The sequence below is a fragment of the Quercus lobata genome, chromosome 10, assembly GCF_001633185.2.
Source record: "Quercus lobata isolate SW786 chromosome 10, ValleyOak3.0 Primary Assembly, whole genome shotgun sequence".
In the NCBI taxonomy this organism is placed as follows: domain Eukaryota; kingdom Viridiplantae; phylum Streptophyta; class Magnoliopsida; order Fagales; family Fagaceae; genus Quercus; species Quercus lobata.
The window spans coordinates 50502719-50574807 of NC_044913.1; the positions used below are offsets into that span (position 1 = coordinate 50502719).

Genomic DNA, 72089 nt, shown 5'->3' on the forward strand with positions numbered 1-72089 from the left:
ATCCATATTTCAGTGTTTGATTCTTGTTAGCTGCTCTTGGTTGCAGGCTTGCAGCAATTGTTTTTGTTTTCTGCTGCATTGTTGCTTTCTTTACATGTTTGTTGATCAATGAAATTTTTACTCAATTCATTTAAAAAAAAAAAAAGAAAACTGGACATTAAACCTAGCTTTATCCTACATAAGTTGTAATATGGCTACCGTTTTATTCAATGACTTTACTCTTGGTGACAGTTTTTTGTGTCTTCAAATGCTATATCAAGCATAGAAGACTTGAATAATAATCATTTTGGATAGAGCTGAGCTAAAGATGTTACTTCCAGACAACCAAATATACGGAAAAAAAAAAAAAAATAGAGAAAAAACTCACCTCAAGATTACTTCCAACATCTAGATTGATAGGTTCAATGAAGAATTAAGTAAGTTGCTTGTAAAATTAAAAATTGAATTTAATATATGTGACAATACGTTAATTGTTTTGGTCATTTGGTTGGTACAAAACAACAATCCTAATAAGTTAAACTTAAACTCAAAAGTAAATAAAATAAATTAAAGTCTAGTATAGAAAAAAAATTACGAATTTCATGCACCAAAAATTTTGTGGACTAAGTCTAGTATAGAATAAAAATTGAAATAACATTTGTCTTTTCTACAAAAAAATAATTAGTTTGTAACCCATGCATATACATGGATACATTTAAAAATATACAATTAGATGGATAGAATAATTCCTACATAAGTAACATACTATTCATGATTGTGGGGGGTATAAGATCGAGAAGCCCATGTCAATGTCTACGTTGGGCCAAAGGCCTAGTCCAAGAAAAAACCCCTCCTCGGCCATGGGAAGGACCCTTCTCGGCCATAGATGTAGCCGAGGACAAAGGGAGCAACTTGCTACTGGTAGTGACACTCCGAGTCATTCTACGGAACAGGAAAAATACTAAAACAGAAAAGGACAACAGAAAAAAGGAAAATGTCTGAGAAAAAGGTTGCCATTATTGCATTTAGTGCCTTGAACCTGACATAACCATGCTTTTCTGCCTTTACAACCACTCCTAACAACTGGAGGGAAGGGTTGATGGGACAAGTATCTGCCCTGAAAACCCAATTCAGGAGGAAGGAGACTACTATAAAAAGGGGGTGGAGGGAGACAGGAAGGGAGGCTGAAACCCCTATCAAACAAGAGGCGCCAGAAAAGGCTCCTCGGACCGTGCCAAGGACCAACCCTCTTTGATAAACCCAATTCACCTCAGCTTGATCGTGAAAAATGCCGTGTTAACTGTAGTTCATATACTAAAACCTAGCTTTTTGACCCACTCTCTACAAATTCATTATACCGGGCTCACTGGCCAAAAGTCCCATACATTTTGAGCTTGGGATGAAAAACGTGACCCTACAATGATCATTTATATATTTTGTTAACTCTTATAAAGTTTTGTAAGAATATTATTTGGTAGAAAATGCATATTGTTCATGCTTTGTTTTATTTTAGGGAAAAAAAGAGGAAGATTTTGTTACCTTTTTACTTAATTTGTTATTGTAATGCAATCAATTTATTTCAATTGTGCATTTTCCAAATAAGACATAGCAATCAATTTTTTGAACGTGGTATACTTTTTCATTGAAATTTATATTTGAAATTATATGATAGTGCATTTGGAAATTGAATTGGGCACAATGATAGATTAACTCTTCACAAGAACTATTGCATCTATTACATGGAGGTGACCTTTGATTTCCACAATGGAATTAAAGGTGTGTGGGTGATAGACAAATGTGTAAAAACCTCCAGACAGGTGGCCATTATATGTTACTTGAGATTTGGGTTTTTGCTAAGAATACATTTGGGATGTGCAGGATAATTACAATTTGTGCAATAGTAAAACCAATACTTTGGATCTCGTTCTTCTTCACGAATATCACAATAATATTCCTCAAAGTCATATTCAATGGTATAACAGAGAGTAAAGGAATGCTTATGTTGCTTGTACCTTCTGATTTGTGGTAATGTGGCATATTTGAAGTCTAGCAAATTCACAAGTGGTACAATGAAATATTGGGCAACTTTCAAAATCATAACTACTGCATTTTTGTTCAAATATAATGCTAGAGAGAAAAAGTTAGTGCTAATGACCATGGTGGGCAAGGATGTCTATGATTGAACTACATAAAACATCGAGACTAAACTTTTGCATGGCTCACAACTATACTTGAATCCATTGCAATAACACTTGCATGCATAATACCAAAATGTCCTACCACTCAAATAAGGTGACTTTGGGAATAGAGTGAGTGGGTGACCATGAAGTGGGTGTCTCTTTTGAGTGTGTAATTTAGCACAAGATTCATGAAAAAAAAAGCTACAACTCACACAACTAGAAGGGGGGGAGGGGGGAAGATGTCTTGTACTCACCCATCGCATTTTTCAATATTTAGAAACTCATCACCAAAAAGCTTTAATTCATGCTTATGACTAAAGTGTTTAATTTTTGTGGCTATTTCAATTCCATGCTTCCCCACTTGGGATTTTGTGACTTTATAAGCTGCTAAGTCAACTGATTGATTGAGCTATAGATCTTCATTCTCCTCCTCTTAAAGTTCTCTTCTATTTATGTAGTCCACAGCACAATCAAGGTGGGCAATGAAATCACATTTGGAGCAATAGCAAAACCCATAGTTTGCGTTCACCTTTTGAACACAAATCTGAAAAAATCGAGAGTTGGATTGATGAAGTACAACTTCAAGAGAAGAATGGGTGAGATGGAGGGGATGCTTATGACGTACAACTTTGAGTCTATGTGGCAATGAAGCACAACTGTTATCAATCCAGAAACCAGCACACTGATTAGGTATAAGGACACTGATTAGGCACGCTAATATCAGTCCATACACCACTTTTTCAAACCAAATAGGGCCTAAGCATAGATACCAAAATTATACCAAGGACAAGACATGTCTTGTGTGTATGTATAAGGACCTATTGCCGTATTCTAGGCAAATAGCGAGAATACTAACCATCACAATGGGTAGCTCATTTCATTAGCTAGCTAATTCATATGGAATAAATCTCTGGCTTGCTTCTGTCAGCTCTTTGGTTATCTATTGGAAAGAGTGGCACTCTTTTCTTTCTATCTACAAAGAAGTACTTAAGTTGAGTGCAAACTTCACAAATTATAAGAGTAGACAAAAATTACATATTGAGAGTGAACAGAACCAATTCCCCTAAACTAAACCTTTTAGCTAGAAAGATCAGCAACTCCTAAAATGCATTTTCAACTCATTGCACACATATACATACATGCATACATGCAACTCCTAAAATGCATTTTCAACTCATTGCACACATATACATACATGCATACATAAATACATACACGTACTTGTGGAAGTATGATTGTATAATTCATCAACACATAAAATTCCTTTGTATGACTTCTAGCCAAGATCAGGAACAGTGAAGTGCTCATCATCATCCTCTGGGAATTCAATTCTCGGCTTCTTGTAAGGCATGTTGGATTTGACAGGTCTGTATGAGGTAAAATTGCTTGGCTGTGACATTGGAAGCTGAGGAACTTCCGCTGCTGCTAAGGCCTCCTGAGGAAATTGGTCAGCAAAAAGTCCCATGTCTGCTATCCATTCAAACTCTCCTAGTTCAAGTGGCTCTTTCTGCAGAATAGAACAAATGGGAATCCCACAGAATTACATGGGTGGTTAAAAAGGCAAACCAAATTATCAATTTAAAATTTTCATCAATTTCCAATGTAATAGCAAACCATTGTTGAAAATTGTTGAGTTCAGAAAACTGTGTATGCCTTCCAGGGAATGATAACATGTAAAGACAGGAAACCAAAATGAAGTCCTGAAATCTAGAAAAAACCATTTTAAGTGCACATTACTTGGCTAAACCCATTTTATGTAAACAACACCACACTTCTTTTATCTAGATGTCTCTTTGAATCAGATGGTGTTAATTTAATGCTAAAATTACAAAATTTATAGCATTATTAACATACATAAAAAGTGAAATATATGCTTCTTTCTAGTGACACACATTATTCTTCCTAGGTCGCAAATTCACTTGAAGTTTATGAAACCCAAAGTATTACTGAGCTGCCAAATGAAATATTCAAAATGAATACATATAATCTTATGCTAATATTAAATATGGCTGATGATTTGCAGAACCTATCTTTTGAGTTACATGAACCACAAGATAGAAAAATTTGTATGATACCTGGCAATATGATCCCCAAGTTTCCCATTCCTAACATTCATTATGAAGACAATGGAGTCTAAATTATTGTAATGAGTAAATACAGGTTGACTTAAAATAAAAAAAATTCTTACCTTGTCAGAGGGTTCAGGATCAGAAAAATGTAGGAATTCATCAAGAGCCCACTGAGATGAAAAGCTAGAAGCTTGTTGTGTGGGCGTTTTCAAGGAAACCTGTTGTTTGTTCTCATCGGGAGGCTCCAAGCTACTTTTCTCAGCTTCCTTATTACAACCAGAGCTCAAAGCAACACGGATTCCAGTGGCCAGGAATCGCTGATGGTTTGCTGAAAGGCTACCAGCTGAATGAATTGGTTCATCGCAATCCTGACAAAAGAGGGCTCTGTCTTCGACACAGAAAATGAAAGCAGCCTTATCCTGTTTTATTGAGAGAGAGAGAGAGAGAGAGAGAGAGTAAGGGTAATAGAGATAGTCCTTACGACCAAAATGAAGCCCTCTTTGTTTATCTCAAATCAGAAGATTGTGAAGCAAACACTAATCAGTAAGGGTAAATACATAGATTGAATCATCTAATTCTATAATTAGCAACATAAAGAAGTATTAAACATAATACAACTATGTCCCAAGATATAGAAAAATTCCTAGAGTTATCTACAGAAAGAAATTTATTATATAATATTATTGACTCTCCTTCCTCTCTAATGCATCATTAAAGTTGTTTTGCATCTTCTTCCCTATGCCATGAACCATAAATGGAATTGGTACACTTGTAACAACAACACACATGATACGATCCAATTTAAACACTGAATTTATGGTCAGCAGTTGGTGGTGAGCAAATCAATCAATTTATAATTGATATTTTTTTTAAAGCAGGCATCATTTTCACTACCTGGTCAGCTGCATATCTTCAACCATTTTGTTGATTTTAAAAATCCTCCAATCACATAATTTGTCCAACACTCTAATCAGAATGCTGTCCAACTCATGGGATAATTGTATTGATTTTGAAAAGTGGCAGGGTACAGTGTTCTCAAGAAAGAATAGGAGGCCAATGTTTCATGCCCTATTAGGATGACTTAAAAGATCCTATAAAATTGGAGAAGAAAAGAGGTATCGTAGTCTTTATCTTAAGGGCATTCATACATTCACAGGAGATCCGGGTATTAAGGTTTTGTTTAGTCTGTGAGAGCACTACAATCCAATTCTATTGGATTTTGGATTTGTGAGAGATAAGAGGTAGAAGGGCTTGTCATTCTCGTTGCTGATATTGGATTTCTTTTCCCTTTACCACCACACAAATCCTTCTCTTTATTGCTTGATTTTATCAACAAATTGATAACAGGGCAAGGCGATTGCATTATGCATAGCACAAGGTAAGATATGAATTAACTCCCTAGAATACCATTTGTTTTTAGAGCATATGATATTAAGCAACAAACTCACATAAAAAGTTGGAATAAAATGCATAAATACACTTCAACAAACATATCTCCCAGCAAAAAAGTTCACATGAAAGAAGGTACAATATTTTGAAAACCATCTACTTAAATATAATGCCTCAAATTACAGATTTTGATGCTTCATACATGCTATTAAGAATTGTAAACACCAAGCAAATAAACCTATAAATTCAATCTACCAATAAATTTGCAGTAAATAAGGAATAGAACTATCCACAATAATAAGAATTGAAAAAAAAAATTATAAAATATAGAAAAGTTAGGAATTCAATTACCTGGCAGATGTCACATCTAGGGAGCTTGTTGGAGTGGCACTGAAGGAGAAGCCTCTGGTGCTTGCTTGCAAGCTTGTTAGCCGCATGAACTTCAACGTCACATTTTGCACACAGTGCTGCCTCGTCTGCACAACAAATAACTGTTGCTGGGGCTTTCTCACACACATCACACTGAATTTTCATCTTCCTTTTATAGATCTCACCCTCCTCTTTCTCAAAAATCTTTTCTTTTTCTTTCTAAACTCTCTTATAAAACTAAAAGATAACCACCTCCTTATTTCTCTTCTACTTCCTTTTCCAGCTTTCTGATTGTTCAGAATATACAAAATAGACACAGAGATAGCTTTGTTTCAAGATTCAAGAACTACCCAGATAGAGAAACGTTGTTAGAGAGACACTAACAGTACAAAAGGCTTTGTTTTTTCTGTCCTATGAGACTGTTCTAACTTCTAAATCAAAAGTAAGGCCAAAAATGTTGAAAGTTTGTCTGGAAAAAAAAGTCTCAAAATGATGGGAAAGAAAGAGAAAAAAAAATTATAAAGGTAAGAGGAAGCAAATATAGTTGTGTGTGTGTGCTTGAACAATGAAGAAGAATCTAAGAAGATACAGAAAGTGAAGTGATTGGAGGAGAACAGAAATGGGTGAGGTTGTGATGATAAGAATTTGGATCTAGCGAATCAAAAACCAGAAAACTAAAGTAGAAGCAACTAGGCTCTGTGGGGTCACTTTTCTATGATTGTGTGGTTTGGAGTCATTGTGGTTTGGAGTCACAGTAGCCACCAAATTTTTTTGGGATATTTATTATGAGATTTAGATAGTTCACATGTGCATAGTGTAAGATCATATAATATATAGATTGTTCAATCTCCAGCGTCCAATTGGAGGTGTTTCTCTTGGGTCTTGCCGTCTTTGCAGATCCCAATTAAGACAATTAATTTTATCTTAATCATGTTTAAAATCAACAAAGTGACAACTGGTTATAGACACTTGCATTAATTAAGGTTGGGTAATCCAAGTTCCAGAAAGATTTTCTATTGTGAAAGATCAAGTTGTTTTGGGGGATAAATAACCAATATGTTCAGAACTTAAATTTTGGGTTTGCTTAACAAATATTAAGACAAATTTATACAAGCCAAAATTCAATTCAACCAGTTACTATTTTGTGTGCATTGCTTGCAATAGGGTTTAGGTATTCACAATTTTTTAATGTGTTTTTTTGTTTGGAGTCATCAAGTTGTGTTGGTGATAAATAATCAAATGTGTTTAGAACTTGAGTTTTTGGTTTGCTTGAAGGATAAGACAAGTTTAACACTCTAGAAGGGGTGAAAGAGAAGGGAAAGTATAGGAAGAAAAAAGATTAGTTTTCTTTGTTTGGTTGACACTTGACATGAGAGAATGAAAAATGCATAAAAGAAAAGGAAAAAACAATCAATGTGCATTTTTTTTTTTTAATAAGTGAAAAGCGAAGTATAATTTTTTTTTTTCCCTTTTCTTTGCAAACAAAATAACGGAAATATGAGTTTTCCCTATTTTTTTTTTCCTTTCCTCTCTTTTACCAAACGTATACACAAAAAATGTGTATCATTCCCTCCCTCAGCTACAACCAAACACGGTACAACAAACCAAATTTCAATTCAACCATGTTGACCCTGTAAAGTAATCCATGTGATGCACATGAATGTATTTGATAAGAGCATTATCATTGGCTCTTTATTTCACCTTTTTAGCTAAATTCAACTAAACTTACTCCAAAATCCTTTGCATCAGGCTCATAAACTCCAACACAAAAAAAAAAAAAAAAACCAAATGGCTGATCAACTTTACCAAGTTCTAATTTAATGAATCACTAAACAAAGTTTTTTTTTTTCTTTTTTATTTTTTTAAAATGATAAAAGAAACCCAAAGGAAGGTTAGAAAGATGTTTGTTGATCAAAAAACTTGGAGGCAGAGAAGTTTTTGTATGAATTGATTGTTTATCTTGACCTAAAGACTAAGACCAAAAGTCTAAGTTAATCAAGTATAGTACAGTAGTCTATAATCTAGCCAAAATGAAAAAACCAAAGGAAGAATTAATGTCGACAGATAAGAGTAGCAAAATACATGAATGCTGACACATAACTGCCCCCATTATTAAGGTATACCTAACATTCATTCAAATTGCGACTCACTAGATTGGCCCAACCTGAATATATTCACGAGCTTCACCGGATATTGCTAGACTTTGTTGAAATTATTCAGTGAACTTTATGTATTACAACTAAGTGTACTCCACATATGAATGATGTACATAAAACTTACATTCATGTGAGAAGAAGATGTAATAGTAACACAGAATAAATCAAACGATTTCTTACCGACTTGGATTGGACCTTCTTTTTACCCCCATGAATTTTTTCATTCAATGAAAAAGCACACATATTTTTAAAATTTTCATTATTGAGACCTTTCGTCAGTAATAACCATCATATTCACATAGATATACCATATTACTTTCACTTGAAACTCTAGCAATAATAGTTAGCTGAATTGGGTTGCCTCACTAGCAATTATGAGAAATCTTGATTAGAATGGTGAGTTGAGAACTCCCCAGGCAAACCTAGCTAGGCCCAGTTGAGGTCCATTCTATTGCAAACTCTTTTTTCTTATTCTTTTTTTTCTTTTTCTTTTTCCTTTTTGCTGAGAATTCTATTGCAAACTCTTTAAATCAAAATTGCATCTCTTCAAATATTCCTGCGTGAATTTGGAAAATGCTCATTGCTACCTCTGGAGTTCACGTAAATTTCATTCTCTCCTTCTTTTTACTTAGAAAAAAAAATTCCTAAAACCTTATAATAATTTTGGACAAAGTTTAACAGCAAATTTGGTTGTAGCCAATAACTACAACTCCACTTAGTAACTTTTTATTAGACATTAATTTTGATAAATCCAAAGTTGGATTACATTTTTTTCTTATTTATTTTAAGCTTGCAAAGTTTCAAAAAGATCAATAAGTATATCATCAACTAAATGTTTAAATTTCAAGTTTTTGTATTATTAAATTATAAATAAAAAATAAATTTATGAATCAAATAGTAAATAACATTCGATTAACATGAAATATAATCATATTAATTTTTTTTAATAGAAGTTGTAATCATTGACTACAACTAACTTTGTAGTCCTATTGTTATTATTATTATTTTTATTATTTGTTTTTTCTTTAACTTTCATACTTCTGAAGCTCATATACGTTGTGTTGATTTTTCGAGCAGAAGAGTAAAGACCCATGTGAGGGAGTCGTTACATAACACTGACACCCTAACACACATAACTTTTTCGTAGAGTAGGTTGATTCATCCTTAAGTGTCCCTATTTAAAAAACTATGTGGTGGTCCATATGTGAATTGTGATGCATTGCATTTTCTTTTTTCATTTTACTTTTTTTCTTGTCTTTTTCACTCGTTCTATCTGGCTGAACTGTATGGTAGAGGAAGTTTAGCTATTGAAAAAAAAAAAAAAAAACTTCAGACTGGGAGGTATAAATGCAAGCTTGTAGGAGCATTGGAACATAATTTATAAGAAGCTTTAAGAAAGCAAAGAGACATAATTTCTAAGTTATTTAATCACTTATCCTTTTTTATTGAATACTTATACAGCTCCGAAACTGAAGTATCCATGCAAATCATCAAAAGCAAACAAACTTTTATGTAAAACTGCTGCAATATTCCGATTACTATCGGAAAATTACATTAAAATTGAAAACAAGATTAACTACAACTATAGTAGGAAACAAGGTTTACCACGCTTTAATTAATTCCTTAGTGACAATACATGTAGTCATGTTGTCACTTATTCAACCAACCCATTGAGTAATAGGTCATGGCTTAGAATCTCTTTTATTCAACCATGGTGTAAAACATCTTATACTTAGAAGAACCAGAGATTGCAAAGCCACAGTGAACCTGTAAACCCTAATTCCAAGCTTTCTCTTAGACATTTTTCGACGAATGTCAGTTACAACCCCGGTGGCCACCTCGTTGAGCTCCTTCACTGACCTTCGTAACTTGTATTTGAAACCATTTTCTTCTGAGAAATGATAACTGTTCAGAAATGCCCGTCTTGCATACCAATAATCGCGATCATGGCGACGACCAATTCCATAATTTTCTTGCCAATTATCAGTGAGCTGAAGGGCTACATTGGTACGTTTTTCGGACCAATAATAGGACATAGTGACTGGACGGACTTTGGCATGTTGAGAATGTAAGTGAAGCATTTATATAGGAGTATGAGAACAATGCAATTTCTTCTAATTAGAAAAAAAGGGATAGTAGTTAAACCACAGAGAAAATGTGTTTTGGGTTGGTGGCTTTGGTTGCACCGAAGATTTTGTAACCTTTACAACCGATTTCTTTAACACTCTACACCCAGAAAAAAACAGAAGAATGGGAAAAACACTTTTGGAGTGTCTCTTCAATGGTTGATATGGTTAGGTAATTGTTAGTGCTAAGAAGCTACAAGAAATTACTTGAATAGAAGTATGTATCTTTCAAGAGATTAATCTTCTTAACGACTTTCCCGCATCAGACCAAATAGGGAGTCATTACATCTAGGATGATGTTATTAATTGTTATTTCAGAAAGACCTTTTACCTAATCCATTAGTGTGGCATTCACCAACTCTAGAATGCTGTCAAATTTGTGTAGGACTATATGAACCATAATCCTATCGGATTTTTTTTTTAAGTAATTTTTTATTTTTTATTTTTAAAGACCCCCCTAAATATGTGTGTACATAGAAAGAACAACATCATCTTTTTTTTTTTCTTTTCTTTTCTTTTTTTGTGGTGATAGTCAAAGGAATGACAATTAATTGATATGAAATTTAATACAATCTTTTTCGTAACAAGAATACATCATCTAAAATAGGATTGCCAAAATATTAATTTGACTAAAAGTTATTAAATATTATGACTGCACCATTTGAGTGAGTTGGTAATCTCCCCATATATACTAAAAGTATAAGTATTTTAATCATGTAGAAAAAAAAAATTTATTGAAGACTAATGACTAGATTAATTTAAAACTCTCTCACCTCTACAACAAGCATAGGGATTGAGATAAGCTTGGACTTTGGGAGCAATGGCCCTCCCATTTTTTTTTATTTTAAAATATTAGTATTATATAGTATTAATTTTAGCAATTTTATTCTATAAAATTACACTTTGCCCCCCTCCTACAATATCATTGGTTTTTTAAAGAGTAATACTATAATTACAAATTTTTCTATAATATTTTTACAAACTGTTAAAATAACCAATTCTTATTAGTTCGTATCTGGGCCCACCATTTGTATTACTTTTTTTTTTACTAATATCCACTCACTACATCAACAATTTATTATAAAATAATAAATTGTATCTTTTAACATTTTTTTCCTCATTTTAAAGGCCATAAAACTATTTATAGATATAAAATTTAAAACAATGTATACAAGTCCAGAACAATTAACGCAACAACAAAAATTATCAATACAAAAATTAAAAACAATTAATCTCAACCAACTAATTTTACTCAAAACAAACAACTCAACCCTTTAAAAAATTTCAAACAAAATAATTTTGTCCTTAACTAGCAACAAACAAACGCAAAAAAATAAAAATAAAAAACCCTCAACGTCTAAGCTGCAAAGCCGGAGGCGAGAGTCACCGCACACAACCAACAGGAGAACTACCCTCCTAAATCCAAGTCCTGACTTCTCACTTCATCCCTTTACAAGCACTGAGCTTAATAACAAGTAGATTCTTATCTTAATTAAAAAAAAAAAAGTAGATTAATATTTTGCCAAGTTCATCGTGTCTTTTATATGCTTAACAAGCCTATGAAATTTCATGCAAATCTAATATTATATATCATCCAATTCAACATTAAATTGCTTGATATATTTTTTAAATAAAAATACCATAATTTAAAATTTTATTTTTTAAAATGCGAGAGTTTCTTCTAATCATCGGTTATCTTAATATTTGGAATTTGGCAAGCAAGATAGGTATGTGTTGTCATAATCATATACTTCAATGGCAGATTTGACAAGATATTGATATTATGAAAAAATTTGCAGTGATGTAAGTGTTACACAAAATCAAAATGTCGACATTTTAAAGTTATTATATGGTATTGGTCATGGTATTAGGTGGAGACATTTTTCTCAACCAAAAAAAGGTGGAGACATTGTGCGATTGTGATGCCACCGTTAACAATAACTATAGATTTGTGGCTCGATGATCACTAATCCTATTCAAATAAATGCAACAATGATGACGAAATGCTTATGCTGATTGCTGAATAATTAGCAATTTTTTTTTTTGATTATTTAATGGGCTTTTCTCTCCTTCGTGTTTCAAGGCAAAACAATCTAGACTTGGGCTTTTCTCCTTTTGAAAAAAAAAAAAAAAAAAAAAAACAAAAACTTGGGTTTTAAGCTTTTATTTTACTTTATTCTTGGGTTGGGCAGTGATAGGTTTGTGATGCTAACATTGGAGGTCGAGTTGAAGGAGCCCATAGTGAGCATAAGTTAGTAGTGATTGTAACAATTTGGTTTTTTCTTTTCATTCTACCAGAGCACAAAATTTGAAAGAAAAAAGAAATCAAAGTTGACAAGATTGGTAGGGTATGCTTTAAAATTGTCTAACATTGAATGGGTTAGGAGTTGGGACACAAAATTGAAAAGACTTATCAAGAATTTACACAAGATTGATAAACATTTGTCAAGAATTTTGTCTAGATTTCCTATATTTTTTATGAGAAGAACTAGAGTTCAATTTTTCCCTACCTATTTATTGTAACAATTGAATTTAAAAAAAAATGACAAGCTTTAACACTTGTGGTTATTTATTTTTAATAGTTTGGATAAACAAACTTACTAATTTTACAATAAATTTCTTACTACTTCATTTTTTTTGTTATTTTTAAAAAGAAGAAGATGACATTTGAAATAGAGTTGCAACTTACAACAACTATTGCAAAAATACAAATTGGAAAATGTTAATTACTACCAATTTTACTATAAATAACTTTATTACTAACATCTAAAGGAGAAGTATAGGTTTCAAATCTCTTTTATTATAATTATTTTCTTTATAATTCGATGATTATAAGGGATGAAGGGGGGGGGGGGTTAAACCCTATATATCTTCGTGTAAACATTCGGAGATACCAATTGAGCTACAAAACTCTTAGTCCTATTGTTGTAACTATCAAATTATTTATACTATATAAGACCACAAACTGACATGACATGATCCATGTACATCAAGCGATAAAGCCCTTAACCTTGTGGCATAGCCTAATGGTAATAGCATATTTTATAGTATCTTGTGTATGTGGTTCAAATCTTATCTACCCCTCCCCCACTATCTATCTAAAAATAAAAATTTGTGTACACTAACTTGAGAATTTTAAAGTATACTCTCTAAATTTATATAGTTTTTATGAAAATCTACTAAATTTACGAAATAACTAAATATATGAATCAAATTCTAACATTATTATTATTATTTGTAGGGATAAAGGGCTCAAATATGGGTATTGGGCTGTGAGTCGTGTCCGAGGACATCAAGCAATCTGAGGACAGGTAATAGTGATGGAGACCTACAAGACAGTGGTTCATGGAAGGAGTTCGATCATAAGGATTGGAAATGTTGTCCAAGGAGAAGTACCTCCTGGGCTAAACAGAGTAGAGGTCATAAGTCCGACCTTTCGTCAAGAACAAGGCACCAGATGATCATACTGGCAAGGATAAACATCAGGTGGGGATAAGATAAAAGAGAGCTGAGAAATATCTGAGAAGAAAGTTGCTACCACCGCATTGAATACTCTGCAGCTAACTTCCTAGCCGCATTAATATGGAGGAGATACCTAAACAATAACATTCAGCCTTACAACTACCCACAAAGACTTTCGGAAGATGCTTATGGGACAAGTATCAAAGCCAACAATCTGATCTACATGTGGAGGGCTAAGATGGAGTGAAGAAGGGGAATATAAAGAAGAAAAACCCCATTACAAGGGGATCATCAGATAATCTGTACAAAAATCACTCTACACTCAAGAACTGTAATTGTGGTTAAGTCTAGGAGAAATATATAAGAACAACATTTCTCAGACTTTGTTGAGGAGGATTTTCCTTGTCCAAAACTGTTTGTTTATACTTTCCAATAACAATTAACCTACTGTGATTATTATCCACCTCACTCATTGAAAGTTCAGTTTCAAACCCACTCTCTACAAATTCATTGTTTTGGACTCTTTAGACCTCTGATCGTTTCATTTGGGCTTTGAGAGCAAAACGTATCCTTACGTTAGTGTTAGTGTTAGTATTATTATTATTATTATTATCATCTGAAAGAATGAAAAGAAAAAAGGAAAAATGTTATGGTACTCTAGCTTTATGCTCACTACGGGCTCCTTCAATTAGGCCCGATTCTTTTTTTTTTTTTTTTTTTTTTTTTTTTTTTTTTTATTTATTTATCACAGACCTACAGCAGCCCAAGCTTAGACTAAAATGGAAACCTAAAAGCCTAAACCCTGACCTGATAGATCCACACAAGTATATCTCTTGCAATCCCTTGTTTTTGTCTTATGAGTCATATTAGGTATGCTTTTAAGATAATTGTTAATAAACTAGATTAGACAAGTTTTAACACCATTATTATGAAAAATATATAAAGTTGTCAAAAAAATTAATTGTTTTAGCATTTTTCCTTAATATTTGTTAAAATGGGTCCTAAACCAATGCCCTTAGGGTATTTGTTGACATTTTCTTTAAAAAAAACCCTTTAAAAAAAGATAAGAAAATATTGTCCTGCAAAATAAAATAGAAAATAATCATACACTTGAGATGCGACTTTTCATAATGACAAATTATTCTCACAATATAATAAAATATAGATATTTAAATTATTACTATGAGGTTTCTAAATTTTTTTTTTTACTATGAGACATCCGATTAAGTCAAATACTTCAATATTATATGAAATGGTGTATTGATAATATCGCTTTTGTAATTACTTTTTGAGTGGAACATGTTATCTATGGGACTCAAATCCCTTGAATTCAAGTAAATTTACAATCAAATTTGAACAATCTTAATTGTTCAATTTACAATTACTAATTACAATGATTTCCTACTAATTAAAAAGGATTATTCATTAATTGTTGATGAAAGATAATTTTTCATGGACAAATAACCAACGTCCATGATCTTTTCTTGATTAAAAAAAAAAAAATTATAAAGCCTTATTCTATATTTTCTTACTTTGTGGGTGTTATATTACGCAAGCCAAAGCCTTGATTTATAAATGATATACATCATGGGTCAAAGCCCTTAAAAAAAAAAAAAAAACACAAAGATTGAAGCTTTTTATTTTTTTGATAGTATAGTTACAAATTACAATGGAAATACTCTCTCGGATAAGTACAATTTGATTTTTTTATTTTATTTTTAAGATTCGGTGCAATTTAATTTTTTTTTTAAACATATATCAAAGAGGACTAATAAAATGTTATAAAAAAAAGAGGGCTAATCAAAAACCAAAAAAAAAAAATTGAACTAAAAAGCTCTTTTATTTTTATTTTTTATGGGGAACTACAAAATTCTTGTCACAACCAAAATCTTTAAAGTTTAAACCCATATTAATAAATAATCACTCACTTCTCAAAAAAAAAAAAAAAAAAAAATAACTCTTTGTTTTTTAGCCCCCCAAAAAAGTAATAAAATATAGTAAAATAAAACAAAAGAAGGACATTTTAGTCATTTTGATAATTTAACGTTTGCAAGTTCATATATTTTATTTTGATACGGTGCAGAAACTAGGAAGTCCCAGAAAATCGAAGTGCCAACGAAGAACTCGAATCGATTGGGAGCCAAAAGGTGAGCCTTTTCTGCATCAGAACCCTAATTCCGTGCTTATTTGATCCAGCAAACCCTTATTCATATAATCACCATTGAAACAGAAATCTGAATCGAATTTTTTTTTACATTGTTGTACATGAAACTTTTGTGCACCTTTTTGGAGATTCACTGAGAAAGATAAGTTTTTGGATAGATTTTCAACAAGCCCAGTTCTCAGATTGGTGGTTTTGGTCCATTTTAATATTGGGGTGTGTAAATTTTCGTGTATTTGGGGTTTTCTCGATCTGGGTCTCTTAAAATTGATGAACTTTGAGTTGGGTTTTACATGTATAAGAAGGATTTCTAAGTTTTCTACGAAGCCCTTTTATTGTGAGGCTTTGAAGAAGCTCTATATCATGTTTTTGTTGTACCAAGATTTATTTGTCATTGTTATGTAATACAGGCATTTAGCTTGAAGTATTGTAGAGAGGGAAAAAGAGAAAGTAAAAGGGGTTGTTTATAGATGGGGAAGCCTTTGCTCTATGAGATCTTAGAAAAACCAGCCACAAGTTGTGTTATAGGAGTATGTAGTGCAATATGGTTTTACATACAGAAGAAAAATATTGGTTATTCACATGTGGGTTTGAGTTATGAAACCTCCATTGAAGGGCACCATTGGAGGATAATAACCTCAGCATTTTCTCATATAAGTGTTCTTCATCTTGTTTTTAATATGAGTGCACTTTGGAGTCTTGGAGTAGTGGAACAGTTAGGGAATATGGGCCTTGGTGTGGCATATTATCTTCAGTATACACTTGTCTTGGTTGTGTTATCAGGCGTGTTAGTTTTGGGGATGTACCATGTGCTGATCCAAAGGTTCAAGGTCGAGTATTTTCGGAGAGTGACAGCTGTTGGATATTCTTGTGTTGTTTTTGGGTGGATGACGATTCTTGCTGTGAAGCAACCTTCTTCAAAGTTGGACCTTTTCGGGTTTCTTTCGCTTCCCATTAGTTTTGCACCATTTGAGTCACTCATTTTTACTTCAATTATTGTTCCACAAGCAAGTTTTCTTGGGCATTTATCAGGAATCATTACTGGGTATGCTATTGCATGGGGTTTGATTCATGGGATGAACAACTACTGGGGAGTTTCTATGTTGGGATGGACAGCGCTTATGTTTGTGTTCAGTTTGAAGCGATCTGGTGCTTGTGATTTCAACTTTCTTGAGATCGAATCTGTTACAGATCCTTCCTTGCCATCTGTGAGGTTTATGGCATCAGGTAATGGTAGGACCTTGCAGATGAGTTCTTTACCTGTTGGAGATGCTGAAATTGTGTAATTTCTAGTCTAGATCTTATCATATCTTATTGATGCGGGCTTGGCTCACTCAGAATTTTTTTATTGCTTGATTTTGATTTGTCAGACTAGACAACTACACATGAAAATGCTAATATGTCCATGGTTCCTGCAACCATATTGTATTGTTATATCCTAAGGTAATGCAAGTTTCAGGTGCTACTCATCAACTTATTGAATTGGCAGGTGCATGTTTGTGCTACTCAATGCCGCACAGAAGACTCTTGTTCATTGTCATTTAGTTGCAAAATTCATTGTGTTCAATTATAAATTGTAGCTCTGTTTAGTTAATATCCTCCATATTCTGTTACAAATGTTTTCTCTAAGAAATGAAAGGAATTTGTTTACAACATTGACCGTGCATTTGTAGTCGGTCTTTTGTACAATTAAGAAGCCTAAAGACAGAAAGCCATGCCCTTTTTTTATTATCTATTTTTTACTTTTTATTTTTTATTTTTTGTAGATTAGGTTGAGAGGTCGTATCATATTGAGTTACACATGGCATGCTATTTGGGTAAAATGAAACTTCAAAACATATCCGGTTATATGACAGTGAACCAGCAGTCTGGCCACTCTCTGCTTATGTGACCTTGCCAAATCATATGGTTTGGCATAAATTTTTTGGTGGTGCTATCCTTGATGCGTTTCTGTTGGAACTTGTATGATCAAGCTTTGATTTGGCAATGGCTGTTTGATTCTGTTGGTGACGTATGTTGTGTGACCTGGGTGACTGATAACTGTTTTGCCTTTATGTGTTTCACAATGGAGCAATCTTGTGGATATCTTTGCAAGGAAGCTTTTGTGGCAGCGGGGTGATGATAGAATTTATTTACTGTAGAGAAGCCTTTAAGTGTCAGATTTGTTATTTAAAACATCTAGTAAATGTTTCTGTGGACAAATTCTTGCTGAAAATATAAACCCTTGATTAATTCCAGCTGCAATCTGTTCTGTATCCCAGCTCAAAATTTCCACCTTCTCTATGAAGACAGGAGGATGTGGTGGAAAGGACTGTTCCTCTGAAATCCATATAGAACTTCAAGTTAATGATCTGTGCTATTTCAATTCATGAATTAGTCTACTTTGAGGTTACTGCATTTTCAAATACTTTTTAGTTGTTTAATTGAAATGCAATCACCAGATAAAACTTCCTTTTACCATTTTGGTATAATTACTTAAATAAGATTGAACCTTTAACAGAGAAATAGATTGGAGAGCTTGCATGCTCCTAAACAGCCCAATTGACAAAGTTGGTCTTTCACTTGAATCTTTGATGTAGACCTTATCTGAGAAGTTGCATATTATTGTTATTAATGTCACAATTCCCTTCCTTTCTTTTGCCTTCAATTGTCTTAAAGGGTGTACATAAACCTATTTTTGGTTCCAAGAACATGAGAAGTACTTCCATAATGCTTTTGACAGAGCCTTTGCTGGTGCAGGAAATGATGGTAATTGTCTTTGCTATGACTCAAAAGTTAAGACATGATTAACAGTGGAAAAGAGGACTGGTGAAGGATGAAAATTTATACAATATTTCAAGAACAATGCTCTTTCCTCTCACCTAAATTGAATTAGTGGGATCTAATATTATGTAAGAGGAGAAAGTATTGCACCCAAAATCCTGAATAATTACTCTAGAATAATTACTGATGAAGAAAATTGTGATGCTGATAATTTAATTTTGATGTCGTAAATAAGACAATAAATGTTAATGATGTACTTGCTTTCAAAGATGGTTCTGAAGAGGCTTAGAGTTGGTAGTTTGTATGTAGACGAATAGCTTTCATATGTTGTCTTAAACATAGGATTTGCCTGAATTATGCAAATCTTTTACCAACTAAATTAGCAACTTTATACATGTTATACATAAAAGAAAGTTCATCTTCAATGAGATAAATGTCATCAGCATAGTGTCGGCTGAAAGTTATGGACCAGCCAGGGCAAAAGCATAAACCATGACTTCAATTACACTTTTCTCTTTACTTCTTATGTTGTCACGCAAACTTTTAAAACCATATTTTTCTTCATTAACATTATATCAATTGTTTTTAAATTTTTTGAGTAATAAAAATAGTAAATTGTTATCTGTCAGTTAAATTCTATAAGAATTCCTAGTTTTCTTATTGGATTAAAGTAATCCATTTTTGTTTTTAAAAAATGATCAAGTCTAATTTAACAACAATGGCATATATTTTCTACAAATTTTTTTATTGAACATTTTTATTTATTAATACTTATTGAACAATCACTCTTTTCACGATATTTCGTGTGCATTACATGAGTCAAAGACAATATATATAGAAACTGGTGAAATCTGAGCAAAAAATGGATTTTGTTTCTGTGCCTAACATAGCTTTAGACTAATCCGTCCGAGCATTTAAAAACTACAAAAGCTTGGATTTACTCGAGAAGATTTTGGGTTTACTTCATTGAAGCGTGTTGTTTTATATGTATGACATGATGGTAGATACGTTTGATTAATGAAATAATGTTGTTTTACATGTTAAATGAAGCCTCTCTAAGCAACACCATTCCATATAAATGGTGTCATACAATTGTGGACCACAAAAATGGCATCGTTTTGTCTGGAAATCACGAAGGAGAACCACTAGGAAATTGATACAATGTCGTGGAATTTAAGAAACAAACATCAGAAACATCTACCAACAAGGAAACAAGCCACATGTTACGTAGCAATGCTTTTGCAGCAAGTGTCTCCAACTTTTATATAGAGATTAAAAATAAAATGAAATCAGATATATAGTATATGAAGTTATAAACACCCCAAGATGTTACTTCAAAAAAAGAAAAAGAAAAGCAAAACAGAAATTTCAATAATATTGTAAGAGACACATCCTTTCTAGATCTAATCCCCAAAATGCCTCTCTCTCTCTCTCTCTCTCTCTGTGAGTATAATCAGTAGAATATTGCACAATGGAATGCTACACTACATTGCATAATTATATATATATATATATATATATATCTATATCTCAAGGCATAACTTAGTATTTATAATATTGGGAAGCCTATGCTCTACATTTGTTGAGAGTAAAACTTTGTCCTTTTACTTGCATGATACAAAGTCTTGTCTTTTGACTTTTTTCTTGGTTGAATGTGTAAATCGTGGAATATTGCATAGTAAAATGATACACCACATTGCATAATAGAATGTACATAGTGGAATGTACATGATGCATTATGAATTATGATGTATATAATGGGATGTACTATTTTGCAAGATGCATTATGATGCATTATAGATGGAATTACGTATTATTATTGTCGTGTTGTGTTGGCAAACACTATTTAGGTTTATTGCTGATAATATTCCCAATTTTTACACGGGATTCAACATGATTTCTATGATTACAAGTAACTAGTTTCTTGTTTTCTTTGTTTTCGCAATGGTTTGGCCAACAAAAACAAAGTAAAATTACAATAAATGGGAATATATATATACTCCCTTCTCATTAGACTTTAAAACACAATCTTTTTTGAAGTTAAGTTTGTAGCATTTTAACTCAAGCCATGTTTAAGTTCTAAACTGCAACAGTGCAATTATCAACATATAAGTTACATGTTACCTCCTAAGTCCTAGTCAATCATAAAATGTTGTCATTCTCAGAAAAAAAAATAAAAAAAAAAAGAAAAAAAGAAAAAGAAAAAGAAAAAGAAAATGTTATGTCATTTAGGCATTTTGCATCTTTACATCTGCCTCCCTCCTATCCTATCACCCATTCATTCATTATAAAAGATTAATGTACAACAAATACCTTTCTATTTTAAGGATCATCATCATTTGCCTAAACAAGTCACTTATTCATTCATTAAAAAAAAAAAAAAATTAATGTACAATAAATTCATTTCTACTTTTTTTATACCATTATTTAATGAAATGAAACAAGATAATAGTACATTATTATTATTATTATTATTATTATTATTTTTGATGAGAGATAATAGTCCGTGATTAGTGTAGCATAATGGAACCAAAATCTTTTGAGAGATAATATTTCACCAATTATAAAGTGTCATATGTTGGTTTTTTTTTAAAAGTAAAATGATGGAAGCCATCTCACCTCACTAACTCAAAGCCGTTAAATTATTGTTTGACAATCCTAGATAGGCACCCCTAACTCGTCCTAGACGGCTAGACTCTAGAGCTCCAGTTTTCAGAGACTCCAACAATCAACAGATCAAATAATCAATTTGGTACTAAGTCAAAGCACAAGTTCTTTGTAGTAGGTTTGTAAATAAGTGTGGGTGTGTGAGATTAAGCCCCATTAGTAACATTTTGTCATCTCAAACTAAGAAAGTGAGATTGTTTCTATTAGTTTGAAAGATAAGACATGGATTTGAAGGCCTGCTAGATTTGATGCCCTCGTAACTATTTAGTGTTAACTATTCCTTGTTGAGCTTAAAGATGAGGATAAAGCCCCTTGGCAAGCTACTAAATTTAGGAAGTTTTCTTGTGCGACAACATATGCTAAGATTAGAGATAAATCTAGTGAAGTTGAGTGGTGGAAGCTGCTTTGGTTCCATTTAACTATCCTGAAGCATTTGTTTATTGGTTGGTTAGCTGTAATCAACAAGCTGTCCACACGATATAGAATGGCCAAGTGGGGCTACTTGGGTGAATGCTTATGTGTTTTTTGTAGAAATTGCCTTGAAAGTAGAGATTGTATCTTCTTTAGAAGAATTTGGGATGACTTGATGAAGTTGTGTCTAGTTTCAAATGCTTAGTTTGTGTGGGAGGATTTGATTGCTTGGGGGGCTAGAGAGTTAAAAGGGAAGGGGTTGAGAATAATAGCTTGCAAACTTGCTTGGTGGGCAACAATCTACCATATTTGGCTGCAAAGAAATGCCATAGTTCATGAAGAAAGAATTTGGACAGAAGAATAGCTAAAGAGAAGCATCATTAAGGATGTAAAAGCTAGGTTGTGGTTTAAAACCAAGTTCAAGAAGTCAGTTTTGAATGCTACCATCTATTGTAATTGTGTTTTGCCAAAGTGCTAGTCTATGTGCTGCTGTGCTAAAGGTACTGGTTGGGATGCCATATGGATGTTTTGTTTAGTTGTTAGTGCAGTAGTTAGTGTGTTTTGCTTTGCCATTTGTTTTGGCTTGCTTTGGTTTTATGGTTAGTTCTGTTTTTGGTTGCTGTAGCAGGGAGGTTTCCCTTTGCTAGTTTATTTTGGGTTTTTCCTTTGTAATTTGTGTTTTATTTCTATAAATATAAAGCTGAATTACCCAATAAAAATAAAAATAAAAATGACATGCGACACTTGTTGTGAAGCATATTAATGGAGCATACATTAGATATGTCGACTTAACACTTTTTTCTTCCCTTGACTGAAATAATAAAAATCTTATTAAAACAAAGAAATATATACAGCAGTAAGACGCCAATACGGATTATCCAACCTTTTGGCCAATAGACTTTAGCTAGTTTCGAGTCATATTTCCCATAAGACAACTCAACAATGACATACATAAAATTAATAGGCCAAATAGAGAACAATTTTATGCATGCACCCAACTAACAAGAAGAGGGTACCATTTGAATTATAGCTCATTGAGAATTTATTTCTTATTTTTTTAATAATAATTCTATAGTTGGGGAAAGGGGGGAAATTGAACCTTGACGTTTCATTTGAAAATAGCAAAAGGTACCAGTTGAGTTACAAGGATGTTGGGTCATTGAGAAATATGAATTAAAAAAAAAAAAAAAAATCAGTTTAGCATTTTTGTAGGTGATTTTTAGGTTAGGTTTTTTCTGAAACAAAAATTTTCAGCTACAACTCTTTGCATAACTTGCTGACTGGCTTAGACAAAACACAAACCAATAGACAACCTCAATGTTCTAATATAGCAGTAGAATTGCAGAACCACTGTTTTACATTAATGAACGTGGATCTGACTTGCTCTATTCATGCATAGTCAAAACAAAACAATCGCAATAAAAAAAAAAAAAAATCATTTGAATTAGGAACCAGCTCAAATAAAATTCAATAGCAATTTTGCTTCAATTTAATCGAATGGAATTCAATAAATTCTACTTATGATAAAATCCATTACAAAAGAAAATGCTACTGTCCTTAATTTTTTTTTTTCTTTTTCTTTTTTCTCTTTTTGGGGTAGGCTTATATACTTTCTTAGCTTTAAACAATAAACAATAAAACAATTACTATACCATATTCCTAAAGCCAATAAATCTAAAATCCTGCTAATGAAGAAGATGCCTAATGGACTTGCCTATGGTCATACAACTTACCCAAGGGACTGATATAACTTGAGAGAAGCAGACAGCATGACTAGGAGTCAACATAAATTTCGCTTTCACCTTGCTGTTGTTGATCTGCCAATGAATATTATGTCATCAATCATAAAATGTATGGTCAAAAGGAGGAGATGAACAATATAAGAAAACATTTAGATAGCCAGTTTTGTATTTGAATTAGTAAATACAAAACAATCAAGATCTAGAAAAATGGAATTGCCAACAAATGCATACTAGACATAATACATTTCCTTGTAGTTTTTCCTACAAAAAGGAAACTAAGAAAGCTTGCCGTGAAGATTTGCAAAAGAACCCTGGTAAATCTAGAGTAGATAACTAAATATCTCTATGGAAAATTCCATAAAACAATTACAAAAGACAAGAAACCTAAACACAAAAACAAAGTCAAGACTCAATACAGAGTGGAAGAGGTTGATTAATAAAAAGTATCAATGAAGAATTTGCGCAACAGGAGGTGAATCAGAGATGCATATTCAATTTATTTCTAGAAAGGTAACTTACTAAAAAAAAGTGCAACATTTTTATTGGGGGAGGGGGCAGCAAGAATTTTAAAAATCTAAAACTTATTGTGTGTGTGTGTTTGATAAGTATCTATAATTTTTTTTTTTTTTCTTCTTTTGGAGAATCCTATAAACTTCTTTCAAAAAACACAAAAACCATAAAGACTCGTGCACACATCAACATAAAAAGAGTCAAAAGTTTTTAGGAAGCATCTGGTAGAGCTAGATTCATAGAACCAAATTATTAGTTCTATTCACACAGTCAAAATTGAAGAAGTTATTGATGTGATCATCATTTGTTACACTTACCATTTCTTCAGGCCTTTGAAACTGTCTTCATGATCGACACCCCCATTAGCATGTACTGAGCCAGTGCTAGAGCCACTTTCTTGGGCACCAGGATGAAGAATGTTGGAAAAACCCTGCCCAATTGACTTCCACAATCGTGTAGATAGAGACGACTGCAAATTAGCATCGCTTCTATCAGATGACAATTCAATTGGCTGAGCCGAGGCAAGGTTTAGCTCGGAAAATCTTACAGCACCTAATATTCTTTCTGGAAGCTCTGATTCCGTTTGGCTTTCAATGAGAAAGGCTAGGTCAACAGTAAGTGTTGTGATGTAACCAATAGCCAGATGAACTATGGCACTTGCAACCATGGAGGATCCAATATCTACATCAACTTCTAAGAAATTCTCTGCTGAACAGTACTTACAGGAAAGTGCACGCCCAATTATGCATATGGCCTGCTCCCCAACTGCTGTTCTCACAATCCAAGGACCCTTGACAATGTTGGCTATCAATTTAAGCCTAGACATCCTAAATGCATCGTCGCCCTTCAAGAATTGATCCATCAAAGATCCCTCCGGAATAGGGTTGACTGCAGCAAAATATGCCACAGCACTATAATTTTCCTTGCTTGGGACTTGTAGATTGAAAGCCCAAACAAAAGGCTTATTGCCTTCTGGAAACTCGTCCTCGATAACCTTCCTAACTCGGTTGTTTGGATCATTCAAGACCTCCGCAATCTTTGTGGAGCTTTTAATCCAATCAAAGCCAATAGGCTTTAGAAGATATTCACCAGCGGGAACTTTAACTCTGGTTGAGAAGTACTCTGGACCTCTGACCATGAACTTGTCTGCAGGTGGGGAAGCCCAGCCATTTGGACAGTTATCTGGCTCGAGAAGTGGAACAGCTCCCTCTGATCTGATTCTCCCTATCCATTCAAGCTCACTTTTATGATCAGCACTAGCCATGTGATATCCTATTAAGGCAGCAATCTGTCAGGTAAAAGAAAAAAAAATTAAAGAAACAAAAAGATGTAAGAAATATTTACTGGCCTCAATTATTTTATGCTTCTATTTCTATTGTGTTTGACAAATATTACAAATTCCCCCATACAGTAGACAGATATGCTTAGCAATGAAAGATGCCCAAAAACTGCAAAAATGTCCTGTTCAAAGAAAAGATATCTTTAGAGAGTTATAAAACGACATCTTCCACCTGTCTCCCACACTCGCCTGGAGACTAGTAAAAGATCTCACTTTCATTTAATTAAATTATATGCATACTATGAGGCTCTTACACATTTTTAACAAGTTTACATAGTTATTACTTTCAAGACTGTTATACTATCTACGACTGTTTTTTAGTTGAGAAAACCAAATAACCATGTCCCTCTGTAGACTATTGGGACTCATTGCACTATACAAACTACATTACTAGTCTGAGACATTGACAAATTCATGCAGCCTCTAAAAGAGCTAAAATACAACTGATTGTTCTCCTTCAACCTCTTGACAAATGCACTTATATTATAGACCCACAGCAGAAACTCAAAGAGAAAGAAAAGAATATGAAACATTGAGCTTCAGCACTAAATCGCTGAAACTTTTTTTTTTTTTTTTTTGGGGGGGGGGGGGGGGGGGGTGGCAATTCTTCCACTTTTTCCACTTCAAATTGTGAGGACTGCAAAAATAAGTACATGATAGAGAACAAAGCAGGAAAAGTGAAAGTTGTAACATTAAATGTGAGAGATCAATCATTAAAGCTTTATCTTATTACAAATAATCATATCTATGGATCATACTTCAGAAAGATTATTACAATCCAGGAGCTTGAAGAGAAACCCACAATCTAACTACTAACCAAGTGTCTCACTCTTAGGAACGTGGCAATTTCAAGATGATAAAAAAGAAGAAGAAAGAGACATATAAAGTCCAATATTGTTATCCTAGAAACAAAATGTCTACTTTTTTATGGCATTATATTTATAAACCACAAAAAGTACAAGAATATTAATGTGTATCACTATCACAAAAGCAATCTCGTATCAAGCAAAAAAAAGAACCTTGCCTTAACCAAAAAGCAAACATGAAAATAATTATAAATAAATAAATGTTCTTCAACAAACCCTTCTAAACCGAATTCACATATAAAATTTCCTCTGTCTACATGGATAGCTTTGAAGTTTGAACACCATATATGTCTGAACCTTGTATTACTATTACTTATTAACATGTTATTTGCTTTCAGAATTCATGAAAAGCATTAATAAAACAACCAATCCAACAAGCATAAATCCTCAAATACTACCTTACATATTTGCAGACATATCAAACCAAACCAACACACATGTTTCCATGCACAAACTTAATCAAGCTATCAGCTAAATCATATCCAAAACCATAAAAAATAAAAACCCAGAAATCAAGAATCTTTGTAAATGGGTTTTAATGGGTTTCCTGTGTAGATTATGTTGAATAATTCACACGAACAAAAACACAATCTTTGTGAATCAATAATGCAGTATCAGAATAAAAAAAAACAAAATATTAAGCAAATAAATATTCAAACCTTGAAAGAAGTTTTCTCGGAAAACAATAAGGCTCTGTGCAAAAAGCTGAGACTGGAAAATTAGGGTTTTCAATCTGTGATTTATTTGGAGGAAGCTTCAGCTAGAGACTTTCCAAAAGCTTTTGTTTTATTGAAAATTTGATTATTCTCTTTACTAAGAAATAACTTTATTCTATTTGACCGGCAACCGGTCAAGGCAGATGAATATTCAACAGAAATGAGGGTTAGGGTGCGCAGGAGATGGAACTGCTAAACCGGTTGCAGGTGACAGACTAGCCGTTTTGACCAATTATGTAGTTTACACGTTTTCATTGGGTGATACATCTGATTAATTTTTAAATATTAAAAAAAGAAAGAATTATTGAGGTTTTTTCTATTTTCACAATTACGTTTTGGCCCTAAGGTGGGAATCACGTTGCAAACTTTTTTGAAAAATCTATTTTGGGAAAAGTTTATGCCCCAAGCAAGTAATCTATGCTTATGTCATCTAAAAAAAAAAAAAGTAATCTATGCTTATATTTTCCCCACGTAGCACACCAAAAAATAATGAGTTAGTTACACAAATGTAATTTGAAAGGCATGTGAAGTTATAAGTTGTAATTAACTCAATTGATAAAGTTTCTTGTATAGAGTATATAATTTCTTTTTTTTTTTAGAAAAAAAAGGACATTGATTTGAATCTTATTTTTTTTTTTTAAATGGTGTAATGACCTTATACTAAAAAGAAATTATAATGAATATATATTATAATTTTTTTTTAAAGTTTCAAATATTTCACCATGGAAAGGACATTATACATTTTAATCCTTCGTCATGGTTCCATAAATAAATAAATAAAATCCTTCATCATGGGAAGGGCCGACTAATTGATGTTTTAGTCTAATGATAAACAATAATCATCATGGAGTTAGTATCATAAGTTTCAAAGCTATCACTATGGAGAGAATATTGGATAACACAAAATTTAAATTTTATCATCTTGTCACTTATCCTAAAGCTTGTACGTTTTGTGATTTCAACCTCCAAACTTATTTGATAATGAGCTTAATGATGTTGGGAAGCCCACATTGCAATTGTAATTCTATTGTAATCCTTGTCATTAGTTAGTTACAAGTGATGGGATTTGGATTGAGTTAGTTAGAGTCATTGGCACATGTAACACTATAATCACATAGGTTAATAGGTGAGAGCCCATGCTTAATTAGTAAGCCAATAGGATTAAGTCGTGTATGCCCGATAGTAAGAGAGCTTGAGTTCTATAAATAGCATATGTATCCATCATTTGATATATCTTGAAGAATAAATAAATTCATCGTTTAGTACATTTTATTTATCTCTTAATATTTCTTTATAAAGGGTGACTACCTCAAATTAAACCAATTCTTCCCTACAATTTCCTATGATCTCATCCATCCCCATCAAATAAATATTGATATGTATTTTATTATACATTTTGAAGTCCAAATTTGAATTAAATAATAAGCATATATTTGAAGAAAAAGGCAATATTCAAATTGATTTTTTTGTCAAATAATTAATCCTAAAAACAGAATAGACGAATAATTTATAAGCATGAACCTCAAAAGATATAATAAAAACGTTGTGGTCTAGAGCACTAACATCTGGGGATGCAAAATATATATATATATATATGCATCTTTAAACACTACTTTATCTATTTTATCAACTCATTTTACAACTCACTTTATATCCCTGTTTTTATTTTACATACAATCAAATAAAATAATATAAACTACTTAATAAAATAATAAAAAGTATTCTTCTATCTCTCTTTTCTCCCACTATCTTTTTCTCTTCACACACAACCACAAGATTAAATATTATTATTTTTCTTTGCAACCTATGAATTAGGTAGCATATATGCAACCTTACTATTCATAGCTTGCAAATTTTTTTAAGTATACAAATATGGATGGAGTGAGTTTTTGTTGTTTTGAGTTGTAAAATAGCAACTAGGGTTGTTAACACCCTAATGATAATGCTAATCTATATTATATCTAAAAGTTGAGACGAAAAATTTAATATTGCTATACTCCTGTTGAACGACCTCATTAGCCATGTCATACTTAGAAAAAAAAAATTATGATTTTTCTATTTTATTTTATATAAAATAATCGAATATAGTTCATGGACAAACCTATTAATGCACTCCATTACTATTCAACATGTTACTATTCATTTGTTTTAAATGCAAATATTTGACTATTCAGCTATCCAAATTGATTTCAACTTTTCATTTTCTTCTTTCTAATTTCAAGTAATTGTTAAAATTGAATAATTTATTATTTTTTTAGTGGATATATGCACATGTTTGACTATTCATTACAAATGTAACTATTTATTAGATGCAAATGTTTGATTATATTCAACTACCCAAATTGATTTCAAATTTTTTTTTTTCTTCTTTCTAATTTCAAGTAATTGTTAAAATTGAATATTTAAACTTTTTATCTTCCTATTCTAAAAAAAAAAAAAAAAAAAAAAACTCTTCTTCTCTTCCTCCAACTTTTCCCCTCCCTCTTTACCTCTTTATCTCCCTACTACTCTTTATTTTACCGTTAAACTTCTTTCATCATTTCCTCTTTCTTATATTTTAACTCTTCTTGTCCCCATCTTATTTTGTATAAATTTGATCTCACTTATTCCATTTGTGGGTACTTGCCTTGCCATTAAGCAGTGTTTGTCCGCTTTGGGGAGCCAAGCCCTCACAAATTTGTCACGAAGGGGTGGGAATCTAGGATCTTCACCATTTTTGGCTTTACACCTTTGTCCAACATCGCCTAAGTAACCCTTCCACTTATACTTTATATGCCTTTGGAGCTTGCATGAGTGTACCACTACTACACATGTGTAGTAATGGTACACTCATGCAAGCTCCAAGGGCATATAAATGTGTAGTAGTGATACACTCATGCAAACTCCAAAGGCATATAAAAGCAAGAGTGGGAGGATTACTTAGGCGATGTGGGACAAAGGTGTAAAGCCAAAAATGGTGAAGATCCTGGACTCCCATCCCTTCGTGACAAATCCGTGAGAGTTTGACTCCCTAAAGCGGACAAACACTGCTTAATGGCGGGGCAAGTACCCACATTAGAAGGAAAATAGACAAACATTGCTTAATGGCGGGGCAAGTACCCACATTAAAAGGGCCCTTTTAATGTGGGTACTTGCCCCGCCATTAAGTAGTGTTTGTCCACTTTAGGGAACCAAGCCCTCACGGATTTGTCACGAAGGGGTGGGAGTCTAGGATCTTCACCATTTTTGGCTTTACACTTTATGTGGGACAAAGGTGTAAAGCCAAAAATGGTGAAGATCCTGGACTCCCACCTTTTTGTGACAAATTTGTGAGGGCTTGGCTCTCCAAAGCGGACAAACACTGCTTAATGGCGAGGCAAGTGCCCACAACATTCAATCCATACTTTTTTCTACACAAAATTTGTGAGAACTCTCTCTCTCTCTCTCTCTCTCCCTCTCTCGATTTTTGTTCTTTCTTATAACTCTAATTTAGGTTGACGGTTTTTTTTATTTAATTTTTTTGTGTTGTATTTTTCAAATTTCCCATAAAAAAATCACTCTTATAGCTTTGGTTGAATTTTGGTTTGGGTTAATATGTAGTTTTTTTTTTATTTTTTATTTTTTTATTTTTAAAAATTGAAATTTGAGTTTATACATGCCTACGAATTTGAATGTGCCTAACAATGGACTTTCACTGAACAGAGATGTATTCACAATGTTTTTAGCTTCATATACTTCTTTGGTAATGTGAATTCGAGAAAGAGAAAAGGGTAGGCAAAGGATGTATGGTCTTTTATAATCTCCTATGTCTTGAAGAAAGTGAAGGGCCTATTAGGGTGTATTTAGATACCACTTATTTTACTGAAACTGAAAAATTATTATTGAAAGTATTGTAGATAAAGGTCAAAGTTAGTTGAAATAGTATAGTGGGGCCATGGACAGTGCCAAAAAGATAGTGGGGCCCATGAATAGTAGCAAAAATAAGCTGAATAGTGAAATAATTTTCATTTTTTATCCTAATCCAAACGCACACTTAGTCTTCCTTCTACTGGAATTTTGTATAGAAAACATTTTGCTATAAGTTCCTTGACTTTTTTTTATTTTTATTTTGGTCATTTTATTACAAATAATTAGCATCTCTACCATCAAATTTTTAGTGAATTTGAACTTTCTTAGTAAGCTTTTACTTTGCTTAGTTGATCATCTTTACTGAAAATGCCAAAAATAGAATAAGATAAATATAATTTATTATAGAGCATCATTAAGCTATTAATGTTTTTATGTATAGATACTTAAGGAATTTTTTCTTTTTGCATTTTATTTTATTTTATATTTCCACTTTATGATATATGATTTATTGATAATGATCTATTGTATAGCTATTTTTATTTACTTTTTCACTTAGTTTCAATTGTTAGGAAGAAAGAGATGTGTATCTATGTTTTGGAAAAAAAATATACTTATAAGGCTATAAGAGTTGAATTGCATACATCTGTATAGTCATAAATAAAGTATACTTTGTTACAACTTGATCTAATAGTTCTCACACTATCAATTTAAAAAAAAAATTTTATTGCATTTTGTTTTCATATATTTCTTACTATATATAATATCTGACTACAAAAAACTTTTAATTTAAAACATAATTTCAAATAACACATATTTAACTTTAAAATATACAATCTAATATATTAATTCAATAACTATCTAATAAAAAATAATCATATCAAATTTTTCCGTGCATCATACTGGTTTGCGACTAATATGATATAATCTTTGTTTTAATTGTGTCTATAAATATTAGAAATTAGAACAATTTTGGTAGGGTTCGTAGCTCAAGCTGCTTGGCAGTGAACAGCTTGTTACCAAACAAATAGCTAGGCCGTTATCGTCTTTGAAAAGCTGAATCACCCTTGAAAAACTCGTGAAAAATCACACCAGGTTCCACAACCCAACAATGTATAGTGTGTGTACATAACGTCAGTTAAAACTTATTACATAACCGGTTGTTTTGAGTAAGAGCAATGGTTATTATACACATACTTGTTTCTAACTGAATCGTAACAAGAGTCACTACCCACTGAGAAATATTGTAGCTTACACGTTTGATGGATTGACACATCTGAAAAGGTTGAGATAAAAATAATAGAAAGAGCTTTTTCTTTCTTTCTTTTCTTTTCTATTTTATTTTATTTATTATTTTTATTTTTAATGGCAATAATGCAGGACAAAGTCGGAAAGTAAGTGCCTTGTTCACATCCAATCTCCTCTACTCCACGTGGTGCACAGAGACGGAGCTAGGATTTTGAGTTAAGGGGATGTCTTTGATCTCTAGCTCGGTGATCTCTTAACTATTGAAGTTTTTTATTTTATTATATATATATATTTAATAGTTTTTGATGTGTGCATCTATAGTATAAAGACAAAATTATTTTGTTTAAAACTTTTTAGAGGGTCAGATAAAGATAAAATATAAAGAGAGAAGACAATGGTAAGAGTACAGCATTAGCATTGGGGAATACTAATGCCAAATGTAAGGGATATTTGACATTTCAAGCCCCAAAATATATTGCATCAGGAAATGCTATTGCTAAGTATTGTAATTTTTTTTGCAATAGTGCTACAGTGCAATTCTAATAGAATTGCACTGTAGCACAATTCTAAAAAAAAAAGACTAATATTTTATTGTGATGGTAATTGGGAGAAAGAAAGAATAAATGATGGCGATTGGGAGAAATATTATTTTATTGTATAGATATATTATTTTAATGAGTAGAATAGGAAAATAAAAGTTTGGGATGTTGAAAGTATTGTAAAATAGGATGGTATAATTGATAAAGTAGTTTTTTGGAATGGTAAAATAGAATAGAGTATCATTTTCTGATGCTAAAGCTCAGAAAGAGAGACAAGTTTAAATATATCAAAATAAATAAATTTTAATTAAGATAGGTATAGAAAAGATTAATTTGTATGTAATTATGTATAAATAATTTAAATATATATTAAATAATATATGTATACATACATTTACGGCTATGCATAGCAAGATAGGGCGAGGCAAGCAAAACTCGTTCCCACCACATAACCTCTTCGAGACAGGGAAATTTTACATGGGGCAATGCAAGATGGGACAGATCAAGTAAGGTGGGGTGTTTTAGCAATCCTTAATTTTCACAATTACATTTTAGTATTGAGGTGTGGGATTCACATTACAACTCTTTCCCCTCCCTGCCTACCTTATTTATATTTTGGGGGAAAAAATAATGCATAAGAAATCAAGAATCAAGATGACAAGAGGTTCTCTCCAAAAAAAAAAAAAAAAAAAAAAAAAAAAAAAAAAAAAGACCAGAGGTTTGCAAATTATCTTATAACTCAATATTGGTATTCAACACCAAAAAAAAAAAAAAAAAAAAAAAAAAATACTGATCTCTCTTATAAGGAGAATTAGGCTTCAAATCCAATTTCTAAATTATTGTAAGAATTATATATAACAATAAAAAAGAAGAAGAAAAACGCTTAACTGTTTATCTTTATTATATATAACAATTAAAGAAAACAAAATGCTCAACTATTTATCTCTAATAATAATAATAATAATAACAACAACTTTTTGGTGAAAAAGGAAATTCATTAGACATAAATAAGAGTAAATCAATCTCGGTGACTAACACCCCAAGCATTAGCTATAAATTAGTTCAAAATACATTTAAGGGGAAAGATAAGATATAGTAATAATTACATATTATCCACTTAAGACTAGACTTGAATTTACTTTGCCAGTAGTTCAAAAATTGTCATTTTACTCACTTAAAGTTATTTATTTATTTTTTTTGAGAAATAATTACAACATGCTGCTAACTTTGCAACTCGAACCCTTTCCCCCCTAGACCCCCAAACACTTTGTGTATAGGGAGGTGCCAATTTAACTACAAGGCCTTTGGCAATAAAGTTAATTATGTCCAGTACGACTACTCACTTTACTCTTTCATTAGAAAAGCACTAAATATAACATAAAATGGATCAAATAGCCTCTGTACAAATAAATAAAATAAGTTTGAGAAATCAAAACATAAATATGTCAATTGAAAAACTAGGCACGTCTAACTTATTAATTAAAATTAAGTTTAAAAACCAGCCACTTATTATAATTGAAAATTGAGGTTTCACAAGTAACGCAAATCTTTGCTAAATAAAAACTTATTACATGTTGAATAAAACATAGTTACTTAGAGCCTGTTTGGTTTAGATGTATTTTGAGTGATATGATCCAAAACTCATAACTGGGTTATCAAAAAACGTGAGACCCACACAAAAAATTGTGTTTGGCTTGATTTCCTAACGTGATTTCCATCACTCAAAACTCAAAAATTTTGAGTGGGAGTGATGGAAACTAAGTGTACGTTTGGATACAGCTTATTTTGCTAAAAACTGAAAACAATAAAAAAAAGTATTTTTTTTTTCTGTTTATTATTGTTTGGCACTGTTCATTGGCCTAAATTCATTGTTCATGGCCAATGAACAGTGCATAACATGCTGGTTTTAAAAAAAAAAAAGCCCCAAACACAAACAGGACGTGAATCCAAACTGACCTTAAGGGTTTATTTGGATATAACTTATTTTGCTGAAAACTGAAAACACTGTAGCAAAATAATTTTTAAATGTGTGAAAAAGTGCTGTTCACTCTTTTTTTTACTGTTCATATGCCTTGGTGCACTATTCATGTCCCACGTTTGCCTTTTTTTTTTTTTTTTTTTTTTTTAAGGCCAGTGCTTGGTGCACTGTTTATGGGACAGGAATAGTGCACCAAGGTATATGAACAGTAAAAAAAAAGAGTGAACAATACTTTTTCACATATTTAAAAATTATTTTACTATAGTATTTTCAGTTTTCAGCAAGATAAATTGTATCCAAACGGACCCTAAAAATAGGTTTGTGGTGTTTTCAAATTATGAGAATTGAGTTAGGGTGGTATTTTTGTAATTATAAGCAATACATGGGACCCACCTCCTTGTGTTGTCCACATCTTGTCAGATTGGCCATTACTCTCTCCAACGGATATTTTCTCCTCTGTTACTGTGCTCTTCATTGTTTTTTTTTTTTTTTTTTTCAAATGCACACCATAATTGCACACCGGCCCTCCAAAGCTGCTCACACCTGCTCATCATTGCCACCACTCACCAGTGGTGGGCCGAAAGAAAAGATCAAGATCTGGCCTTGATTTTGGTTTGTTGTTTGATTTGGGTTTGGTGATTGAAAAATGGAGTTTAATTTGGGTTTGGTATTTCTAAAGAAAATTTTTGTTCAGGGTTTTGGTGTTTATTTCAAAATGGAATTTGATTTGGGTTTGGGGTTTCTAAAGAAAATATTTTGTTTTGGGTTTTGGGTTTCATCCACAAATGTATAGAAATGCGTTTGTGCGTGTGGAGTTTGCATAGCTCCAAGAAAGCATTTCAATGAACAGATTGTAGGCAGTAACAAAAATCCACAATAGCATACAACTGGGATTTTGCATAGCTTAAAAGCAAGAGCAACACTTTGAATTACTAGCCATACTACAAATACCCAGTTGAGAAAAGTTGGTAAGAATTCAGATAATGTTCAAAATAATACAAAGCAAAAGTGATAAGTGAGAGATAGTGAAAAAAATTAAGCAAAGTAAAATACTGACCTGTGACTCTGAATGCTTGGAACAGAGAAGAGAGGGCCGAGAAGGCTGAAGATGACACTAAGATCCTTTAGTCCATTACCATTATTTGGGAGATAACAGAGAAGAGAGGGTCGAGAAACCGACTATCCTGCTCACGTCCGAGCCATGGCTAGAAACAGGTTTTCAGTTCTGAGGAGAAGATTGCCAAGATTCCAGGCATCACCTATGCCAAGATGCGTACAAAACTGAGCCAAGTTGTGGGCTGGGTCTGTGTGAAGCCCCGACGAGTATGGAATTGCTATGGCCAACGGAAAGAGGTGATTGCAAGGGAAGGCTTCCCACCCCTGCTAAAATCATCTTGGACAAATGTGAAGATCATGCAGTGGATTTTATTGATGGATTTTCTGTCAATGGAGGCGGAGCGGTGTTGGAGGCTAGTAACGCAACCAGGTTTCATAAGTCTCATGGGGAAATGAGTGTCTTAACAAGCCAAGCTGTCCTGCCTTCTTAGGGCATTGAAGAAAAGGGTCATGGGAGTAATGCATCATAGCGAGGTATTGATGCGGATCGAATGGAGCTGGAGGGAGGGGGCAGAGATGTTGTCGCCAACTGTTAAGTGCCCCATCCCTGACCGATTTTATCCCCATGAATATAATTGTGTGGAATTGTAGAGGTGCTTGTAAGCCCTCATTTCAAAAGCATGTTGGTGAGATGGTTCGGAATCATAATTCAGCGATGTTGGTAGTAATGGAGACAGGTGTTGGGGGTAGTAGGGCAAAGGAGATTTCTGACAGACTGTCTTTTGATGGCTCAGTGCACATTGATACCATTGGATATACCAATGGGCTATGGTTGCTGTGGCATTCAGATAGAGTGGATGTCACGCCTTTGGCTCATACTGAGCAGGAAATTCATGCTATAGTTAAGGTACAGAACTCTAATTCTAGCTGGCTCTTTACTGCTGTGTATGCTAGTCCTAGAACTGCTGAAAGATTTATTTTGTGGAATAACCTTATTAAAACTGCTGAGTTGCATGATATGCTGTGGGTTTCGGCGGGTGATTTCAATGAACCACTTATGGAGGAGGATAAATCCGGGGGAAGAGCAGTGAGTGTTAATAGGTCGCTTTTTTTTAAAGAGTGTTTGGATAAATGTAACGTGATTGACATAGGATTTTCGGGGCCTTGATTCACCTAGACAAACAAAAGGGAGTTCCAAGCACTAATCCAGGAAAGAATAGACAGGGTTTTTGTGAATCCTAGTTAGTGTGTATTATATCCGAAAGCTCGTGTTGTCCATCTCACCTGATGCCACTCCGATCACTGCCCTATTCTATTGGAGATGCAACCAAGAACAATCATGGGGAAAAAAGGTCTTTTAGATTTTAGACCTGCTAGCTGTCAGAGCCATCTTTCCCATTGGTTGTAACCCAGGCCTGGAGAGACTCTCCCACCTTAAGGGATGCAGTGAACAGGTTTACCCAAGCAGCAATAAGGTGGAACGGTTCTCATTTTGGGAATATTTTTACTAGGAAAAAGAACCTTTTGGCTAGGATTAATGGTATTCAACGGGCCTTATCTGTGGGACCTTCTGTTTTCTTTGTTAATTTGGAGAATGAGCTCCTTAAGGAGTTAGACTGAGTGCTTAATCAAGAAGAGGAGCTTTGGGATTTGAAGTCTCGGGTTAATTGGATGATTCAAGGTGACTGAAACACTAACTTCTACCATGTGTCTACACTTGTTCAAAGGAAGAGGAATCAGATTGTGGCCATCAAGGATCATGTAGGGGATTGGATATATGAAGAAAGTGCTATTAAGGAGATTTTTAGGAGTGGTTTCAGCAGTATTTACACCTCTTCTTTTAGACCGGGCTCTCGGGTTGCACCCGATGTATCGCAATGGCAGTCTAGGTTATCCGATGTAGAAAAGGAGAGTATTGGTGAGATTGCATTAGAGGAAGATTAAATCTGCCCTATGGTCTTTAAAAGCTTTTAAAGCTCCAGGTCCAGATGGTTTGCATGCCGGCTTTTTTCACAGGTTTTGGTTGATTGTGGGCAAGTCCATGATTGATGTGATCAAAAAGGTTTTTAATGAGAGGAGTGTTCTGGATTATTTAAATCGAACCTTTATTGCCTTAATTCCAAAGATTCAAAGTCCTTAGACGTTGAGCAACTATAGACCTATTAGCTTGTGCAACACTGTATACAAGATTATTACAAAGATTATTGTTGCTAGACTTAGATCGCATTTGGACAAGCTTATATCTCCCTTCCAAACGGCTTTTGTCCTAGGAAGAAAGGGCATTGATAAGCGATCATAGTGCAGGAAGTTATACATACTATCAACAAGAAAAAGGAAGGATAGGGTACATGGCCCTAAAGATTGATCTAGAAAAGGCGTACGATAAGCTTAAGTGGAGTTTCATAAGAGAGATGTTGATTAGGGCCAACTTACCAGCTAACTTGATTGATATTATTATGAGTTGCATATCCATGGTCTCAACGTCCATTTTGTTTAATGGTAAAGCTTTGGATTCGATATATCTGTCTAGAGGGATTAGGCAAGGTGACCCATTCTTGCCGTGTTTATTCATTCTTTGTATGGAGTTTCTTGGACAACTCATTAAGGAGAAGTGTAATGCTAAGCTATGGCAGCCGGTGAGGCTTCGTGCAGTGGGCCGGCCTTTTCACATTTATTTTTTGCTGATGATTTGGTGTTGTTTGCCAAAGCTGACCACACCAATTGCTCGGCTATTAGGGATGTTCTTGATGTGTTTTGCAGTTTATCGGGTTAATTTGTAAGTGATGCTAAATCAAGAGTTTATTTCTCGCCAAATGTGGATAGGGATTCTAGAGAGTCCTTTTGTGATATTCTTGGTTTTGCCTCCACCCCTTCTCTTGGAAAGTACCTTGGAATTCCTATTAAGCATCCTAGATTTTCATCTCAAGAGTTTAATTTCATCCTTGATAGGGTGAAGACCAAGTTAGCTAGGTGGAAAGCTAACTTACTCTCTTTGGCTGGTCGGGTGGTATTAATCCAAGCTTCTTTGGCAGCTATTCCTACATATGTTATGTAGTGCACTCACATTCCGAACAAAATCCTTGAGGGAATAGACCGGGTGAATAGAAACTTTCTTTGGGGGTCATCAGAATCGTCCAAGAAAATCCATTGGGTTGGGTGGCATAAGCTAGCAAAATCGAAGGAGGAAGGTAGGCTTAGTCTGCAAACTGCCAAGGGTAGAAACATTGCCTTGCTTGCCAAGCTTAATTGGAGGCTTCATGTTGAGAAATAAGCCATATGGGCTAAAGTTCTAAGGCAGAAATATTGCAACCATAGAAGGATAAATTCTGCCAATGTGGATAGGCTTTCGTGTTTGCAGATTTGGAAAGCAATGAAAAAGGGAAGGGCTGCTTTCAATGAGGGCAGTATGTGGACAGTTGGAAGAGACAGTAAGGTCAGTTTTTGGTGGGAAAATTGGACGGGCAAAGGTGCTCTCCACTACATGATCCAAGGACCTTTAACTCGAGGAGCTGATTAGTGGAAGGTGGGTGATATTATTTCAAACATGTGCTGGGATTAGGATCAGATACCTTTTGAGCTCCCTTCTCAGGTTAAGTCCATAATTCAAGCAACCCCTATTCCTTTCATGAGTAGAGGTCAAGACAAGCTAGCTTAGTCAGGCAATCCGAGGGGTATTTTTAATCTTAGGAATGTCTATTCTATTGTTATGAAAGAGGATTCTGCCCCTCCCCCCCTTCAAATATGGCTGGATTTGGAAGCTTCAAACGTTGCCTAGGATCAAAACATTCTTGTGGTTGTGTACACACAATGGTATAGGTGTAAAGGTGTGCCTTGCTAAAAGAGGGATAGTGGTTGATGAGCTATGCCCTATATGTCAAAGGGAGCCTGAATCGATCACTCATGCCATTAGAGACTATGCTTGGGTCAAAGCCGTATGTATATAACTGGGAGTGAGCATATCCAACCAAGCCTTCTGGACGAGCAATCTCCAAGATTGGATCATTCTCAATGGGAAAACTAATAGCAGCTGTGATTGAGGTAACATTCCTTGGAAATTTATTTTTTCTTTTGCTATGTGGTGTATTTGGAAAAGTTGAAATATGGTTGTCTTCAATAGGCAAGGTTCGAACCAAAATCTATCTAAGGAGATTATGAACCAAACTTTAGAATTCTTCTACTGTGTTCAATCTCCTAGAAGCCCAAGTCACAAAGCCTTAAGGGCTATTCGATGGGAGAAACACCCAGTAGGTTGGAAGAAGCTCAATACTGATGGTTCTTGCTTGAGTGGATCAGACAGAGTTGGATGTGGAGGTTTGGTGAGGGATGAACAAGGCAATTAGGTTGGGGGTTTTACTAGACATATTGTCTCAACCAATAGTTTCATTGCAGAGCTATGGGGGCTTAGAGATGGGCTGCTGCTATGCTGCAACTTAAACATTGATTCCCTTGTTGTTGAATTGGATGCTTAAGCTGTGGAGGAGGTTTTCAAGAATGACACTTATGTAAACAATGTCATTTCTTTGCTTTTGGATGATTGTAGGTGCTTAGCAGCTCGTTTTCAATGAATTCGGTTTAACCATTGCTACCGCCAAGCCAATTGATGTGCTGATTTGCTGGCTAGGATGGGTGCTATCTAGGTTTCAGATTTTCTTTCTTTAAGTAGTCCACTTGTGGACATTTGTAATGCCTTTGAGGATGACTGTAATGGTGTGTTGTTCAACAGGTTGTGTCCTGTTCTTGATGTAATTGTTTAGCTAGTTTTTAATGCATCATCTTTTAGCCAAAAAAAAAAAAAAAAAAAAAAATCTTTAGAGCTGTATAGCTTGCGGAAAACACCATTGAATTTCACCATTTCAATTACATAAGTTGCCCAAATTAAACAATTGAACCAACTGACCATATCAATATGGATTTAAATCTTTTAATAACTACCTTCTAAAAAAAACCATTTAATAACTCTGCTAAAGGCACCTTGTAGATCCTCATTTTATACAATTACATGAGAAAAACAAATAGAGCTTTGTAGTTCCATTAAAATAAAAACATTGGGGGCAAATGTCCTAACCAAGGCTCTTAGGTTTGATATTATTGTTGGTCTAGTAAAAGCGCAATTTCAAAGACATTTATTTAAGGGTCATGTTAACTAGTGTCTTTAGGATAATTGTTAAAAAACATATTAAGAAAGTTTTGACATAATTTTTATAGAAAATATAAAAAGCGGTCAGAAAATTAATTATATTATCATTTTTTTTAAATAAAATGTTTCTAAAATAGTTTATAAACCACTGTGCATTTGTTAACATTAATATCATGAAAGAGGAAATTGAAACAGCAAGCAGAAAATTATTCCTTGCCTTCAACAACAGATGTCATCAACCTCGTTTAGCATGTCGCTTCCCTTTCATTTTAAACCTCTTACTCCTTACGATCTTTTACACACAACCACTAATCCAACAGACTTGCAAAAAAAATGCTCAGCTAACACGATCTTTTGCGACAGCCTACAAAGCTCTTTTCGGCAAAAGCAGCACAAACATATGGAGTGCTTTGAGAAGAACACTACAAATTGATAGATTAGGACTCCTAGACAAAGAATGAGATGAAGTGAAGGAAGATGGAGAGACCTAGGATTAGAGACAAAGTTGAATTGAATACCAAAGAGAGCTTTTGGGAGACCCAGGAAAGCCAGAGCTACACGGTAAAGGGAGAGCTGTGAGTTTGAGTAGCCCCCATAAGAAGATAATGACTCTAGAGAAAAACACTAATCTAATCTACAGCCTAGAAACACTTTTCAGATAATAGAAATGAAGGTAAGAGATGGAGAATGTTTTTCTTCTATTTCTCACACATACACATGCACACACAATGGTTATACTACCTTTATTTATAGAATTTTTCATGGATGATTACTTTTAGGAAACCAAGGGAAATATCAGATAAGTCTTGGTTATGGTCCTTATGGATTGGACCAACTCCATTGTGAGTTAACTCATTCATTAGGCCCCGTTCAAAATTTCTAACATGCAGAATTTTCGGGAAAGAAAAAAAAAAGTTCTGAAATAAGCACTGGTTTTAGAATACATCACAACAGTCACATTTACAAATAAAAATAAATAAACCTCCCCCATCACCATCTCCATTCTCCAACAACAACAAGAGAAGCAACAAATAACAATAAGAATAGAAAAAAACACACAAGAGGGTCAAGGAATGATATAGCTGCAGCCAAACCTACTACTGGTGATACCCCTGAAATAAATCATCACATGAAAGGAAGAGCTAACATCTGATAGTGTCCTTGGAGTGAGCTTGATATCCTCCACAATGTTTCTGAAATTCCCATTCCTTATATTAGCATTGGCCTTACTATCTCAGCCGCCCCCAAAGCAGTTAGAATAACTGACATTTATTTTGCAGAAGTTTGTCATCCTCTGGAAACACAAGAAACTTGAATAAAAGGCAGAAAGAAGTCGCTGGATTTAAGATGCAGTGACCAATTTCCAACCATTATGATATGTAATGAATCGCAGCATTGATTCCTTCACAATAAAAGAAATGGAACACTAACTCAGTAATTGATTAATAAGAGCAATGACTAGCATGTAACTTATCAAAAAAAAAAAAAGAAAAAAAGATCAATGACTAGCAAGTATATATTCTGGAAACGATTAGTAGCTTTCTAGTTAACAGTAAGAAAATAGACTAATGTTATAAGGTTCTCAATGCTATTGGTAAAAGCAAAGGAATACGTACTAATAAAAACTGGAGGTCCCTCAGGGTTCAGTCCTAAAAACTGTAATACTTACTATAATTATAAGATTATCAATGCTATTTTTCCCCAATAGCCACTATTACTATCATCAATCCGATTCAGGAACTCTGTAGGCATGTTTGACAGTTTCAATTCTTGGAGAGTCTTAACACCCTGCAATCCATCAGGAGCATTATATAGACTTGGACAGGATCTGATCTCTAAATCTCTGAGACGAGACAGTGCTCCTTTCTCCACAATCCAGTCCTCCAGTACCTCTAGCTTCCATAGTTTGAGAACTCGAAGCTGAGGAAAGCTGTTTTGAGGGCAGCACATATTCTTCCCTACATAAGATCCAGAGAATAACCGAAGAATCCTCAGTTTTGGAAGCTCATATAACTGCTGCATTGGATCTACAGTTAGTGCTGATGCTGATAAGGTAAGCTCAATGAGGTTCTCTGGAAATTCAGAGATGATAGATGGAAATTTTAACCTTCCAAGAAAATATATACTGGAGAGATTTGTATGGCCTCTCAAAGACTCTAAGTGTAGATCCCAAGGTTGATTGTTTTCATCATGTGATTTCAGCCTTAAAGACTGAAGATGTTCTAGTTTTTGAATCCATTCAGCCACTGCTTTCAGTTGCGATGACATTGCATGATTTGCATCCTCTTGATTTGACATGCACCGGCATGCCACACCCAATTTTCTAATATTGATCAACGTGTCCAAGCCATCCTCTACTGGACTTTTCTCATCCACAAATGCACCCCATAAAGTTTGCAGGTCTGTTAATGAGACACCTCTTGGTCGAGGTCCGAATCTACTGCGATAACTCTCGCTCAAATACAAGTGCCGCAATCGTTGCATCTTCCAAATAGATTGAGGGAGAGAACTGATGTAAGTGTGCTTCACATCTAGTGTTTGAAGTTCCAGCAAGTTGCTTATGGATGACGGAAATGACTCTAGGTAAGTCCATCTCAAGCCAAGGTACCTCATTGAAACCAGCTTACTCAGTACCTTTGGCAATTGAGGTCTGAAAACACGTTCAAGATCAAGCACCCGCAGCCATAGGAAGCATCTGCAGGAAATGCACCGATCAAGAAAGTTTACTATCTCTTCCCCAGGCTGACTTCCTTCTCGAAAATCAAAGGACAAAAAAGATAGGGATTTTTCATAAGAGGCCTGCAGGGTAGCATTGTCGGTGTTGTCACCATGAATATGATTGCTGGTTTCGCTGGGTTCTGTGCTGTTGTAATGATCAACAACCCAAACTTTCTTCTGAAGCCCTGAAGATGATTGGGAAGCTGTGTTGACTGGTCTTTCAAATGACAAGATTTTCCTTAATGCAACAGGAAGACGACAACTTCTGACTTTACCATTCTGCTTCTTCTTTGTTACTTGAACAATGTTCAAATCTATCAGCTTCATCAGAAAATTCTCAGCCTTATTTTCAGAAAATTCGTCGTCCCTTTTTAGTCTAAACAAAGACCCCTCAGCAACCCACAATCTGATTAATCTTCTGGCAGGGATCTCAAATTCTTCGGGGAATAAGAGGAAATATTGTAGACATCTTTTCAATTCTAGGGGAGATTCCCCAAGGACCTTGTTTGATATTTCTGACCAAGGTCCTGGGTCTCCTTTGAGCTCGTTTAGCACCCTTGTCCATTCCTCTTTGGTTGCTTCTTTATCTGACAGCTGTTCCGCCCTTTTTTTGATTGTCAGTGGCAAACCACTACAGCAAATCACAATTTTTCTTCCGACTTCTTCCAGTTCTTGGGGGATGTCCATCCTCAAAGTATTTTTAAATAATGTCCAACTCTCATCAGTACTTAGCAATTGCATTTTGTAAGGAATGATTCCTGAGTCAGCATGCAGAGGCAAATCCATGTCCCGAGTAGTGATCATGATTCTGCTCCCATTTGATTGATCTGGGAATGCATCTTCGAGATCATCCCAGACTCCGGATGTGGGGATTTTATCCAGAACTATGAGGTACCTCTTTTCTCTCAAGAAATTCTGAAGCATTTGCTTTAGTTCTTCTTTAAGGCTCTGCTTCCCTTTTAGTTCTTGATGATCAGATCCTATTACTTTTTCCATTATGTCTTGCAGAATATCTTCAGCACTATGCTCTTGAGATATAGAAACCCAAGCATGAGTATGAAAATGGGCAGCATTATTGACATAGATTGATTCTGCAAGGAATGTCTTACCGGAGCCTTCCATTCCCACAATAAAAATGACGCAGCGACGTGGTTCATTAAGTGAGAGCAACCTTTCCGTTATTTCATTTACATGCTCCTCAAAGCCGATGACAACAGTTTCCTTAGAATATTGATTGCTTCTTTGAGTCATGGAGTTGGACACTTCAATATTACGGAAATCATTTCTATCTAACAGATCATTGATACGCAACAAGTAGCGGTTTACCTTGGGTCTAAACTGGAATTCAAGAAATATATCAGTGAAATACAAGGCAGGTCTGTTCAATAAATTTGCCCCGATCCTCCTACCTCTTTTGCTCATGAGATTGTCCATCAAAGCCTCTATGGCGCCAACAACATCCCTTGCTTCTTCTGCCCAGTTACTCATATCTTGGCTTGGTCCTTTCAAGGAATCTATATGGTACAATACATCAAACATAACACTCAATTTGTCTTCTAGCCGTATCAGCTGAAGTCGCAGTTGCAATCCCCATCTTACGGTCAATCTGCCAATAAGCTCATCAACAACTGCAGAAAGCACCGCATCCGCCATGGCATTCCTAAGAATGTAATCTAATTTGGGTGGAAAACTAAAAACTGAAAAAGAAGAAAACCAGCAACCCTGAATCAAACTACCGAGCTCAACAGCATCGGCAAATACAAAATCCTCTCTATTTTAGAGAGTCTAACCACAAAATGATGCCTAAAATGCAGAGAGTTTTTTCTAAAGAATAGAGTCAATTTCGCACCGCACCGGAGTCCAGACCGGTACAGAAACGGCCGTGATTCGTACCCGGTTGTACCGGTCTGTTTCGGCCACTTCGGGACATCCCAGGCATTTCGGACCAGCACAGAACACGGAATAAAAAGAGAAGAAGATGAGAAAAACGGGTTACCTTTTGCTATCTCAACCGAATCAACTCTCCAGTTACGCGCATCTTTCTTTTCTTTCCTTTTCTTTTGGGTAATTACGCTACATCGATAAAAATATTTTCTAACGTTAACATCTTGACTTACCCAACTTTATTAAATTAATAGTATTAAAAATGTTATGTATTAGTGGCAGGGTTTCATAATTAAAACTTACTGTTTTAAATTTTTGATTAATAAGTATTTTAAAATATTAAGTATAAATTTTGATTTTTTTTTTTCATAAGAGATTTGCCATTGCAAGTATTTTGATATTTGATAAATTTTGCATTTTTAATCTAAATTTATCAGTTATTTTTTTACTAACCATAGTTAAACTATTGCAATATATTCTTATAAAAATTTAGAATATTTCATTATTAATCTATATCTATATCTATATTTATATATAATACAAAAGCGAAATGTTTGACTTTTTGTTGATTGTTCTTCGTTGTGCCCCATGGCTACATAAGTTAGTGACACATGCAATTAAAAACACAAAAAAATATAACTTCTCGTTTGGCAAACCATTTTAGTACTATTTTCCTATTATTGGTGTACAGTTGCCCCATTCCGTAGGGTAGTTATTAATTTAACACCGTTCCTTATAAATTTTCACTTTATATTTCTTTAGACTCCCCCTCCGCCCCCCAAAAAAAAAAAAAACAAGAATTCATTCTTCACCCTCTCTCTTTATACAGCAAAATTTTGGGGTTTGAACGCCATGTTCCGTTTTAGTATTTTGATACATTAACTGAACCATATTTCAATCTTTGAGAGCAAATTTAGAAAGAGACTTTTGCAAAGAGTGCAAGGGTAGAAAGAGGCTTTTACCCTTTACGATGGGTAGTGTTGGGAAAGGTAAAACAAAATTTAGAGTTTTCTTTAGAACACTATTTTCATTTAATTTTTATTATAGTATGCATTTGATAGTTTATGATTTTGAATCGTCAAATGCAGATTTTTTTTCCTCTCTTAGGAGATGTGGGTAGTTTTTATGGGTTGATTATAGAATTTGAGAATTTGGGGATGATGAAATTGTTGGTATTAAATGATTTGGTTGAATGGGTTGTTGGATATGGTGCAGGGGTTGGATCAAATTCATAGAGTCGAAATATATCGTATCAGCACCTAATCCGGTATAGAAACACCTACGTTTCGTGCTATTTAAATATTGACCCATATTGAGAAACATATTGGATTTTCGCTGGAAATTTCATACCAGACATAAACCAGAAAAAAAAGTTTTCAGATCTAATAATATCTCTTTCCATTCTTTGTAACTTACTGAGTACTGACTAGCACCTGCTCGCGTTACCATCATCATCAACATGTTTCCATTGTAGTTGTTGCCACGCCACCACCACGTTCCTCCTCCACCTTCTTCTCTTCTTCGGCTCCCACATATTATAAAAAAATGTTTTTTTCTTTTGTAACAATTATATCATGGTAAAGTGTGATCGGTGAAGTAAAAATAGTGAGTTCATGTGTAATCGATGATTAAAAATTCATAGTTTGCCATGTTAGAATTGTGATAAAAAAAATTGTGGAATAATTTGTAGTACTAAAACTACTCAACTACACGTGAACATATTGTCAAATCATGTTATATATATATATATATCTCTATATATATGAGACACCATATCAAAACCCTCTTTGCTCATTCTTTTGTTTCTACAAATTCTTTGTCCTCAAGGTATGTGAATTTTTTTTCATAGCTTTCTTTCTTTTGTTTTTCATATTCTAATTTTTATTTAATTTTTTGTTTAATTGATCTTTTTCATTTAGTAATTGAATGTTTCATATTGAGATTAGGGATTTTTGAGATTGGAATCCTAATGTGCAATTAGAAGAATGAAAAACATTTTGTTTAGATCTTCTTAAAAAAATACGAAAGTTACGTCTGCAAAACATTTATATACATTTTAAAAAAAAATTGCTAAAAATTGTGCTCACTTAACGTTGATCACAAAAGAGTTACAATATTGGTTGAATAGTACTTAATTTATTATGTAGGTTTTTCTTAAAAATAATTTATTATGTAGGTTCAATTACTAAAATTTGTTGTTACCTCATATTTCTAAATATATTATGCATTTATGATATGATGACTATTGTAAATAAAATAAGATTAGATTGTTGTAAATGCATGAAGTTACAAGAGTGTGTGATGTTACTCTCATAAAGGAATGGCGTTATATTCTTTAATGCATGGTGTTGCATTCTTGAGGGTTCTCTCCATCCGATTCTTAACATGTGTATATGTGTGTGTGTGAGCTAATTACAAAGGAAGACACACTTGTATTCAAGATCGATAATAGTTATGTGGATAACCACTTAAGGAATAAAATTCACATACTATCTTTTCTATACATTTCTTCACCTTCTTAATATTCCTTTTAATTTATAACACATTATTAGCACGAGTTTCTACCCAATTTTGGAAAGGAAGTTGTACTCCTATTGTTCTTCAAACATCATAGATTATTTATGTAGTTCTCTCAACTCATTGTAAGTTTTCTCTCTAAGGAATTAGTAATTATCCTATTTATTTGTCATTACTTTTTATGATTATAATTTTAGTGATTTTTTATTGATTAAAAAAATTTTATGAGATTCATGTTATCCTATTGTTATAAGATTCACGTTATGAGATTCTCGTTTAATTGATTAAAAATATATTGTTAAAAATGGTTAGTGATAAAACAACTCAATCATGCCTATAGCTATATGTAATGTGTATTGATAAACTTTAAATATGTAAGTATTGTTTCATTACAATCAAATTTTGAATATGTATGTGTAGTATTGTTTCATATATATTTATATAGATGTCGAACCTTACAAAACTTGAATTTGCTGCCCTTGACATCTCGGGCAAGAATTACTTGTCATGGATCCTTGATGTTGAGATTCACTTAGAGGCAAAGAACCTTAGAGATACAATTAAGGTTGGCAATCAAGCATCTCTGCAGGATCATGCAAAATCAATCGCTATCATCTCCATGAAGAATTAAAATTTGAGTATCTTACAATAAAAGACCCCCTTGTCTTATGGAATGATTTAAAGGAAAGATATGAGAATAAAAAATCTCTAATCCTCCTAAAAGCTCGTTACAATTGGTTGAACCTGAGGTTGCAAGATTTTAAAAGTGTGAATGAGTACAATTTTGCACTTTTTAAAATAATCTCACTATTAAAATTATGTGGGGCAAAAAATCACTAATGAAGCCATGTTGGAGAAAACATTTACTACATTTCATGCCTCGAATATGCTTTTGCAGCAGCAATATCGAGAGAGTAAGTTCACAAAATATTATGAACTAATAGTCTTCTAGTGGTTGAACAAGATAATGAGCTTTTGCTGAAAAAACCATCAATTCTACCCCATTCCCTGAAGCAAATGAAACCTTATTTGAAAAACATGAGGGAAATAATGATCGTGGGTGTGGATATGTACGTGGTTGGAACAACCAATATAGAGAGGATTGTACTCATAATTCTTCAAAAAGGAATAACACACCTTACCATGAGAAGAATCAAAATTACAAGAGTTTGTAAAATAAACCAACAAAGGGCCATGAAAGTAAGTGTTATAGGTGTGGTATGGAAGGGCATTGGTCACGTACTTGTTGTATGCCTAAACATGGTAGATCTATACCAAGCTTCCATAAAAGAAAAGGGAAAAGGAATTGGAACGAACTTTGCTGATCATAATGATCCTAAAGATCCTATGAATTCTTTTGATTTTCCAAATGGATTTGATATGACTCATCTTGATTTCTCTAATTTCTTTGAGGATGATGGAAAAATTGATAACTTGGTTGGTAATGGAAATGTTCATACCAATTAATTATTTTCTTTTAATATATTATCACATTATAATAAGTATTTTTATTTTGATATGTTTTATTTACATTTAAAGTAATAAAGTTTAATTTATGTTTTGCATATATGATGTGGCATGGGTCTTATGGGTAAAAATTAATTCCAAGATTACTAGTGAAGAATTTTGTTTACTAGCCAATGCAACAACTCATACGATCCTTAAAGATAAAAAATATTTTTAAAATTTAAAATTATACAAAGCCATTATCAATACCATATCAAGTTCATCAAACTTAATAGAAAGCTTTGAAAGAGCAATTATCATGTTTCCAAGGGGCACAAAACTTTGAATTGATGATGTTTTGTATTCTTCAAAGTCAAGCAAAAATTTACTCAGCTTTAAGGATATATGTTATAATGGTTATCATATTGAAACCAATAATGAAGGCAGTGAAGAATTTCTTTATATTAGCTCAAAAGTATCGGGCCAGAAGCTCATATTAGAAAAACTGCCTATTTTCTCTTCTAGGATATGTTATACTACAATGAAAACAGTTGAAACAAATGTTGCAATACACCAGAAGTGTTTGGGCCCAAAGGTTTTTATGCTTAGGCATGATCGTCTTGGACATCTAGGATTAATAATGATACGTCGAATTATTGAAAACTCTCATGGACATCCCTTAAAGAAGTAGAAGATTCTTTTACCTAGTGATTATCCATGTAGTGCATGTTCTCAAGGTAAATTAATTACCAAACCATGACATTCAAAGATTGTTGTTGAATGTCCATCTTTCTTAGAAAGAATTCTAGGTGATATATGTGGACCTATACACCCACCTTGTGATCCATTCAAGTATTTTATGGTATCAACCAGATGGTCACATGTGTGTTTACTTTCTACTAGAAATGTTGCATTTGCTAGGCTTCTTGCTCAAATAATTAGGTTGCGAGCACAATTTCCTGATTATCCAATTAGGAAATTTTTTTTAGATAATGCTAGTGAATTCACATCTCAAGCTTTTGATGACTATTGCATGTCAATTGGAATTAATGTTGAACATCTTGTTGCCCATACACATACTTAAAATGATTTAGCTGAATCACTTATCAAGAGACTTTAAATTATTGCTTGACCTTTGCTTATGAAATCAAAATTACAAGTTTCTACTTGGGGTCATGCTATTTTATATGTTGCATCATTAGTTCACATTAGGCCAACTGCTTATCATAAATTCTCATCATTGCAACTTATACTTGGCCAACAACCAAATATTTTTCACTTGCACACATTTGGTTGTGCTGTATATGTACCTATTACACCCCCATAACACACTAAGATAGGTCCTCAACATAGACTTGGAATTTATGTGGGTTTTGATTCTCCATCCATCTTTAGATTTCTTGAACCTCTAACTAGTGATGTTTTTAAGGCACGTTTTGAGGATTGTCATTTTAATGAAACAATCTTCCCACCATTAGGGGGAGAAAAATCGTTGCATGAAGCATGAGATGAGATTACTTGGAATATTTCGACGTTATCTCATCTTGATTCTCATACAAGTCAATGTGAACTAAAAGTTCAAGGGATTATTCATTTGCAAGAAATTACAAATCAATTACTGAATATATTCATTGATAGTAAGAAAATAGTGAAATCTCACATTCTAGCTGCTAATATTACAACACGGATTGAAGTCCCTGTAGCACAATTAGTTAATACAACAACAAATGAATCAAAGACCTGAAGCGTGGCAGACTTGTTGGTGTTAAAGATAAAACTCCTCGAAAGAGAAAAGTACAAAAAAAAAAGTTGCAACCTATAAAGAGGCTATACCCATGAAACTAGCCACATAAATAATTAACCTATCCAAAATTTATGAACAAAAATCTCCTGAAAATGAACCTCCAGATTAGTTATCCCCTAAAGAGGATCAGCTACTTGAAAATAATGAGAACTTGATACATTATGTATTCAGGAGAAATATGATATTGAAATAAAATTGTTGTTGACAACATATTTTCATATAAAGTTGCCCTTGATATTACCAAAAGTAATGATAATGATATGAACCACAAACCGTCGATGAATGTTGATGTAGAAATGATTGGCCAATGTTGAAAGAGGCGATTCAAGCAGAATTAAATTCACTAATTAAACATGAAGCTTTTGGACCTTTCGTTCGAACACCTGAAGGTGAAATGCCTATTGGATACAAATGGGTATTTGTGTGTAAAAGAAATGAGAAAAATGAAATTACAAGGTACAAAGCACGACTTGTAGCACAAGGTTTCTTGCAGAGACCTAATATTGATAATGAAGAAACATATGCTCTTGTAATGGACACAATTACATTCCAATTTTTAATTAGTTTAGTAGCAAAAGAAAATTTGGATATGTGATTAATGGATGTAGTTACAACATATTTGTATGGATCATTAGATAATGATAAAATCCCTGAAGGATATAAAATGCCCAAAACATATAACCTTACATCTTAAAGTATGTATTCTATCAAGCTACAAAGATCCTTATACGGGTTAAGGTAGTTTGGACGCATATGGTATATTCACCTCAGTAAATATCTAGTGAAAGAAGGATTTGAGAATAGTTCAATTTGTCCATGCATTTTTCTCAAAAAATCAGAATCCGGATTTGCTATTGTTGCAGTGTATGTTGATGATTTAAATCTTGTGGGGACTCCAAGAGTTAGCAAAAATAGCAAATTGTTTAAAAAATGAGTTTGAGATGAAAGATCTTGGAAGGACAAAATTTTGTCTTGGCCTGTATATTAAACATCTTCTAAATGGAATTCTTGTTCAACAATCAACGTACATAGAAAAAGTTTTGAAGCACTTTTACATGGATAAATCTCATCCTTTGAGCACTCCAATGGTGGGAAAAAGGTTTTTTCCCATTGGGTTTTCCTTTGCAAGGTTTTAATGAGGCAATCCTAAGGCACTCAAAGTGATACAAGAATACTGTATTCTTTTTCCTTCGTCATTGGTTTTTTCCTACGGGGTTTTTCCTTGGTAAGGTTTTAACGAGGCATATTCTTAATGAGTGGTCATCCAAGGGGGAGTGTTGTAAATGCATGAAGTTACAAGAGTGCGTGATGTTACTTTCACAAAGGGATGAAGTTATATTCTTTAATGTGTGGTGTTGCATTCTTAAGAGTTCTCTCCATCCAAATATTAACATGTGTGTGTGTATATATATATATATATATATATATATGTGAGCTAATTACAAAGGAAGACACACTTGTATTCAAGATCGATAATAGTTATGTGGATGACCACCTAAGGAATAAAGCTCACATACTATCTTCTCCATACATTTCTTTATCTTCATAATATTCCTTTTAATTTATAACATAAATAATATTTTATACTCAAAATCTTTCCCATGGATTGCATGGTTTTGCAACTACTATATAATATATTTAGATGACATCATGTGTTTCTAAACTTCATTTCTCTCTTTCATCAAAAACTTCTTTTCTCTTTGTGGTTTAATTTATTTTTTGGCTTCTTAAAAATAAGATTGTTTTAAAAAAAAATTATTATTAGAACAAAGTGGATGTATTTAATAGAAAATTAACACTATATGTTTTAAGATCCCATTTTTATAAGTTTTCCATGCATCGCATGGATTAGCGACTAGTATAATATAAAACTGAAATGTTTGATTTTTTGTTGACCACTCCTTATTGCGCCACATGGCTATATAAAATAATACCACATATACATTTAAAAATACTAAACAGTTGTGCCTTTTTATTTTTCAATAGGAACCTTTTCATTTAATAGGCACATTTTCAGTCAATAGGCATCTTTTGAAATGTCTAAAATGAAGGGTTATGACCTTTCAATAAACAACTTTTGGTTTATCAAATTTGAAGGATTATGATCTTTCAATACACATCTTTTGGCATATATATTACAACAAATCTTATATATATATACACACACACAATGCAATACAATACAAACTAAACTAGAGATGCAACATTCTATTTCTTATTCTTTCCCACAAAAAATTAATAAATAAAACAAAATTACTTTCTTCTACCTAACTAATAAAATTGTTTTTTTTCTTATATTATCATTTTTTTTTTTGATTTCATGCTTTTTTTCTTACAACTCCAACTAAAAAATAATGGCTTTTTTTTTTTTTTTCTTCTTCTTCTAGAAACTCATTCACTAGCTATTTCTATGTATCGCACAAGTTAGCGACTAGACTAATATAAAACCTAAACGTTTGACTTTTTATTGACCGTTTCTTATTGCGCCACTTGGCTACATAAATTAATGCTGCTTATACATTTAAAAATACTAAACAGTTGTGCATTTTCATTCTTTAATAGGTACCTTTTCATGCAATATGCACCTTTTTGATCAATAGACACTTTTTCATTCATGTGGACACAATAGGGGGAGTCACCACCTATTTTTTGCAATGGTTTAAGAACCATGTATATAGCATCCTCTCGAGGAAGGACCCTTTTGATCTTACTATTAGAGATATGGGTTTAGAGTTAAGCTACGGTCTTGGGAAGGTGTTAGGCACCCAAAATTGCCAAATCCTAAGGTTGACATCCTCTCATTGTGTCTTATGTCTTAATCCTATCAAAGGTACACTCAACATTGCATCTATACTCACACACACACACACACACACACTAGCATACATCTAAGCATACAACATGGGATCAATCATCCCTAAAAGACCTAATCATTCGTCTATCATGGCATACAACCAAAGCTTAACATACATCTATCATGCTTCTCAAATGAACCTCGCATTCATCTAGCATGACATCTCATAAACCTTAGCATGTTACTATCATACATGTCATCCAACTATCATATCGTGTTCAAGGCAGAAACATAGGCAATAAACAAGTCACGGTATTCATCAAGAGATCATTGAAAACATTAAGAACACAATATGCTTATTCAAACCATCATATTATCAAACCTAAACAAGCTTATATCGCAAACAAATAAATGTACATATGAATGCATGACTTACCTCACAGCAGCTCAGTACCTATGGAATTATGCATGAACATGTGAGTGCATGTTCATGGCATCAAAACAAGAAAACATAAGATAAACCCTAATTTAAACATTCAAAAGCAAGAAAACAACAGACATATGAAACTGAAGATCAAAAGTTATGAATATAAAAAGAAAGACCTAAAACAGAAGCATTACATGTGGAATTAGAAACAAAATCAGAAAAACTAGGGTTAGGGTTTTTGGGCAGATCATGCGCACACATGAACAAGCCTGCGTGCATAGGCGAGGTTATGCGCACGTGGAATCCATCCTAGAAACCCTAGCAACACAACAAATATAGTAAGGCTTCAAAATGAAAAATCCAACATCCTAACATGCTTTTAAAACATAAAACTACATAAACCTAAACTACATAAACATATCAAAACATATAATAATAAAAACTAAAACAAACAGAAAGATTAAAGTACAAAAAAGAAAAGAAAAGGAAAAGAAAGTTTAGACTAATACCTCAAATAAAAAAGCTTTTCAAGCTTGATTTTTGACCATTTTTCTCAGTCAAATCTATTACAATCAATAAGAAATGTGATTTATAATCTTAAACTTAAAAATCAAGGTTGGTGTAGATACCGCATTTTGTACCCCTTATGACTCAAGCCCCCGTTCCCCAATGATAACCAAACGCTAAGGCCCAAGGCCAGTTTAGAGCCCAATCAGATATCAAATTGACTTGAGGAGTGTTAAAATAGAAAATATAACCTTTTAAATGGGAAAAAATCTATTTTTTGGAAATAAAATAACCAAAGTGGCTCTTGGCCCACGTACGTGGGTAGCAGCCTGCATACGTGGGCCAAAGCATGCGTACGCAGGCACACTTCTATATATGCAGCTAGGGTTTCAGAGACATAAAAAAGAAAAGTTTTCTGTAACAATGGCCGAGGTTTGGAATGAGTCCTACATCGTCTGGGAGCCATTCCAAACCCCATTTTTTCCACTATATAAAGCCTTACATGGTACATTTTCAAAACACATAGAAATTCCATGAGGAAAATACAAGATTCACCAGAAGATAGTGAATTAAAAGAGAGTTTTTCACAAAACACCCTCAAGTCAATTTTGTTTGATTGAGACATTTTCTGGCCCTAATCCTTTTAGTTTAATGTTGCTAATCACTTTCTTATTAGTTTGTGAATAGATTCAACTAAGGGGAATGGTAAAAAATCAAGCTTGAAGAGCTTTTCTTTGGGGTATTAGTTTTAAAACCTTTCTTTTTCTTTTCTTTCTTTCTTGCACTTTAATCTTCTGTTTGCTTTATTTCCTTGTTATAATATGCTTTAACATGTTTATCTAGCTTAGGTTTATATGTTTGTATGTTTTAAATGCATGTTAGGTTGTTAGAATTTTCATTTTGAGGTTTTGCCCTGTTTTTGTGTTCTTATGGTTTTTGGGCACGAACCTATGTATGCATAATTCACATTATTTTGCCAGTGTATGCAGGCTTGATTATGTGTACACAAGCTTGTTCTTGTGTGTGCGAGCCGCTACTTAGAATCCCTAATTTTTTATTTCTTTGTTTTGCTTCTGCTTTCACATGTTTGTTTGTTTAGCTTATTTTCCATGCTTTTATGCTTCCAACGCCTATGTTTTACATGCTTTAATTTGGTGTGCTATCACATGTTAGAATTAGGGTTTATCTAGTGTTTTTCTTTGTTTGGATGACATGAACATGCATTCACATGCACACACATAAATGCCAAAGGTGCTGAGTTATTGCAAGGTAAGTAAAAGGTAAGTCATGCATTAGAGATGTTCATGCATTTGTTATATGATCTTGTTTTGGTGTTTAGATGAATCACATGTTGCTTGGATCTTTTCTTATGCTTATGCTTCTGCCTTGATTTGATTATACATGTTGCTGCCTTGAATATGATGTGATGCCATGCTAGATGAATGTTAGGATGAGGTGATGAATCATGTTTTGATATATGCCATGATAGGGTTTTTAAATGTTAGATGAATGCTAGGGTTGGATATGTGTGGTTTGATTTCTTATGCTTTATGAATGGATATATATATGTGTGTGTGTGTGTGTGTGTGTGTGTGTGTTTTGAGATGAATGTTGTCATGTTGTATGCTTAGATGTATGCTAGAGTGTGTGAGTTAGAATAGAAGTATTGAACATGATTTTATTGAGGTTAAGACGTAAGACACAATGATGGGAGGTCAACCTTAGGGTTGGGCGGTCTTGGGTGCTTAACACCTTCCCAAGAGTGTACCTAAACTTTGAACCCATATCTCTGGTAGTAAGATCAATGGTCCTTCCTCGAGAGGACGCTATATATATATATTTCCTAGACCATTGTAAAAACTAGGTGGTGTGAGAGACCGTCAAAATTGGGGATGCCTCTAAAAAAAGAGATTTGGGTACTTTTTAGGGCACCTCTCTTTTTGGGTAAGTGGTGTGGAGTCACCACTTATTTTTTATACAAAAAAATAAGAAAAAATAAATATAAAATACATGACTGAATAGTATCCTTCTCATTGATTGAATAATAAAAAAAAATTCATGTTTGAAAAATTGAAAATTACATGTCTTTGGGTCCTAGTTACAAACTACCAAATAATTACATGGTTTTTTGTCCTAGTTACATTCTACCTAAAATAAAAAATAAAGACAAGGCTTAGATCTACTTATCCAAAGACCTAAATTTGGAGGCTAGGTTACAGAATGGGAAGGTGTTAGGCATCCATTCTGCCCAGACAGAGTCTGGTCTTCTAGATTCTTATGACCAATGTACCCTTTATGCATGCTATGAATGACATGTTGTATATATGAACAAAACTAAATCACACAAATTTATTTATGAATGTATCCTCTTCTTTGTTTTAAAAAAATCAGACCTGGTTTAGTGATAAAAAAATTTAATTTTGGTTTGTCAAAAATGCCAAATCTGTTTTTAATAAAAAAAAAAGTGGTTTTTTTTTTTTTTGGAGAGAAAAACTCAGATCTTTTTTGATGATTAAAAAAATTTGGTTTTAGTTTGTAAAAAAAATTAGAACTATTTTAACATGTAGAAAAAATGGTTTTAAGTTTGTAAAAGATTAGATTTGTTTTGTGATGATAAAAAAAAAAAAAAGGTTTTTGATAACAAAAAAAAAAAAAAAAAATTAGATCTGTATTTATATATTTTTTTTATAAAAAAATATGAAAAAGATTTTTTTTTTTTTGAAGAGAATTTCACTCATAACATAAATTTATGCTATATGAACCAAACAAAACAAAACAACCATAAACACAATCATGCTTAATCTTTTTCTTTGTTTCAAAATTTACATATATAAAAGAAAATCAGATCTATATCTAAGAAAGATACAAATCAGTTTTTGATTGGAGAAAAATTTAGATCTACATCTAAGAAAGATGCAGATCCTTTTTTTATAAGAAAAATTCAGATCTACATCTAATAAAGATGTGAATCTGTGTTTATTTTAAGAAAAAACATTGATTATATGCAGATTATTAAAATTAAGAAAGAGATCACAACAATTATATAAACAAAATCAAGATCATGCTTTAACAAAACAATAATTAACAATTCATGTTATGGATAAAGAAAAACATGCATCATCATAAACAAGAATCATAAAAGAGAAAAAAAAAAAAGAATAGGGTGATTGAAAGCAACCTCTTGCATGGAGCACTTCTTGTTCTTGAGAGGATGTTTTAGGGTTCAAATAAATTTATTCAATTATCTTTGAAACCTAAAAACCCTAATTTTAGCAGCAAATATCAGAGAGGATCAGCAAATATGAGCAATTTGAGAGCCTAAAAACGTATTCCTCTTAGAGCACCAAAAAAAAGTCTCTGAATTATGAGATCCAATCTCTATTTATAGAGGGTAGAAGACTCTAAAAAATAGTTCAGACGTGTAGAATGCGAATTAGGACTCATCCTTCTGCGAAAAGATCGAAAAGGGTACCTTATCGTCACCCAAAGGGAGTTGGGCCAAAGCCCAAAAGGAACCAATTCAGCACTTTTAAAGTGCCGAATGATGCTCTTGGATGCCGAACACATTTTTGTGTTCGGGTGCGTTTTGGACTCTCTTTCTGGGGCTTTTTGATCTGGTCCTTGTACCTAGACGTGTTTTCATCCTTAGTCTATGATTTTTTTTTTTTAATCTCTTTTCTGGATAATTCAGACTTTTTAGGAACAATTATCTTGTAGATAAATTCCTTAAAATAAATCTTGCTAGAATTTAGATTATCCACAATTTTATTGTTATCCAATCATCCCTTTTATTCCTATGCATGCAATCCTATTTTAGACACTAATTATCAACCAATCACAAAATTATTTAATTAGTTTTAATTGTTTAACCAATCAGAATTAATTTAAATTAATTGTGCGTGGTTGACTCTTCCTAGACACAATGCATGTTGATCGTGTAAACTTGATCATGCGATATCTTTTAGTTCAATGGTTCGATTTAGAAACTGAACATACCATTGTGATTGTTAAAATCTCAAGATCATTTTTAGGATATGCAATGCATAAATTGATGCATGTAATGCAAGAATAAATTGATGCATGTAATGCAATCATGATTTTTGGGGTACATGGATGGTCATTCCAGTCATCTTCCTTAATTAAATCATGGGTGCAAAATCGAGTGTCTACAGGTGGCGACTCCATATTTTCGTTGTGTCCACAGCCAGAAAATTCCATAATCAAAAGAAAATTAACTTGAGGATATTTTGTGAAAAAACTCCCTTTTTGATTCACTATTTCTAGTGAATCTTAGTGTTTTCCCTTACGATTTCTATGTGTTTTAAAAGGTACCATGTATGGCTATTTATATTGAGAAAATAGGGGTTTGGAATGACTCCTAGATGATGTGGGATTTGTTTCAAACCTCAGTATCAATGCAGAAAAGTTACCTTATTTATGTTTCTGAAACCTTTCATGCGCGCGCAGGACTATGCTTGCGCGCACATGCATTATGGCTACACACACAGGTTGATTCCTATGTGCGCATGCCGAAGACTTCTTTGGCCTTATTTTCCAAAAATAGATTTATTTGCTTATTAAAAGTTATATTTTTCATTTTAACATTTCTCAAGTCAACTTAATACCTGATTGGGCCCTAAACTAACCTCGGGTCTTAGAATTTCAGCATCATTAGGGAACGGGGGCCCGAGTTGTAAGGGGTACAAAATGCGATGTTTACAATTCAATAGGCACCTTTTGACATATATATTACAACAGATCTTATATATACCTATATATACAACACAAACTAAACAAGTGACGCAACATTCTGTCTCCTATTCTTTTCCACAAAAAACTAATAAGTAAAACAACTTTGTTTTCTTCTGCCTAACTAATAAAACTTTGTATTGATACTTTAAATATCATTTTTTTATATTTAATTTCATGCATTTTTGATTACTATATCTAAAAAATAATGGTTTTTTTTTTCCTATAATTCATTTAGTAGCTATTCTCGTGCATCGCACAGGATAGCAACCAGTATAATATAAAAGTGAAACATTTGACTTTTTGTTGACCACTCCTTAATGCGCCACGTGGCTATATAAATCTATGCCATATATACATTTAAGAACACTAAACAGTTGTGCCTTTTCATTTTGCCTGTTAAGTTTCAGTATCTACTCACCATTTCACATAAGATATATACATTAAAACAAAAAACTGTCATTAAGAAGAAAAACATCGGTAAGACATAAGGAAGAGAATGAGAAATCTAAGAAAAAAAAAACATTCGTAAGGTGTTTAAAGAAATCGTTCAATATTATTGTTGCTACCATTGGTGTGGTTTGATTGTTGGACTTTTTCAATGTTAAAAAAAAAAAAAAAAAAACCAACTTACAAAAAAAAATCAATTGCCCAAACTGTTGAGAGTTTAAAATAAATTCAAAATATTTGACTCTATTATATTGACTTTATTCATCAAACCCATACACCATTGAACATAAAAAGCAAAAACTATGTTATCACTATATATTAAAAGGATTCAAAAAGTAAGTTATGGTTTCAATAAATTGTCAAAAATACCCCTAATCTAATTAGATAATCCTTATTCTTAAAAAATAAAAAATAGGGTTAAAATTTTAATTCAAAAAAATTCAAAATTCAAAATTCAAAAAAAAAAAAACTACCAGAAAAACTTTTTTCCTAAAAATTAGCGCACTTTCTATCTAAACATATCTCACATATGTTTGATACATTTTTTTCAAAAAAATTAGCACATACTAAACCCGCAGTTTACTTTATTTCAAATCCTAAATTTTAGTTTTATAAAAGTCATTTCCTATGTAATCTCACTAACAATAGATAAATTCAAATTGAAAAATTATATTAAACTCAAAATTTAAAAAGTTCATCATCGCACATGCGGAGTGCGTGTGATGAGACTAGTTAGTATTAATGAAAATGACATGATTAATAGCCATTTTCATTTGAACCTTGATATCATCATGATTGTTAAGAGTCAGTAAAATTATCTAAATTTTTAGATGTGATTGGATAATCCATGAATAGTGAAGTCTGGTCTTTGTAGATCATTGATCAGCATAATAGGAGTATTGTCATCCTCTTAACTTCTTCTAGTCATTACTCCTTTGTTTTGTCCAAATGGCTTGCACCATTCGCTCCTATTATGCAGCACCATTTCAAAGCCACCGCACAGACTAAATTGTTAGGGCATATGTGGAACTTGTTATGAACATATGTCATTTAGACTTGACTAATCTTTTGACAAAATGCACTTTACATGTAATTGGGTAGATCTAGGATGGTTTAAGTCTTCAAGCAACATATTGTTTAAGACAAGAGTTAAAGCCATACATATCAAGGTTTAAAAGAGAGTTTTAGCTCGATGCTCGACAGTAGCTTGACAGATTACCTATCTATTGAGAATTATGAAAATAAGGTTTTAGATATGTTTTTCACGCATATCCAAGTTATTTGTGTAGGGTTTCTTTTCTCACAACCCTAGATATATATAAGAATTATTTTAAAGGCCGTCACATAAGGAATTAGAGCATCCCTTCATGTATTGTGTGACTGGAGACAAAAGTTGACCTAGTTCATATTTTCATTGAAGAAGCTACTCCTTTGCAGCCAACATCTTTCTCAAGTTGGTATGTTAGTCATGTACTGGGTGCAAAGCCACGTACTGGGATCCGCGCATCGATTGGTTAGTCACGTACTGGGAGCCGTGCATTGAAAGGAGAGATTGTCATTACATTACAAGTCCAATTGTGTATTGGGGTAAGGGTTCAACTGTAGGTTAGTATAAGGTACTAGAATTCCTTTACTTGTAACTGCTTATTTTGATAATAGTAAATTCTCGGGAGTGGTGACCTTAAATTCACCGGGTGGGGTTTCGCCTGGGTGGTTTTCCCTATTCGTAAACAAATCACCTGTGTCAAATTTAATTTCTGCTGCATTTAGTTTTTTGGTGATTTGTTTATGCTACCACGCGTATTGCATGTTAAATTGGCTTAATTAATTTACTCGGCTAATTAATTGGTTAATTTACCTAAGGGGTCAATATATACTTGGCCTATTAAGTGGTATCAGAATGGGCACACTCTGATTATGGTTAATCTTTGCTGTGTGCTCCTTTGACTCCTGTTTGTCATGGATAGAGGACAATCTTTAATTATACCTCCTTTATTTGATGATACTAACTATGCATAATGGAAAGTACACATGAGAGCTTTCTTGTAGTCTTTAGATGAGAAGGTGTGGCAAGCTGTGGAGATAGGCTAGACCAAGCTAAAGGAAGCACCAGCTGATTGGGATGATGCTAAGATCAAAGCCGCAAACTTCAACAGTAGAGCATTGAATGCTTTATTCAGTGAGGTCACAAATGAGGAGTTCAAGAAGATATCCTCCACTGAAATTACTAAGGAAGCATGAACCATCCTTCAGACAACCTATGAAGGAACTAAGGCTGTAAAGGATTCAAAACTTAAAGGCTTACCACGAGCTTTGAAGAGATTAAGATGGAGGAGGATGAGTCATTTGATGAGTTCTATACCAAGCTGAAGGACATAGTGAACTCTGCATTTAATCTTGGGGAAACCATTTTAGAACCCAAGATTGTTAGAAAGGTGCTCAGATCTCTTCTAGAGAGATTCCATGCCAAGATCACCACCATTGAGGAATCAAAGGATATTAACCAAATTCCTTTGACAGAGCTGGTTGGCAATTTGCAAACTTATGAATTGGGTTTGTCTAGGATTGGGAAATCAAGCAAGAGCAAGAGCATGGCACTGAAGGCCAAAAGTAGTGACACCGATAAGTCTTCTGATGATGAAGATTCTAAGATGAAATCCTTTATCACAAGGCAGTTCAAAAAGTTTATAAAGAATGCCAATGCGAAAGGATTTGACAAGGACTGAAAGCAATCCAGTTCTTCATAGTTCAAGAGCCAAGATAAAGGGAAGAAGGATGCTAGGGATGGAGGTTAGTACACTGTTCCCTCCGGATCAAAGTGCTTCGGATGTTGATTCTGAGAACAATGATATTAAAATTGTTTTAGCTAGTGAGAACGTAGACAAGGGTAAGTCTATCTTAGGAGCACCCCCTAAGCTTGAAAAGAAAGAGACTAAAAATCCTAGGACTAAGAAGGGTAACAACCAAAACTCTAAACAAAAGAAGTAACATCTCTGTCGTCACTGTGGAGCTACATGATATACTCGATCAAATTGCTACAAGTGGTTAGCCGCTCAACAAAGCAACAGTATGATCTCATCTGGAAACTAGAATTAGTTTCCATCCTCTTTTACTCCTTTTGGAGATCTTCTCAAGTCTCAAGGCCCTTATGTTCCTTTCAAACTTGAACGGTTTCAATTCTTCCCCCTCACCTCTGATTCAAGGGTTCACACAAAGAAAAAGTTCTTCTAAGGTGTGGAAGGAAAAAGGCTCAAAGTGATTTAGTCATTTTTTCTCTCTCCCTTTCTTTTTGTTTATGCATTACTTGTGTGTTTTGCTTTCTGTTTTTGAGTCAGTCTAGTTTTATGGTTTACTTTGTTTTAACATGTTTTTGTTTGCTTTCTTTCAGTTTTGCTTTATTTTTTTTTCATAAAAATAAAAAAATTGAAAAATCAGAAAAATACAAAAACAGTGTGTGTTTTGTGTACATTGGTATTTGTGTACCTTGGATGGCTATTGAAACAAAGTTTTCTAAATTTTGTATCTTTTGTAGCTTAAATGAGCATCTCAATGCACAACTAAGCAAGTGAGTTTTGTGGCTCGTGTTTGTGATGAGTAAGATTAAGTAATTTCTTTTACTTAACACTCATAACACTCATATCACTTTTTTTGACAAGAAGGACTAGAAAATCCTAAGAGAAAGGCATAAATGACCATCTTACCACTAAAGCCCGCCAATCATGTATAACATCTGTATGCTTTAGCATAGGAAAATTGTAATGTTTAAAGCTTAACATAATTGAGTATTCTCAAAAGAAAAATATGCAAAGAAAATCAAAAGCAAAAAGAGTTAAAATGCTTTTAAATATGGTTGCAAGCGTGTTTCTAGGAGATGTGAGAGTTATAGGATGTACCTCAAAGGTGATAGTCTCCATCAAGCAGTTATGATTGTATGTGAGTTAAATTGATTTTCTCATATCTCAAATCGTCATAACATGAGACATTTATGTAATCTTGCGATGTTTTCACACACAACACGCAAAATTCTTTGCTACTTTTGATACATGTGTAGGTACAATGAGATTTGGCCATCACAAGAAATACATGTGTTAATGTATGCTCACTAAATTGTCTTGACTTATTTTTGAAATATAAAATTGGTTAGACTTGTCTAGTGTGTGTGTGTGTGTGTGTTTGGATCTTAAATGCTTTACATTTTTCTTGTTGAGAGGTGTTTTGAGAGCTTAACATGTTGTTTGGATCTTTAGTTGAGTAGCTTGCTTGATTGCATTCATTTATGTGTTTTTCTCCTCTTTGAAAAATCTGTTTTTATCAAGCTCAACAGATAGCTATTTATCGAGACCCTTGGACTTCTTTTTCTCGGCAGGTCTTAACGCATCTTCGATCCATCGAGCTATTTAGAATTTGTCTCGATAGCATCTTGATAGATTCTTGATCCATCGAGAAAGTTTCTGTCTGGCCGATAGTTTCTCGACAGCTATTCGATCCATCAAGGTATTTTGCTGTCAATAGATTCTCGACAGCACCTTGGTAGGTTTATCTATCGAGAATTAGTGCTTGATAAAATCTCCATAGATCCTCGATCCATCGAGATGCATTTTCTTTAAATAGATCCAGGTCGAAATTTGAACTTTTTTCTCTCGTTCTCTCTCGACAGAAACTATCCTTTCACCTCCCAAACACTCTCTTTTCACTTTAAACCTCAAACCCTCTTGGATTTTGGCCTAATCCATGCTTTTTCCCTCTAGTAAGCTTTTCTTTTCTATCATTCTTCATGCATTTCGTGCATTTAGACCTAGGTTTTGGGTTTTCTTAAAATTTTTGCGGTTTTTGAAAATTATTGAGTATTTTGTGAATTTTTTGGGTTGGGTTTTGCTTATATGATGTTATATGCTCATGCATTGCATTTCTTTGCATTTTCACAATGTTTCATGCATTATAGATGTGTGTTTCTATGTTGGAACCTTGTGTGCTGGTAGGATTGGATTGGGCTGAGCCCGTGATGCTTTTTTTTTTTTTTTTTTTTTTTTTTTTTTTTTTTTTTTTTTGTTTTGTTTTGTTTTGTTTTGTTTTGTTGCATGTCACATGCTTATGCATTGTTCATGCATACGTACCTTTTATTTTCCTTATTCTAGTACTCTTTGTTGATGGTGCTTTTCTGCTTCTCTCTCTCTCTCTCTCTCTCTCACAGTTTGGGCATGGCACCCAAGCTTAAATCCACTTCATCCCAGATCCCTCTTCGTTCCGGGTCATCTTCTTCTGATCCTACACCTCTTCATGTTAGGTTCCGTGATGAGAAGGCTTGTAAGGACTTCTCAGAGAACTTCTCCAAACATGGTATTCAGAATGAATGCCACGTTATTCTATTAGACTTTTCTGATACTACTCTACCGACTGTCATACACAGGCGGGGTTAGGAATCTCTATGTGAGATACCCGTGAGTTGTCCCTCCGTGATCATACAGGAGTTTTACTCCAATATGCACGGTTTTGACTCTTCTGTTCCTCAGTTTATTACTCTTGTACAAGGTACACATATAGTAGTTACTCCAGAGCTTATCCTCGAAGTGCTACATGTTCTGAGGGAATCGCATCTTGATTACCCCAGATGTCCACGTTTAAGGACTGTGTCCAAAGATGAACTTCTGTCTCTCTTTTGTGAGACACCTTTATCATGGGGTGACCATCAAAACACCTCATGCTCGGGCTTTGCAAAAGGTTCGAGGTTCCTGAATATGGTGATCACATTTGTTCTCCATCCCTTGTCTCACTATAATTCTATTACTAAGCCTCGTGCTCGGTTTTTGTTGTCCCTCATTGAGGACCTTACTATTGACTTTCCTTCTCATTTCATTCTCTCCCTAATAGATGTTTATAAGTATACGGCAACCCGTGATAAGCTTATCTTTCCTTCTGCTATAATGAGGATCATTCGCCACTCCTCTGTCTCCTATCCCGAGTCTGATCACTTCCCCGTCATGTGAGCCGTTAACGCCGGTACTGTTTGCTGGAGTGAGGCTCAGTTTCGACCGAAGTGGCCATGGACAAAGATGGAAACTCCTCCATCCACCTCCGCCCCTTCTTCTTCCATGGGTGGTGTAACGCTTGAGGCGATCATGGTGTAGCTTCAGCACATGAATACTTGCCTTGACACTCTCACTGATGAGATGAGTCACGTGACCACCTGTATGGGTCGTATTGCACGACGTCAGGCTAGCCTTGGTGGCTTCGTTGCCTCTCCCACTCCATCTCCACAGGCTTCAAAGGATGAGGACGATGATGATGGCTTTGGTGATGATGATGATGATGAGGATGAGGATGCTAGCTCTTCTAGTGATGAGGAGATGACTGCTTCTCAGTGACTTGCCCTTTGTCATTCGTGACAAAAAGGGGGAGTAGTTTTGGGTATGAGAGTAGTCACGTACTTAGGGGGAGAGTTAGCATAGGACATTTTTGTTAGGGGGAGTGTTATTTCTTTTGAGGGATGTAGTGAGGTTTATATGTACTTTTTTTTTCTTTCTTTTAGTTACATTATCCTCTTGTATAGGTCTTGTGACCACTTAGTGATAGCAAACATTGTATTTATCTTTGATATATATATATATATATATATATTTGATGATGTTGTTATCATGTTTCACCTACCTCTCCATATGTTGTTTCTTTTCTCTCTTTATACACATGTTTCTTATGTATGCAATATTTTATTTTCTGTTTCACACTAAGATGCCTTGATGAGTTTTGTTTAAAGTGTTTTAGAAATACAGGTTGTCAAAATTTATCATGCCATGAACTCTCTTCTTGCAAAGTTTTTCAAGAGTTTGTGTTAGGATTAGATTTTATTGTATTCAACAAGTGAGTATGAGTTGAGTGATTTATGACTTCTCTCATATTTCATTTGTTTGTTGTGGTTTTGGTCATAGATTGCCAAAGGAGGAGATTGTTAGGACATATGTGGAACTTGTTATGAACATATGTCATTTAGAATTGGCTAATCCTTTGACAAAACACACTTTACTTGTAATTGGGTAGATCTAGGATGGCTTAAGTCTTCAAGAAACATATTGTTCAAAACAATAGTTAAAGCCATACAAATCTGTATAAGAAACAAGTGAAGAAGTGCTGTATTTTAAAACTTGACAGATAGCTCAACAAATTGTATTTATCGAGGTTTAAAAGGGAGTTTTAGCCTGATACTCGACAGCAGCTCGACAGTTAACTTATCTATCGAGAATTATGAAAATCAGATTTCTAGATTTATTTTTCACTCATATCCAAGTTATTTATGTAGGGTTTCTTTTCTCACAATCCTAGATATATATATATATATATATATATATATATATAAAGATTATTATAAAGGCCATCACATAAGGAATCAGAGCATCCCTTCATGTATTGTGTGACCAAAGACAAAAGTTGACCTAGCTCATCCTTTCATTGAAGAAGCTATTGCATTTGTACACCAAGGGTTTTGTAACCAAGAAACTTCTTGATCTTCATCGTGTGGATGAACTGAAAAACTTTGCAGTCAACATCTTTCTCATGTTGGTGTGTTAGTTACATACTGGGATTTGTGCAAAGGAGTAAGTCGCGTACTGGGATCCGCGCATCGATTGGTTAGTCACGTATTAGGAGCCGTGCATTGAAATGAGAGATTGTCACTATATTGCAAGTCCAATTGTGTATTGGAGTAAGGGTTCAACTGTAGGCTGGTATATGGTACTAGGATTCTTTTACTTGTAACCCCTTGTTTTGATAATAATGGATTCTTGAGAGTGGTGACCTTAAATTCACTCGGTTGGGTTTTGCCTCGGTGGTTTTCCCTATTTGTAAACAAATCACTCGTGTCAAATTTAATTTCCGCTGTATTTAGTTTTTTGGTGATATGTTTGTGCTACCACGCGTATTGCATGTTAAATTGACTTAATTAATTTATTCGGCTAATTAATTGGTTAATGTACCTAAGAGGTCAATACATTCTTGGCCTATCATAGATGATCACAATCAAACACATTCATTAAAAGCTTAAACGATTCAAATAATTTGAATATCATAGCATTTGAGTCCAGGGGCGGAGCCATGTTATGCTATGCCCCCCAAAATTTTTTAAAACCTCTATAATAGTAGGAAAAAAATGGTCTCACACTTTTTCATTTAAGAGCTGGCCCCCTTATGAGAAAAATTTGGCCCCTCCTCCAATACGTAGCCATAAAAATGCCCCACTCCAAATTCGTACTTTTCAACTTTTTGACTTTTCCTTTCCTTCTCTAAGACATGTCAGCCATATCCCACATTTTTTTTTCTTGAGTGAAGCCATATCCCATAGCTATTCAAAGACCTATGTTGTCCTAGTGTAGGAATTATCATTAGAGAGTAGAGAGACTATGAGGGTACAGTATTAGACTATTAGTAGGAATGAAATTGATTTTGAATTTAGTTGGGATGAATGAAATTGATTTTGAATTTATTTTTGACCATATAGTCTAATTTGGTTGAATTTAACTGCTATTTATTTTATGGTTGCTTATAGTAACTTTGTTATATTTAATTTCTATAAATATTATTTCTTGTAAATGTAGTCTAATTTTGGTTAGATATAATGTTTTTTTCTAAAACTAATGCAGGAAGACATGTATATATGTATATATGTCATACTTTGTATTTTTCTTGAATTGCAAATCAATATGATAATATTACCTCGGCCTCCCCAACTAAAAATTTCTGGCTACGTCCCTATTTGAGTCAATCCTTGAAGGGATAATTACACATAACCCACCTGTGGTTTGAGCGAAAATCACTTTGCCTACCCGTGGTTTGAAAAGTATCACTTAACCCACCTGAGGTATGTTTCCGTCACTCTCCGTAACCCACCTCGGTCTCTGCCGTTACAAAAACACATTTGAACCCCAAAACAGAACATAACGCGAATCAAAACCCCCAAAACTCAAACACTCTTCGAGAGAGACACCCAAGGTGCAATCAGGCTTGTTCTTCGCGGATTGGAGCGTGTGGAGAGGGAGAAAGCACTTGTTTTGCATCATCGAACCTGGGCAAGGTATGTGTGATGTTTTCTCATCTGCATTTGGGTTCTTGATGTCATTTTTTTATGGTGACCCACCCACGTAGTTAGGTTTTTCTGTTCATCTGCACAGTAAAATTTTTTTGTTATGTTAAATTAGCATTTTGCTATTTATGTGTAGAATCGCTTAGGATATGCATTTTGCTATTGTTGTTTCTATAATGCATATACCTGAAGGAATCAAGTTTATTTATCAATGATTGCACTTGTTTGTGAAGTGTGGGTAGTGTGGTCCCTATGAATTTGTTGGGAGTCTGGTTTTGCATGTGCTTTATGTGGTCCTTTGTCCGTGTGTTGTTGTCAATTTGTTGGCTTGTTGTCTTTTTTGGCTTCTTCTCACTTTCTGCATGTCAGTGTGTGTAAACAAAATACTTATTTTAATTGCAGATGGATGATGTCACATTTGACCTTGAAATTCATGTTGGGGGATGTTTTGTGGAGGAGCCAACCATACAATATGTGGGTGGGTCTGTACGTTTACTGACAGAGATTGACCCTGACAAGTTGAGTTACTTTGAAATTCAGGATTTATGCCATCTAGTTGGTGCTCCTAAGGAACACAGTAGATATAAGTATTTAATTCTTGATGGTGATCTACAGCATGATTTAAGAGACATAGAAACAGATACAGATGTCGTAAACATGACTAACCTTCATAAGGCATGGTATGCTGAAAAAATCATAATCTATACTGACATAGATGTGGAGCCATTGGCAGTTGAGTATCCTGATGCAGGGGGAGTGGCAGATGGTGGCGTAGGTGGTGATGCAGGGGGAGTGGCAGATGGTATAGGTGGTCATGCAGGTGGTGATGTAAGTGGTGATGCAGCAAGGGTTGAAATAGAATTGGATAGTGATGATGATGAAGATGATGAGAATGATGATGGGAGTGATGATGAAGAAGATGTTGAGGATGTTGACATTGATGCAAGAGATGAAGAACAGAATGTTGAAGGAGATGATGATGATGATGATGATTGGCTAAATGAAGGCCTAGAGGGGGATGGCTTTGGTGATGATGTATTTGCTGCTCAAAACTCAGCTCCACAAGGTTCTGCTCCCAATACAAACTCAGAATCAAGCAATGCACCCCACACAGCCCCAGAATCAAGCAATGCACCCCACACAGCCCCAGAATCAAGCAATGCACCCCACACAGACCCTGAGTGGGCTGAGCCAGCCCTTGAGGATGACCTGGTAAGCATGGATGGGTCTGATGACGAGCAGGTACCTGAGCAAGTAGAGTTTAATGCTAAGAGTGACATGAGAAATGTTGTACTGAAGAAGGAGATGAAGTTCCCTAATGCAAAGGTGTTCAGAGCTGCTTTGAGGGAGTATGCAATCAAAAAACCTATTGACATCAAATTCAAACTTAATGAGAAGACCAAGATATCAGTTCACTGCAAGAATGAGTGTGGGTGGAGATGTTATGCATCTCAAATAAGTGGAGAGCTAACATTTCAAATTAAGACCTTGACTGGTGACTGTACTTGTCCCAAGTCTTTCAAAAACAGCCAAGCAACATCAGCTTATGTTGCTAAGAGGTTCATTGAGGATTTTAGCAAAAATCCAAATTGGGAGGTGAGTGGTGTACACAACCATGTGATGCAAAATTTATCTGTTGACCTAAGTGTAAACCAAGTATATAGGTCAAAGAGAAAGGCAAAGGATTTGATAAATGGAGATGAGCAACTGCAATATGGTGTCCTTAGGGACTATGCACAAATGATAACCACTGTAGACAAGGTGAGTAGGGTTATATTGCAGACAGAAATGGCTGAGGAGACTTCCCAGCCAAAATTTAAGAGGATGTATTTTAGATTCAATGCTCAGAAGGTAGGATTTTTAGGTGGATGCAGACCATTTATAGGTTTAGATGGTTGTCACATAAAGCACAGATTTGGTGGGCAAATCTTATCTGCCACTGCCAAGGATGCAAATGACAACATTTTTCCAGTAGCCATGGCTGTTGTGGAACAAGAAACCAGGGAGTCTTGGATATGGTTTTTGGAAATTTTTGCTGATGATATAGGGAGGCCAGAGGAGCTTCAGTTGGTCTTCATTTCTGATAGGCAAAAGGTATGCAAGTTTTGTTTTGTTCAGTTACACTTGAATAGTTGACTTTGTTTGCTGAACTAACTTGTTTTGTTTGTTTGTTTGCTTGCTTATTTACAGGGGCTTATACCTGCAATAGAGACACTATTCCCTACCGTGGAGCATAGATACTGTGTGAAACACATCTACAACAATTTCAAAGTTGATCACAAGGGATTGGAGCTGAAGGATGCATTGTGGAGGTGTGCTGCTGCCACAACAGTAAGGGAGTTTGAGAGATGCATGCAGTACATAAGGGATTTGGATGAAAAGGCATATGAGTATCTTGCAAACATTGCACCTGCACAGTGGACAAGGTCACACTTCACTCCTAGGGCCTTAACAGATTGTTTGGTAAATAATTTGAGTGAGTCTTTTAATGCAATGATATTGAAGTCTAGGGACAAGCCTATCTTGGCAATGTTGGAGTGGATTAGGGTTAGACTTATGACTAGACTTTACACAAAAAGGGAAGGGATACAGAAGTATGCTGGAAAGTTGTGTCCAAGCATACAAGATAGGTTGGAGAAATTGAAGGTTGAAAGTAAGGCATTTAGTGCTACCCCAGCTGGTAGTTTCCTTTATGAGGTAGGCAGTCAGTATGAGAGGCATGTAGTTGATTTGGTGAAGAAGACATGTAGCTGTAGGTCTTGGGATTTAAATGGCATTCCTTGCAAACATGCCATAACAGCCATTTATACAAACATTGAGACACCAGAAGACTATACCCACCCATGCTACTTCAAAGAAACTTACATGGAGATATACAAGGAGGTACTTCCTCCCATGCCTGGCCAGTCAGAATGGGTTGAGACTGGACAGCCTGCTCCCCTGACACCTCACATATACAAACCACCAGGCAGACCACCCAAGCAAAGAAAGAGGGCTTCTGATGAGCCTAGGAACCCTTACAAAGCAAGTAGACAGAA

General features: G+C 34.0%; 5 protein-coding genes across 10 annotated transcripts; 1 reads left to right on the top strand and 4 right to left on the bottom strand.

Moving 5' to 3' along the window:
• Positions 1 to 3136: 3136 nt before the first annotated feature.
• Positions 3137 to 6668, bottom strand: LOC115963809 (B-box zinc finger protein 24-like). The gene is made up of 3 exons (XM_031082977.1): positions 5969 to 6668; positions 4348 to 4647; positions 3137 to 3666 (listed from the first exon to the last, which is right to left on the bottom strand). Exons 1-3 carry the CDS (start codon positions 6149 to 6151, stop codon positions 3436 to 3438), a joined length of 714 nt encoding a protein of 237 aa, XP_030938837.1. The 5' UTR covers positions 6152 to 6668; the 3' UTR covers positions 3137 to 3435.
• A 2877-nt stretch (positions 6669 to 9545) lies between these two features.
• Positions 9546 to 10314, bottom strand: LOC115965432. Its single transcript, XM_031084660.1, has one exon. The coding sequence runs from the start codon at positions 10221 to 10223 to the stop codon at positions 9825 to 9827; it is 399 nt and encodes a 132-aa protein (XP_030940520.1). The 5' UTR covers positions 10224 to 10314; the 3' UTR covers positions 9546 to 9824.
• Positions 10315 to 15818: 5504 nt separating this feature from the next.
• LOC115965557 (RHOMBOID-like protein 13) lies at positions 15819 to 18906 on the top strand. 2 transcript variants are annotated; one of them, XM_031084801.1, is made up of 2 exons: positions 15819 to 17118; positions 18631 to 18906. In XM_031084801.1, the coding sequence occupies exons 1-2, from the start codon at positions 16362 to 16364 to the stop codon at positions 18675 to 18677; spliced, it is 804 nt and encodes a 267-aa protein (XP_030940661.1). In that variant the 5' UTR covers positions 15819 to 16361; the 3' UTR covers positions 18678 to 18906. The 2 variants fall into 2 exon arrangements, with proteins under 2 accessions (XP_030940661.1, XP_030940662.1); XM_031084802.1 differs by lacking the exon at positions 18631 to 18906 and adding an exon at positions 17658 to 18238.
• A 4285-nt stretch (positions 18907 to 23191) lies between these two features.
• On the bottom strand, positions 23192 to 26992 carry LOC115962599 (protein ENHANCED DISEASE RESISTANCE 2-like). 5 transcript variants are annotated; one of them, XR_004085476.1, is made up of 4 exons: positions 26849 to 26992; positions 24537 to 25256; positions 24302 to 24453; positions 23192 to 23549 (listed from the first exon to the last, which is right to left on the bottom strand). XR_004085476.1 is itself a non-coding variant. In XM_031081464.1 (3 exons), coding segments are annotated over exons 2-3 (948 nt in total). In that variant the 5' UTR covers positions 25249 to 25256; positions 26849 to 26992; the 3' UTR covers positions 23192 to 23548. The 5 variants fall into 5 exon arrangements, 4 of the variants coding, with proteins under 4 accessions (XP_030937324.1, XP_030937323.1, XP_030937322.1 ...); XM_031081464.1 differs by having other exon boundaries at positions 24302 to 25256; XM_031081463.1 differs by having other exon boundaries at positions 24302 to 25272; positions 26849 to 26974.
• A 15370-nt stretch (positions 26993 to 42362) lies between these two features.
• LOC115964910 (disease resistance protein RPM1-like) lies at positions 42363 to 45059 on the bottom strand. The gene has a single exon (XM_031084136.1). The coding sequence runs from the start codon at positions 45057 to 45059 to the stop codon at positions 42363 to 42365; it is 2697 nt and encodes an 898-aa protein (XP_030939996.1).
• Between the last annotated feature and the right edge of the window lie 27030 nt (positions 45060 to 72089).

Bases quoted from the DNA above. Each gene is read 5' to 3' on its own strand.
- LOC115963809 (XM_031082977.1), bottom strand. From the start codon at position 6,151: ATGAAAATTCAGTGTGATGTGTGTGAGAAAGCCCCAGCAACAGTTATT. The intron at 4,648-5,968 runs GTAATTGAATTC...TCAATAAAACAG, and splicing joins CTAGATGTGACATCTGCCAG to GATAAGGCTGCTTTCATTTT. The intron at 3,667-4,347 runs GTAAGAATTTTT...TCTATTCTGCAG, and splicing joins ATCCTGAACCCTCTGACAAG to AAAGAGCCACTTGAACTAGG.
- LOC115965432 (XM_031084660.1), bottom strand. From the start codon at position 10,223: ATGCTTCACTTACATTCTCAACATGCCAAAGTCCGTCCAGTCACTATG.
- LOC115965557 (XM_031084801.1), top strand. From the start codon at position 16,362: ATGGGGAAGCCTTTGCTCTATGAGATCTTAGAAAAACCAGCCACAAGT. The intron at 17,119-18,630 runs GTAATGGTAGGA...TTGCTGGTGCAG, and splicing joins TGTGAGGTTTATGGCATCAG to GAAATGATGGTAATTGTCTT.
- LOC115962599 (XM_031081462.1), bottom strand. From the start codon at position 25,248: ATGGCTAGTGCTGATCATAAAAGTGAGCTTGAATGGATAGGGAGAATC.
- LOC115964910 (XM_031084136.1), bottom strand. From the start codon at position 45,059: ATGGCGGATGCGGTGCTTTCTGCAGTTGTTGATGAGCTTATTGGCAGA.